Source organism: Scyliorhinus torazame, chromosome 13, assembly GCF_047496885.1.
Source record: "Scyliorhinus torazame isolate Kashiwa2021f chromosome 13, sScyTor2.1, whole genome shotgun sequence".
NCBI lineage: Eukaryota > Metazoa > Chordata > Chondrichthyes > Carcharhiniformes > Scyliorhinidae > Scyliorhinus > Scyliorhinus torazame.
Window position 1 is genome coordinate 70,219,650 of NC_092719.1, and position 60,948 is coordinate 70,280,597.

Here is a 60,948-nt window from a genome sequence, read left to right on the forward strand (position 1 = left end):
GGATGGAATCCCCGGGTAGGACGGCGACCAATGCCGTGTGTGCTCTACCCGAGCGTAGCTGACCAGAGGAGGGGTCCCCAGGCAGGGCGGGTCCTGCCATGATATTCAGGTAAATATCATAGCACATACATACATACATAATGATGGACAGATCAACGGACCAATCAACACACACAACACGACAGCCAATCACAGACAAGAGCATACACAGTACAAAACAGGGAACACGATACTTCCTGGGCACTCGAGCAGGAGACGGCTCAGGGCACAGACCTCATTGCCAGTCACTCAGACATCCACTATGTGCTGAGTACCAAGTTTACCATGTTAATAGTTGAATGAAATAAAACAGCGTTGTACCATTCGCAACCGTGTTGGTTCATCTGTGTACCAGAGTACCCAACACTTCATGATACCAGGAGTAATTTGATACCTACCCACACATCCTCCGGAATCTGCCATCCTGCACCATGGACACCGTCAACACACCGCAGCCGTTGCAAGTCGCTGGGAACCTCGGCGTCAATTGGAAGCTGTTCAAACAGTGCTTCCAGCTCTTTCTGGAAGCCAATGAAAAAGAGAGCGCCTCGGACACCAGAAAGTTCGCCATCCTCCTCACCACCGCAGGTCAACACGCCATCCATGTCTACAACTTCCTGGTGTTCGCTGAAGGCGAGGACAAAACCAAATACAAGACAGCCCTTCTCAAGCTCGACCAACACTTCAACGTCGAGGTCCAGCAGCGACTTCAAGGTAAGGATGAGCCCTTTCAGTCATTCCTTACGCATCTCCGCATCCTCGCGCAGTCCTGCGGTTACGACACCACCTCAGATTCCATGATTCGGGACCAGATCGTTTTTGGGGTCACCTCGGGCACCCTACGCCAGCAGCTTTTAAAAATAAAAGGCCTCACCTTAGCCTCCGCAATCGAAGCCTGTGTCCTGCACGAAAACGCGACTAGCCGCTATACCCAATTTCAGGCGGCCGAATCGTCGCGGCAGGGGTCCTACGCGGCCGGATCGGCGAGGCAGGCACCCCACGAGGCCGAACGGGTCCAGGCGATTGAGTTCCTCCCAGGACGAGGGCGGCCGTTTCGCGCGCTTTTCGAGGCTTCCCGCGTTTGTGCGCGCCAAAACCTACGGCAACACTGAGGGACATGATGCGCAGGCGTGCCCGACGCAAGACCGAACTGCGCATGCGCAGTGGCGCAACGAACGCCATGACGTCACGACGTGCGGCAACTGTGGAGCTGCACATTTAAAGCGGCAATGTCCCGCAAGAACTGGACAATGCCTCCGCTGTGGCAAGGTGGGCCACTACGCTGCTTACTGTTGAGCAGCTCAACCTGTCAATCTTCCCTAACTCCGACAACCTCGCAGGGACATGCGGACCATTCAGCCTCCCCATTACGAATCGTGCCCAGACGACATCCAGACCAGTGACACAGATGACCGAGATGCCTTCCGTGTTGCGGTCATTGATGGGAACCGAGTTAACACGATCAATCCGGGTGATGAATGGTGTGCCACCCTGACGGTCAACCGATCGCCGATTACATTCCGCCTGGACACTGGTGCCTCCGCCAACCTCATAGCATGGTCAGCCTTCTACGCCATGAAGGTCAGACCACCAATTCGGCAGTCCAGGTGCAGGATGGTCGACTGCAACGGGAACGTTATCCCGGCTATGGGATCCTGCCAGCTCCAGGTGACACACAACACACACACAGCCACACTCTCATTCGAGATAGTTGGCTCATCGAAGGACTCCCTGCTAGGCGCACAGGCATGCAAGGCTCTCCACCTCGTGCAATGAGTCCACTCTCTCTCTCCAGACGGCACGTCTGACTTCCCGGATGCAGAGTTCAGCGCACAGCTCCAATCGCTCCTCGCCCACAACCAGGAGGCATTCGAGGGCATGGGAACACTGCCATACACATACAGAATTCGGCTCAAACCAGACGCCACCCCAGTCAGTCACGCACCTCGCAAGGTCCCTGCGCCACTCAAAGACTGCCTCAAGCAGCAGCTGCAGGATCTCCAGGACCAAGGGGTCCTATCCAGGGTCACGGAGCCCACACCGTGGGTCAGCTCCATGGTGTGTGTCAAGAAGCCTCCGGCGAGCTCCGGATCTACATTGATCCAAAAGACCTCAACAACAATATTATGAGGGAACATTATCCCATACCAAAACGGGAAGAGATCACGAGCGAAATGGACCGGGCAAAAATATTTACGAAACTGGATGCCTCGAAGGGTTTTTGGCAAATCCAACTGGATCCGTCCAGCCGAAAGCTCTGCACCTTCAACACCCCTTCCAGCAGGTTCTGCGACAACCGAATGCCATTTGGCATCATCTCGGCATCCGAGGTCTTTCATAGGATCATGGAGCAGATGATGGAGGGCATCGAAGGGGTGCGCGTTTACGTGGATGACATCATCATCTGGTCCACCACACCACAGGAGCACATCTATCGTCTCCAGCGCGTCTTTGCGCGCATACGTGAAAACGGCCTGCGCCTCAACCGAGCCAAGTGTTCTTTCGGCCAAACCGAGCTGAAGTTCCTGGGGGACCACATTTCCCGGTCAGGGGTCCGTCCGGATGCAGACAAGATGAGCGCCATCACAGCCATGCTGCAGCCGGCAGACAAGAAAGCAGTGCTACGCTTTCTAGGCATGGTCAACTTCCTGGGGAAGTTCATTCCCAACCTTGCCTCCCACACGACAGCTCTGCGCCACCGTGTCAAAAAGTCCACGGAGTTCCAGTAGCTACACACACACCAGCATGAATGGGAGGAGCTCAAACTCAAGCTCACCACAGCACCGGTATTGGCGTTTTTCGACACGTCTCGTGCCACTAAAATCTCGACTGATGCCAGCCAGTCCGGCATTGGGGCAGTGCTCCTGCAGCGGGATGACACTGCGTCATGGGCCCCGGTCGCCTATGCATCGCGGGCCATGACCCCCACAGAGCAGCGCTACGTGCAGATCGAAAAGGAGTGCCTGGGCTTGCTAAACAGTTTAGACAAGTTCCATGACTATGTGTATGGTCTTCCCCAGTTTACTGTTGAAACTGACCACCGCCCCCTGGTCAGCATCATAAACAAGGACCTGAACGAGATGACCCCTCGCCTCCAGCGCATCCTACTTAAACTTAGGAGGTATGACTTCCAACTGGACTACACCCCGGGAAAGGACCTTATCATTGCGGATGCCCTATCTAGAGCAGTGAGCACACCGCCAGAGTCAGAGGGGTTCGTATGTCAGGTCGAGGCGCAGGTGGCCTTCACATCATCAAACCTGCCAGCTGACGACTCCAGTCTGGCCCGTATTCGCCGAGAGACTGCGCCCGACCCCCGTCTACAACGTGTGATGCGCCACATGGCGGGAGGGTGGCTAAAAGGGCAGTGCCCGCAGTTCTACAATGTCCGAGACGACTTGGCCGTCATTGATGGTGTCCTTCTGAAGCTGGACCGGATTGTGATTCCGCACAGCATGCACAAGCTGGTTCCTGACCAACTACACGAAGGCCACCTGGGGGTCGAGAAGTGCAGACGGAGGGCCCGAGAAGCGGTATACTGGCCGGGCATCAGTGAGGATATTGCCAATATGGTGCTCAACTGCCCCACCTGCCAAAGGTTTCAGCCGGCGCAACCTCCTGAAACGCTTCTGCCCCATGAGCTGGTGACGTCCCCCTGGGCGAAGGTGGGTGTGGCCCTCTTTCACACGCTCGGCAGGGACTAAGTCATCGTCGTTAACTACTTCACCAACTATCCAGAGATCATACGCCTGCACGATTTGAAGTCGTCCGCTGTCATAGAAGAGTGCTCGCCGGGTCAGGGAATGAAGACAATGCAGTTATGTGATCCTTCATGTTAGGATCACAAGGAGGGAGTGTAGCCACCTGAGTTGGCCACTTCCTGACTTAAAATGGAGAGCAGCAAAGGCTGAAGGGAAATTCAGCCAACACAGGCAAAAACTAGCGGCTGTTTAGCACAGGGCTAAATCGCTGGCTTTGAAAGCAGACCAAGGCAGGCCAGCAGCATGGTTCAATTCCCATAACAGCCTCCCCAAACAGGCGCCAGAATGTGGCGACTAGGGGCTTTTCACAGTAACTTCATTTGAAGCCTACTTGTGACAATAAGTGATTTTCATTTCATTTCAGGTGCAAGTTTACTGTGTATTAGACTCTGCAGAAACCCAGGCAGCATCGATACAAGCAGCCATCTGCATAGTAATGTAGCAGCCATCTACATAGTAATGAGCGATCCCCGGGAACTATCGAAACATTTTGAGGTAAACAAGGCCAAGCCAGACTCTTCAGCGCCAGCAGGAGCCAACACAAAAGAGGTTAACGGACACTTAAAGACCGCCCAACGATCAGGGAACAGCTCCAGTATTGGAGAAATCGAACCAAGCGATTGGAACAAAGTCCAATCACTTGGAACCAGGTACAGGGTCCGCCCCGAAGGGCGGGAAGCCCCTGGGGACTATAAAGTAAAGCCCCCAAGTTCAAATCATCCTTCTTGACAGGGTCACTGAGCAACATGAAGCAATCCCTGAGAGTGAACTGTCTGGCGGCCTCCAAGAAAGTAAGTCTCAAGTCAACGCTCGCTACGAGATAGGCGCTCCTAGCTACCAGTCCATAACCAGCTTTTGAATCCCGCAGACTCAGAACCCGAACGAAAGGCCATTTATTCCCCTGACCTGGTGGGCCAGTCCGAAGCTAAGTATAGGCCTGTTAGTTATAGAAATAGCCTAGAAAGTAGAGTTTATGCATGAGTAGTGATTTACTGTGTATAATAAATGTGTATTGATTTGAATCTTACTAATTGGTGTGTTGAGTTATTGATCATTACTTGAACTTGAACTTCATGGCGGTATCATGCCGACTCTAGAGCAAAGGTTATAAAAAGAGCCAATTGAACCAACCAAAAGTTAGCAACAATAGAAACATATAAAATTATGAAGGGAATAAATAGGATAGATGCGGGCAGGTTGTTTCCATTGGTGGGTGAAAGCAGAACTAGGGGCCATAGCCTCAAAATAAGGGGAAGTAGATTTAGGACTGAGTTTCGGAGGAACTTCTTCACCCAAGGGTTGTGAATCTATGGAATTCCTTGCCCAGTGAAGCAGTAGAGGCTCCTTCATTAAATGTTTTTAAGAAAAAGATAGATAGTTTTTTGAAGAATAAAGGGATTAAGCGTTATGGTGTTCGGGCCGGAAAGTGGAACTGAGTCCACAAAAGATCAGCCCTGATCTCATTGAATGGCGGAGCAGGCTCGAGGGGCCATATGGACTACTCCTGCTCCTAGTTCTTATGTTCTTAAACATGGTAATGAGACCACTTTGTTAGATTGCGACCTGCTAAAACATTTAATCGTAAATCTTGTTAATATGGTTCTATCAATGAAGAAAGAACTTGAATGAATGTCTGAGGAGTGTCCTAAGTGCTTAACATCCAATCAACTACAGCATTCACTGTTTTCATTTGCATAAATATGGCAGCCAATTTCTACACAGAAAGAACCCACACGCAAACAAATTAGATAATTGGCCTTTGAATCTTCTTTCAGGGGAAGAACTCTTGAAGTAGTGCTATGGGCATGTTTATACCCACCTGAACTGTGAAAAAGGGCTCAAAAATACTATTCCATTGTTTTACTAATTGAATTGGATAAGAATTGAAAGATGTCGAAGTCGGAGCAGAGAAGTGAGATTTGCTCCAATTTGCTGCAATGGTCCAAATAGCTTCATTTATGGTGTACTTCCTAAGTTCTGACCTTGCTCGGAATGGAGCATATATCAATAGTGAAAGATATATATTGATAATCATATTCATAGGGTGTACAGCACAGAAAGAGGTCCTTCAGCCCTTTGGCCTGTGCCTAACTATTCTCATCCTAATTCTAATCTAAAAATTAGCTCGGGTGTAGGACAAACAAAACCAATTCACAACTGAAGGAACGAGATTCCAAACTTTGAAATGTTCACATCATGGGCCAGATTGGTTAACTTGCAATCAATGATACTATGTCAAGAGTCCTTAATCACTGGCCTGACTTACTGTGGTGCGTTCAATGGATAATTGATGTACATATGCAAAACCTTAATGAAAATCACAAGGACATTAAAATGCTGCATTCAGGAAGCCAAAATAATTCAGACTTTTCTCAGGATAAAAATTCATCCAAGTACACGTAGAGCAGGTGGTGAACCAAAAGCTGCTCTATTTAATGTTTCCCACTATGCTGAATTCAATAAGAAAAAAAAATCCATTAACACTTAACCGAATCCTGTCTTCAGCTCTCAATAATTCTATCATTCTTTCATTTTATTATCATGACTCTTTTAAATATTAAACATTTAAAATTAATGATCAGTGACTCTAACATTCTTGTATTTTGTTGTTTTCTCTGATTTTAATTATCCATTTTGGCCTTTGGGTATTGATGGCATTGTTGGTTTCTTGAAGTTCTTCAGTCAAATAAAACCATGAAGCTGAACTGAATCGTAAATTGTGACATTACTGAGCCCCCAGGGGTGTCTTTGTGTGCATTCATTTAGCTTCCTGGCTTGGTTAGAAATGAACTCCCAGCAATTCTTTCAAACCTCCCATCAGTTGTTGATTCACTTCCCACACCTAGAGGTGCACAAGGCAGACTTTCATCTGTTCCCATCGAGAAGTTTTTCCTGGAACAGGTCGCTAGCCTGTCACCAGAAGCTGATAGCTTGAGGGGGCACCACTCCACATCGAGTGTGGCTGAGCAGGAGTCTCTCTCACACTTACTGCCAGCCACTGGCGTGTTTGGAAGGATTTGCAGGCTGCCACAGACAAGCTGTTTGCCCATGTTACGAACGCACCTTCCTTGGTTATCAAGTGCTGGAGTGGGACTCGAACCTGGAGCTTCTGACTCAGAGGCAGGGGCGCTCCCCACTGTACCACAAGACTGCATTTCATCAGTACTCATAGTTTATTTAGTAAATAGAAACTACTATTAAGAAGTGGTTGGCAATTATTTTAGACTTTAACATGAATTATACTGCAAACTACACTTTAAGTATATATTTAAATATGCAAGATTTAATAGTTGAAGTGCATCAGAAGGTATAGTATATCTATGAATGCAATCTTTGGGGGGAAATTTTGAAGAAAGAATGTTGTGCCGTGATTTTCCATTCTGATCAATAAATAGAGGCAAAGGAGCTGAGTTTACATAGCACCTCACAACACCCTGACTATGTCCCAAAGCATTTCACAACCAATTAATTCCTAGTTCAGGCACTGTTATGGGAAACAGTGCAATCACTTAGTGTAATTACCTCTTTGAATAGTCCTCTCTGATGTTTAATAGCTTTACTAACTTGAGCAGATATCCAGACTGACAATGCAGTTCTGCCTCAGTCCCCAGAGGTGGATTTACAATGAAACACACAGCGCTGCAGCTCCGGCCAATGGAGGTGCCCCATACTGAGAGGTGACTCTGTATGCCCCCAAAAGGGTAAGTGCACCTCTGCTGTGAAGCCTTTTGTGAGGAGAGGAGGAGGTCCTGGCCAATGGTCATCAAGGGGAGTAGCCCTCCATGCCAGGGCTGAGGAGCACAGGCGGGCAATCAACCAAGGCCGCCAGGCCAGGTAGCCAGCAGCAGCAGTCAGGCAGCCAGTCAGGAGCACACACGGTCCTCCGAATTGGAGGCCAACCGAGAGACGAAAGGTGAGCATAGCAGCAGTCAGGAGGTGAGATGAAGGTCAAACAAGCGCCGACGTTGCGTCTCGGGAAATCGGGGAGTTGAGGCCAGTGGGAGCGGGTCGACTCGACCAGAACCAGAGGTCAGCCAGGCAGCGGAGCTGTGAGTGAGAGAGCTGAGCTGGGCAGCAACCAGACTGGGCAGCGAGGATAAGATTTTAGGTTTCTGTACCTTGCATTATGTGAGCTGAGGGTGAGCGGGGTCAGGAGGGCATTGATGTCATTCAGGGCGGGTCACTACAGCATAGGGGGCAGGCCACCATGTCACCAGAGGGTAGGGCATGACATGGAGCCCCTGCAAAGAGGGAGAGCGCGGGGCCCCCAAAAGTGTATACTTGCCTTTGTCAGGACCTGCATAGGTGTGTCTATTTTGATTATGTGCTCAGGCCTGGTGAAGTGACCATCTGACTCCGATATAGAAGTGGCACCCATTGGCTTCAAGCTGTGGAGAATAAAATAAAAATAATTAAAAATTAAATTGTCTTGCACATCTTTTGCTTCCAAGTTTAGAGCCATTTGAAGGGAGATATTTGCATCTTCATTGTGCTAAATTTGATGCATTATATTAGAGATATGGAGGCAGTGAAGCAGTTGCACAATCAATAGTTTCCCAGTAACAACTTACATTGTGGCACATGCCATCACCTATAGACTGGACTCAACATGACCATTTTACAGCCCACTGGTTGAGTATAGGTCATTCTCAGCATTGTATTTAAACTCGTGTTAGGACATCAGTCGGAATATTCCAGGCTGTCTCAGCTGCTGATTGCTGTCTCCCTTATCGGGAAAGCGTTAGCCTCTGCTCCCTGCCACCATCAGCGACATAGTAAAGGTTCAAAACCTGCAGCAATACCCAAAGAGTGACACATCATGTGTGTGTTGGCCAATGACATTTACCAGTTAAACTGGCGCTGTAGAATATTTTCCAAGACTGACCTGGGTTCAGCTCCCGAGTCATCGCTGAGATCCTCTGGGGCAGGAATAAACCATTTTGTTCTCAGAAACAAAAACAAACATGCCGGAAATAAAAACTAATTATTGCGGATGCTGGAATCTCAAACAAAAACAGAAAAATTCTGGAAACGCTCAGCCGGTCTGGCAGTATCTGCGGAGAGGGAAAATACAGTTGTGTTTCGAGTCCATATGAGCCTTCTGCAGAGTCTGAATAATATAAACAGAATTACTTTAAAAAAAACATGACCTCTGCAGTCAAGCACACTCCAACCGCAGGCTTTTAACCCGTAAATTGCCCAATACTTAGAATTCAATATTCCTAATGCCTTCCCACCAGCACAAGAAGAATCGTATGGACTCGGAAAGTTAACTCTATTTTCTCTCTCTACTGATGGTACCAGACCTGCTGAGTTTTTCCGGCATTTTTCTGTTTCGGTGCTTGAAATATATTAGTTCCAACAGCATCCTTGAAGAGAAAGATAGGTTAAAGTTTCAGTTATATCTTTTTGATATATCTGAAACATTAATATGATTTTTCACATAAAGGGACGATGTGCGTCTAGTTGTTTTTCCATCTTTGTTGCAGATTTTCAGTATTATTTTTGTTCACTTTATCTTTATGTCTTCTCCAATTGTACCTTAGATTCCCTCCTTTAAAACACTTGCCTGCTCCCCAGTTAGGAAATCAATCCAAGCAGTCCATAGCAACCCTGATGGAAGCTGACATGCAGAATTATCCTTAGCTGATAGACCAAGGCATATCCTTGAACAGCAAGGCAGGAATCTTTTTCAAATCAGTTATAAGTGTCAAATCGGACCAGAATTTGAATTTGTCTTCTGTAAGAATGTTGCTCAATGGCTCTCGAATGATGTTGTGCAATAGAGCATAGGAACAGAAAGCCATTCAGCCTCTCCTTGGTTAGATCATGGCTAATCTGTATCTTAACTCTGCTGACCTGTCTTCATTCTGTAACTCACACACAAAATAATAACAATCTCAGTTTGGAGATTTTCACTGATTTGTCTTGTTCCTATCTATCGAATCTCAGTTCCGCAATCACCACTTTCGACAGCACGGTAGCATAGTTGTTAACACAGTTGCTTTACAGCCCCAGGGTCCCAGGTTCGATTCCCGGCTTGGATCACTGTCTGTGCGGAGTCTGCATGTTCTCCCCGTGTCTGCGTGGGTTTCCTCCGGGTGCTCCGGTTTCCTCCCACAGTCCAAAGATGTGCGGGGTAGGTGGATTGGCCTTAGTGTCCAAAAAATGTTAAATGGGGGTTACTGGGTTACGGCGATGGGGTAGATACGTGGGCTTCGGTAGGGTGCTCTTTGTAAGGGCCGATGCAGACTCGATGGGCCAAATGGCCTCCTTCTGTACTGTAAATTCTATGATCTATGATAAGCCTTGAGCATGCCATGGGTTGCTTTCAGAGCATCCTTCCTTGGGTACCCATCTACTTTTATATTTCAGGCAAGGTTTTTTAGTAGAGTGATAACTGGCAGACTTTAGGAATATTGGATTCTAAGTATTGGTCAATTTAAGGGTTAAAAGCCTGGGGTTAGAGTGTGTTTGACTGAAGGGGTCATGTTTTAAAAAAGTAATTCTGCCTTGTAGGGCCTGGGTGCTTTTAGCAGACAGAAAGTAAAATTGACAAAGGAAAGTGTTTTTCAGTCTGGACTAATGGACTGTGGTTTGACTGGGAAAGTCTCTGAGGAGTTATTGTGCTTTGCAGCCTGCAGATCATGATTTGTGTTTCAGCTTGGGGAGATAACCTAATTGCTGGTTGGAGCCAAGGAATGCAGGGAGACATTTTGAAAGGCTTTAGAGAGGCAGTCTTTAGAGAAAGCTTTGGAGAAAGGAGTTGAATTCTGATCTGCCTGATGCTGAGTGCACAATTCTCCCACAGTAAGATAGATTGAGAGCTGTATATATATTTTTTCTTGCTTCATGCAATCACTCCCAGAGCAAATAATATTTCCACATAGCCTTACAAATAAACTAAAATATTGGGGGTTTTGGTCCTGTATCCTAGCCACTGTTGGGGTCTGGTCTGGGATTATCATAGAATTTACAGTGCAGAAGGAGGCCATTCGGCCCATCGAGCCTGCACCAGCTCTTGGAAAGAGCACCCTACCCAAGGTCAACACCTCCACCCTATCCCCATAACCCAGTAACCCCACCCAACACTAAGGGCAGTTTTGGACACTGAGGGCAATTTATCATGGCCAATCCACCTAACCTGCACATCTTTGGACTGTGGGAGGAAACCGGAGCACCCGGAGGAAACCCATGCACACACGGGGAGGATGTGCAGACTCCGCACAGACAGTGACCCAAGCCGGAATCGAACCTGGGACCCTGGAGCTGTGAAGCAATTGTGCTATCCACAATGCTACCGTGCTGCCCCGTGCAGACTATTATGATAATAGTCTGAGCAGGATGATCTTATTAGTGCTCCAGCGTCAATATTCAGCTTCATATTTTTGGCTGTGGTCCTATTTCGCACTCTCTAGAACAAGCTAGAGTCACAGACTAGCGTTGCAGACTCTCGGTGGTGTGGCAAGGCCTAAACAACATAATGGGCTATAAAGCGAAGTCGAGCAGTATCTCCAGCAGCAGCGCACCCCTCCCCGATAAACTCAATGCATTCTATGCTCGGTTCGAGCAGGAAAACAACGATCTGCTGTTGAATGCCCCAGCAGCCCATAACACACCCATACCCACCATCACAGCTTTCGAAGTCAGATCGGCTTTCCTGAAAGTGATCCCTCAGAAGGCGAGGGTTCCGGACAGGATCCTTGGTCGTGCACTAAGAGCCTGCGTGGACCACCTGCAGATGTGTTCGCTGACATCTTTAACCTGTCCCTACTCTGATCCGAGGTCCCCACCTGCTTCATACCGGTGCCAAAGAAGAACCAGGCAACGTGCCTCAATGACTACTGTCCATTGGCCCTGACTTCAGTCGTAATGAAGTACTTTGAGAGGTTGGTCATGTAGCACATCCCCACCATACTCCCAGAACGTCTTGATCCACTGCAATTCGCATACCGCCGCAACCGGTCCACAAAAAACGCCATCTCCCTGGCCCTACAATCATTCCCTAGAGCATCTCATCAACAAGGGCTCCTACATCAGACCCCTATTTATTGACTACAGCTCTGCCTTCAACACCATAATCCCAGCTAAGCTCATATCAAAGCTCCAAAACCTAGGATTTGGCTCCTCACTCTGCAACTGGATCCTCGACTTTCTGACCCACAGGCTACGATCAATAAGAATAAACAACACCTCCTCCACAATAGTCCTCAATACTGGGGCCCCGCAAGGCTGTGTACTTAGCCCCATACTACACTCTCTGTACACACATGACTGTGTGGCAAAATTTGGTTCCAACTCCATCTCCAAGTTTGCTGATGATACGACCATTGTGGGCCAGATCTTGAATAACGAGGAGTCAGAATATTGGAGGGAGATAGAGAACCTAGTGGAGTGGTGCAGCGACAACAATCTATCCCTCAATGCCAGCAAAACGAAAGAGCTAGTCATTGACTTCAGGAAGCAAAGTACTGAATACACCCCTGTCATCATCAACGGGGCCGAGGTTGAGATGGTTAGCAGTTTCAAATTCCTGGGGGTACACATCGCTAAAAATCTGTCCTGGTCCACCCACATCGACGATACCACCAAGAAAGCACAACAGCACCTATACTTCCTCAGGAAACTAAGGAAATTCGGCATGTCCTCATTAACTCTTACCAACTTTTGCAGATGCACCATAGAAAGCATCCTATCTGGCTGCATCACAGCCTGGTATGGCAACTGCTCGGCCCAAGACTGCAAGAAACTTCAGAGAGTCGTGAACATCGCCCAGTCCATCACACGAACCTGCCTCCCATCCATTGACTCCATCTACACCTCCCGCTGCCTGGGGAAAGCGGGCACCATAATCAAAGACTCACTCTTTCATCTTCTTCCATCGGGCAGGAGATACAAGAGTCTGAGAACACACACGAACAGACGCAAACACAGCTTCTTCCCCGCTGCTACCAGACTCGTAAACGACCCTCTTATGAACTGACCTCATTAACACTACACCCCTGTATGCTTCACCCGATGCTGGTGTTATCATAGAATCATAGAATTTACAGTGCAGAAGGAGGCCATTCGGCCCATCGAGTCTTGGAAAGAGCACCCTGCCCAAGTCCACACCTCCACCCTATCCCCATAACAAAGTAACCCCACCCAACACTAAGGGCAATTTTTGGACACTAAGGGAAACTTAGCATGGCCAATCCACCGAACCTGCACATCTTTGGAATGTGGGAGGAAACCGGAGCACCCGGAAGAAACCCACGCACACATGGGGAGAACGTGCAGACTCCGCACAGACAGTTCCCCAAGCCGGGAATCGAACCTGGGACCCTGGAGCTGTCAAGCAATTGTGCTAACCACTATGCTACCGTGCTGCCCTGCCACTATGCTACCGTGCTGCCGTGTTACGTAGTTACATTGTGTACCTTGTGTTGCCCTATTATGTATTTTCTTTTATTTGCTTTTCTTTTCATGTACTTAATGATCTGTTGAGCTGCCCGCAGAAAAATACTTTTCACTGTACCTCGGTACACGTGACAGTAAACAAACCCTATTCATTCTTCCTGCTCTGAATGTTTGTATGAATTTCATTTATCTGTGAACTGTCACGTCCAGCTATTTCAGGCAGTTGTACGGCTCCTGGGCCTGTTGTGCCCTCAAACACATTGTCATCTTCCAGGGTATGGACGTTTTGTCTCTTTTTATTTCTTGTTCGCTCTGTGGCTCTCTTTCTCTCTGGTGACTGTTTACCACCTTATTCCTTTGTTGTGCACATTTTCTCACAAGCTCTGCAGGTTGATCCATATGCGGGACATTTCCTTGCGTTCATGTGGTTGCCCATAGCTCCTGCACATCTTTCTCTCTGTCTGGTATGCATTCTTTGATTGCTGTTTCACTGCATCAACCCTATTGCCTTTCTCTTCACTGAAACCTAATCGTTTGGGTTGTCGTGTCGTCTTCCATCTGTCTAATCGTGTCTAGCCATGTCTCCTGCCTGTGACATTGTGAACATGTCCTCCACAATTAAATCATTGTGCACTTCAAGGTGTGCAGAGCCCCAAATGAGCTAATCTGGCCGCCAATGATTTGTCTTTTCTGGCTGCAAATTTCGATCTGGTTATAAAATTGTCAACAGCTTCACCTCATTCCTGCCTCAGACACTGAAATTTATCTCAGTTGACGCAAATGATTTATTTTTGCTGGAGGTGCGTGCTGAATTTTTCGATATTTTTGTCTGGATTTTTGATGTTGTCTTCGCACAACTCCCATCTATTAATCAAACGTAATCCTGTCCCTTCTCTTGACAGAAGGATAGAGCTTACCATTTCCTCTTCACTCAGGCTGATTGGTCTCCCCATGGGTTTCATTGAGGACGAGTTCCCATTGTGAGTGGGCTGCTCCCAGACCGGGAATTCCCGATGGTCCGGGGCCGAGACGTTGGGTTTGTGTGCCATGGTGGCAGCTTTATTTTCAGTTTGAAATAAACCAGTTTGGCCTTTCACTCCGGGCCTCCTGCAATTATTAAATTAGCAACAAGGATCGAATACAGGATTCTGAGCAGCTTTTACGAAACTCCCCAACGACAACTCCAGTAAGAAACAAAGCAAAAAAGAAAGAAAAACCTGGAATGTACTTGTTTGGGAAGCTCAAGCCTCACGATGTGGACGTGGAGGACTGGCCCCAGTATGCCGAACCTATGCGCTACTTCTTCTGTACAATGGCACAGAAGGGGAATAAAAGACATAAAGTAATCCTTTTGACAGCATGCAGGGTCCTGGCATTCAGCATTATATAGAGCAGTGTTTTTCAAACTTTTTTGCCCGCACCCCTTTTTACCAACCGGCCATCCTTCGGGACCCCCATCCTCCGACCTTCGCGACCCATGCCGGCCGACGTTTCCGACCCACGCCAGCTGACCTTGGCAACCCACCATTTTCACTTACATTTAATGTGACAGATGAGCATGCTTGGTCCTCACGATGTCACTTGCTTTGTCATTCAATGTTACATTTCTGATGATTTAAGATCTCACTGCATCTGTTGAAAAAACTACAGAGATTTGTCCTTGAACTAACCATGTTTGGTCTTTAAATGTCTTTGAAATTTTGAGAGTTTTAAACTTTCATTTGCATACAACACACTGCATATAACATACTTTGAATCCTGATTTGGAGTGGAACAATTAATAACCCTTACTTCAAGTAATCACCTTCACACTGCTTTGTTCCTGTTCTCAGCTTCTTCTTCATGGGTTGTTCACTCGAGGCTCTGGAGTTCACACCAGCACTGCTGGCAGCTACAAAATGGAGGAACCTCTCTCACGCCCAGAACACATGACGTCAGCGTACCAGCACATGACATGCTCTCGGCCGGGTGGGAGGCCTCCGTCAATTGCTGCGAAACACTTGCGCTGGACAGAGTTGACATCGGGAGGAGGTGGTCCACCATGCTGGGCCTACGCAATTATGATGCGGCACACATGCACGGGACGGTTGGGAATCTCAAACGTCCGTCAAACGGTGGCGTTTTAAAAATCCAGCACCGCGACCCTCCTGAGTTTCAAAACCCCGATTAAGGGTTTAACTTATCCTGCAGCCCCTGACACTAAAATGATCATCGAGCATGTGGATCTAATAAAGAACCATTGCAAAGAATCATAGAATTTATAGTGCAGAAGGAGGCCATTCTACCCATCGAGTCTGCACCGGCCCTTGGAAAGAGCCATCCTATCCACGTAACCCAGTAACCCCATTTACCTTTTTGGACACTAAGGGCAATTTAGCATAGCCAATCCACCTACCCTACACATCTTTGGATTGTGGGAGGAAACCAGAGCACCCGGAGGAAACCCACGCAGACACGAGGAGAATGTGCAGATTCCGCACAGACAGTGACCCAAGCCGTAATCAAACCTGGGACCCTGGAGCTGTGAAGCAACTGTGCTAACCACTGTGCTGCCCCTTACAATCCAAAGCTGTCCGTAATTCTCCAGTCTTACCGATTCAACATGGCTGGGTGGAACCTTGGGGAACCCAGGGTTGAATAGCTGGTTAGATTAGGGTGGTTCGATCGCACAGTGGTTAGCACTGCTGCCTCACAGCACAAGGGACCCAGGTTCAATCCCAGCCTTGGGTAAGTGTCTGTGTAGAATTTCTCCCCATATCAGCGTGGGTTTCTTCTGGGTGCTCTGGTTTCCTCCCATAGTCCAAAGACATACAGGTTAGGTGCATTGATCATGTTAAATTACCCCTTAGTGTCCAAAGATGCACAGTTAGGTGGGGTTATGAGAATAGGGTGGGTTGTGGGCGAGGTAGTCTTGCTCTGTTTCTCGGTTCTAAATATGGTGGTCAATATGGTCACCTTCCTTAATCCTAATTATGTTTACTTTATAGTCACCAGGTATCTCTCGATACCGCCACAAGGTTCAAACCCGAATACTGATCAAAGAGCCAATACACCAGTTAGTTAGTTCAAAGTCAATACAATTTACTTACACACACAGTAAGATCTACACATGCACAAAGTACTACAAACTAAACTATCTCTAATGCTAACGCTTATACTTAGCTTTGGGGGCCCACTCAGTCAGGAACAATGGCCGTTGTTCGGATCTGAGGTTTCTGGGTTCGAAGTGGCACAGGAGAACAGCTATGGTCGTCCGTCTGGTAGCGAGTGTTGACCTTGGACTTACTTGCTTCTGGTGCAGCTGGTGGACGGGTCTCTCCACTTTGAGAGCCAAGTCCAAGAGAGCGATTCTCTCTCGGGGGTTTATTCTTATACCCAGAGGGGCTTCGCGCGCTTTTGGGCTGGCCTTGAACTTGGCCCCAATTAATTGGGCCGCATCTTGATCACTGGTATTGATCTTGACCAATAAAGGGGTGGGTGCCCTGATGGCTTGGCGTGTCTTTGGTGGCCATTGGCCTTGCTTTGTTTGCGCTTTCGATTTGGGGGACTGGCGCCGAGATGTCTGGAGCTGTATTTGTTGCTTGAGTGTCTTTCCTTTGTTCCCGGAGATGGGCCATCAATATGTTAATTGACCTACAGTTTCAGTCCCGTCTGGGAGCTGCCTTCCCAATACGCATCCAGGCTCTGTGCCTGCTTGCTTTCTTAACATTGTCCATAGTTCCCTACATTCATTGCAAGCATCCATTTTGTATTCTGGAAGTGACCATCCCAGATGGCTACACACCCTCCTTGTGATCCTCAACGCGAAGCGTGAAGGATCAAATTACTGCATCTTCTTCGTTCTCCGCCTAAGTCGGGCACCCATAAGCAAGGTCAAGCTCTACGCTACTCTGACCTATGGATTGGAACTTTTACCTAAATTACTTTTACGTACACACATCATTATAAAATTCTACTGGCCGCTATGACATTCAGGCATGCATTACAAAATAAAATAAAAAACTGGAACCTCTAACTGTCCTTAACTAAACTATCCTTAATCAATTAAAAACATGTACAACATTTTAAACTATACAGTAGCAGCAACACAGGTCTCTCTGGCTTGGCAGTCAAGCACAGAGTTTTACATCTCTTTTATTAGAACAAACACAAAAAAACAGATGCATTTCAATTCACTGAAAGAAGGTGGGGGTTTGTTGAAGTCCGAAAATAGAGGATCTGAATGTGTATACCAGAGTGTGGGAGGCTTTCCTCCTCCATTTCCAAAGCCTTAGTGTCTTAACGACACTGCAGAGTATTGCAAGTACTAATAGTGTTTCTACAACGTAGGACGGGGAATACCAAGTAATGAACTTGTTACACCAGGTTGGTGTATCGGTTGCTATCTCTGGGTACAGTGTATGGCAGGGGTGGGAAACATTCACGGCCTGTGCGGTAGGGGTCAGGGGGGTCGCGTCCGCGCGCAACTGTAGGGATCCCGCGAAGATCCAAATGTAGACTATGATGGTTGTCTTCATGTTCTTCTTCTTTCTGTCATAATGTCCCTGAGGCTTCTGTGGTTCCGGAGTTCTGTGGACACAAGCATATTTTCTGTTATTATCTTGTTTAAGATCTCGTATGTCTGCCTGTCCTTTTATTGCCAATTACCCATTATAATTGGTCACTATCTGTGACTCACTCCTTTTTTTAAACCAAATATTTGGGACAAGACAGCCGAGAAAAAAATACTGACACAGTGCGAGCAGTCTCGCATCCTGTGTGGGCGATGCGGTAAATGTACCATCCCAATGTTTGAGGATGTAAATAGCATATGGAAGGCAACCTAAGGGTCGCCGTAAAACAAACAAAAGTTCCAAAAGAGGTGCGAATGGGCCGCAGCGGGTAAGAATGGGTGGAATCCCCGGGTAGGACGTTGACCAGTGCCGTATGTGCTCTACCCGAGCGTAGCTGACCAGATGGGGGTCCTCAGGCAGGGAGGGGATTAGTGCCGTTACTCCACTGCCTGAGCGGCCGGACAAGAACGGTCAGAATTTGTGTTCGCCGTGGATGTTGCCTCTCGTCAGGAGAGTAGTTATGATCGGTTGTCTGCCAACAAACTAGTCGTGGCCAGTGGGCGTTAAAAGAGTGGTGGCATGGGGCCATGAAAAACTTTAAGTGGACAAACAACATTTACAGTAACAAACATTTAACGTAACACACAAACATAACAAAAATCGTGCAGGTTCCATCAGAAAGAAGGACACCGTAAATCACATTTGGCTTGGGGTGTAACTAGCATATGGAGTCAGTGTAGTGTGACCGAAGAAAAGAGGAAGGAGGAGAGAAACAAAAATGAAGTGGCATTGCTGAGGTGTCCCTGCTATGAGAAGTGACGGGTAAGCGCCCACAGTTTGCATGGGGCAGCTGGGACCTTGCAGCTGCTGTGGGTGGTGTTCTCTTTCATATCTGGGGACTAGTCTAGCTGGTGGTGGGGGTCTCCTGCAATCTTGGGCGAAGTGTCCTGACTGCCCACAGTTGTAACATTCTTCGAATTAAGGCTGCTGTGGGCTGTTTCTTCCCTCATTTACCCATGCGGGGTTCTGGTGCATCCTAACTGGATGCATGTTCGCATCTGCCTGCTCTTCCTCTGCTTTGCCATAAGCTGTTTTACCTTGGATGGACTGTTCCCAAGTGCGGGACAATCTTTTCAAAACCCATTTCTCGTTGTGGGCCTCGTCTGAGGGGTCGTAATTTGTGGGCCATCAATATGTTAATTGACCTACAGTTTCAGTCCTGTCTGGGAGCTGCCTTCCCAATACGCATCCAGGCTCTGTGCCTGCTTGCTTTCCTAACATTGTCCATAGTTCCCTACATTCATTGCAAGCATCCATTTTGTATTCTGGAAGTGGCCATCCCAGGTGGCTACACTAGGGTGTTCTTTCAGAGGATCGGAGCAGACCCGATGGGCTGAATGGCCTCCTTCTACACTGTAGGAATTCTATGGTTTCTACTCTATTAAGGAAGCATCCCTGACCGAGATGCTACGCGACTGGCTAGTGTGTAGGATCAAAAAGAATTATTGGAAGAACCCACCCCAGCCCTCAAAGCATCGATAGAATTAGCACTATCATTGGCTGAAAAAGGGGCCCAAGAACTCCAAGGGATGATGGACAGTACCGTTCTTAGGCTGGGGGTGCGGGAGGACCCTCATATAGAAAAGCCAGCATTCCCAGCGATCGCTCCCATGTGCCTCACCCACCACCAACTCAACATTCAGCCAGGACATTCCGGCATCACAAACGATGGACAACTAACCGTGGAAGTAACAGGGAAGCCTCCCCAGAGGACTACAAGTGCCAGTCGCAGGTCTGCCGTAAGTGTTGCCATAGGACATGACCCAGGCAAAACTGCCAGAATCAGCTGCTCAGGCCAGAAGCCAAAGCCACCTTAGGCCCAGGTCTTGGAAGTCTATCAGCCTGTAGAGAACTAAACGGTGCAGTTGCCCTGTTGAAGATAACACTCTTGGTGAACGGTCATTTCCTAGAAATGGAGAAATGGAGGTGGATACGGGAACAGACCTTTATCAGGGAACAGACCTTCCGGCATCTTGCCCCCTAGGCCTGCATCACACCAACGCATTGTTCGTCACATACATCGAAGAATATTTGAAGATTATGGGATCACTTTGACCCCAGTTACCCATGGACAGGAGGTGGCCCGACTCCTGCTCATAGTTGTATGAGGACCAGGATCCAGCCTGTTGGGCAGACACCGGCTCCACATGATTCATTTGGACTGTCTACAAATTTTTAAACTCGGAACCGGTGGACTGTATATTCAGGTATGGTCCAATATTCCAGGTATGGTCTCCCCAAGGCCCTGTATAATCGCAGCATTACATCCCTGCTCCTGCACTCGAATCTGTAGTGATCTACATGCACATAAGGGGTTAATGTGTAATCAGTAGGACCAGATGATCACTAGAGGGCCAGACCAAAAGGGGTATAAAAGCAACCACATTGTGTGTGTCTCTCTCTCTCTCTTTTGGATGTACTGTGACCAGGACAGGAGTATCAGATTAGCTCAGATGGTTAGTGTAGTTACACATAGTTACTGTAGTTAGAGCTTGTTAACCTTATCACTAGTATCAATGTTCAAGTAAAGAACTCACGCAATTATTGTTATAGTTACTCAATAAACCTTTTGCTACTACTGGACGAGTTCGAGTCTTCTTCATCGAGATTCAGAAGACCTCATCAGTAACCAAGGTTTGAGTAACACATATCGTAGTATATCAAAGCACACAAAGAAGTGTAATAAAAGATGATACAGGAATGTAATCAAAGAGAATCCTCTCACTATGAAGGCCGACATACCATTTGTCTTCTTTACTGCCTACTGCACCTGTATGCTTACTTTCAGCGACTGGTGTACGAGGGCACCCAGGTCTCGTTACATATTCCCCTCACCCAAATCATGGCCATTCAGATAATAATCTGTCACCCCGGGCGGAATTCTCCCCCCCCCTACGCCGGGTGGGAGAATCGCCGGGGCGCCGCGCGAGTCCCGCCACACCGCCCCGGGACCCGCACGCGATTCTCCCACCCCCCCCCCCCCAAACCGGCACGGCGAGAATCACGGCTGGCCGCTCGGAGAATCGGCGCTTGCTGTTTGTAATGAGCGAGCGGCGATTCTCAGACCCGCACGGGCCAAGCAGCCTGCCCAACACGACAGGTTCCCACCGGCGCCGTCCACACCTGGTCGCTGCCGGCGGGAACAGCGCGGGAACGCTGGGGGGGGGGGCCTGTGGGGGGAGGGGGGTTCCTGCACCGGTGGGGGGGACTCAAACGGGGTCTGGCCCGCGATCGGTGCCCACCGATCGGCGGGCCAGCCTCTCTGAAGGAGGACCTCCTTTCCTCCGCTGCCCCGCAAGATCCATCCGATATCTTCTTGCGGGGCGGCCGCGGGGAGGACGGTAATCGCGCATGCGCGGGTTGGCGCCGGTCAACCTGCGCATGCGCGGATGACGTCATTTACACGGCGCCGGCCGTGTCATTTACGCGCCCCCGCTTTTACCCGCATGCGTAAATGACGCGGCGCCACTCCTAGCCCCCCGGGGGCAGGAGAATAGGGGGCTGGGAATGGCCTCCGACGCCGGAGTGAAACACTCTGGTTTTCATTCCGGCGTCGGGACCTAGTCTCCCAATGGGAGAATTGCGCCTCCCATTTCTGCAACCAAAGTGAATAATTCACAATTATCCAAATTATACTGCATCTGCCATGCATTTGCCCACTCACTCAACTTGTCGAAATACATAGAAACATACAAAGAAAACAGGAACAGGAGTTGGCCATTCGACCCTTCGAGCCTGCCCTGCTATTCATTATGATCATGGCTGATCATCAAGTTCAATAACCTGATCCCGCCTGCCCCCCAATAACCCTTGATTTCTTTAGCCCCAAGAGCTACATCTAATTCCTGCTTGAAATAACATAATGCTTTGGCATCAACTACTTTCTGTGGTAGTGAATTTCACAGATTTGCCACTCTCTGGGTAAAGAAATTTCTCCTTAATTCAGGCCTAAAAAGTTTCCCTTACCTCAAACTATGAACCCTAGTTCTAGGCTCTCCAACACAATTGCATCCTCATCACAACTCAGCCTTCTACTCAGCTTTGTGTCATCTACAAATTTGGAGATATTACATTTAGTACCCCCTCATCTAAAACATTAATATATACTGTGAAATGCTGGAGACCCAGCACTGATCCCTGCGGTACCCCACTAGTGCCTGTCTGCCATTTGGAAAAATAACCATTTATTCCTCCTCTTTGTTTCCTGTCTGCTGAGCAGTTTTCTATCCATCTTAATGCATGACCTCTAATCCCATGCACTTTAATTTACACGCTAATCTCTTGTGTGGGATTTTGTCAAAAGCCTTCTGAAAGTCCAAATAAACTACATCCACTGGCTTCCCCTCATGAACTTCATCAGTTGCACCCTTGAAGAATTCCAACAGATTTGTCAGCATGATTTTCCTTTCATAAATCCATGTTGACTCTGTCTGATCCTGTCACTGTTTTCGAAGTGCTTTGCTATCAAATCTTTGATAATAGATTCAAGAATTTTCCGTACTACGATGTCAGGCTTACTGGTCTATAATTCCCAGTTTTCTCTCTACCTCTTTTAAATGAGCTACCCTCCAATCTGCAGGAGCTGTTGCAGAGACTATTGAATCTTGGAAGATGCCCACCAATGCATCCATTATTTCTTGGGCTACTTCCTTATGTACTCTGGGATGTGGATTATCAGGCCCTGGGGATTTTTCAGACTTTAACCCCATCAATTCCCCCAACACCATTTCTCTACTAATATTTATTTCCTTCAGTTCCTCTCTCTCACTAAACCATGTGTTCCCCAACATTTCTGGTGTCTTAGTGTCCTCCTTTGTGAACACAGAACCAAAGTATGTATTTCGCTGGTCAGGCATTTCTTTGATCGCCATTATAAATTTTCCTGTTTCTGACTGTAATGAACCTAAATTTGTCTTCACCAACTTTTTTCTCTTCACATATCTAGACAATTTTGTGAGCAATTCCAACCCCCACAGCCAAAGCAAGGTGAATCTTCTAGCCTCGCTTAAATTCTTATAAATTTGGTCTCTTCAGTTTGAGCATAAGCTCCCTCCTACATTCTGCGTGATGAGCAATAAAGATTTGGTGCTTCTATCTCCCTGCCGTCACTCACATTCTTGCCCTCTCTCAGGTTCTCTCAAACTCAGAGTCTGGTTCAATGATACCTTAGAAAACCCTGTAAGCCAATATTTCAATGTCTTGTTATGGACTTTTCCCCTCTCAAAGCCCATCTCCATGGCAACACGATTCATTTGGGACTTATATCCAGGTATAAATGATAATTAGCTACCCTTTAGACCCACAACTCCATTCTATACTGAAATTAAACAGACAGTTTAAAGTTTTCATTCATGTGTGCGCTGCCCAAAGGCAGGTCCTTGACTCATTGGGCGTGATTTAATGGCACAGAAACAGAGTCCTGTTTCAGGAGCATTGAGCGGGGTGTTTCTTGGCAGATGCAGCACAGAGAATGACACCACTGTCTAACAGCACTTTGCCATTTTTTTGGCTTCAGCGTGGAAAGCACCGCCAAGGCCGCACTTATATAATTTCGCTCAGCTCAGCTTGTTAGTGCAGGAAGAGAATTCATAGATCAGAGACCATTTTTAAATGCCGCATCAATCTTTTGACCCTCTTTAGCATTCCCACCACTGCCTTCACACCCCCACCCCTGCACTGCACCCAACGTATCTTTTACGGGGTCCACAAGCCCGCCCTCACACCACCACTTAAAGGCAATGTACTCCCGGGCCAGATCCCTAGCACAGGCAACCTGGCACCCAGACAACTTGGCACTGCAAACATGGCACACTGACAGTGCTACCCGGGCACTGTATCAACTATATCTCCGTGACATTTCCAGGGTGCTTGAGTGGCACTGCCAGGGCACATGGGTGGCAGTGCCAAGATGCCAGGTTGGCAGTGCCAAAGTGCCCAGGTGCCAGAGGGTGTGCCAGGGTACCACCCTGCCCAGAACGCAACCACCCAGCATTTCTAATGGCCTGAGAAACCCCCTAAGTGCTGTTACACCTGGTGTGCGTTTGTGAAAACCTGTGCTAAATGGTGAGGTTTCTGGTGAGGCCATTAGTTCCCAGGCCCCGGGAGAACCTGGCATAGGCGTATTTAAATTAGTTCATTTAAATATGCAAATTTGGATCTCGCCCAGCAAGAGCGAGAACCACATTGCGGCATCTTGCAAGATTTTGTTAAATCTCGAGAGGCGTTTCGAGCGTCGCAAATTTCGTAAGGGGCCTCTCATAAGATTCAACGGCTTTGTTGTGCCACAAGGTCGGGCGTGACAAGGCAATTAAATCACACCCATTGCCTGCAGTTGCTTCATCCTGGACCATTTTCTTGGCAGTTTTTGTTAGTGGTGGCTGGTCATTACCTCTACTCTCAGGGGCAGGGCAGGGAGGCAGGACCCAAATCTAACTCAGCCAGAACAGGTATTACTCTGAACCACATGATGGTCTTCTGGCCAACAAAGCTAACAAGCTGAGTTTAAGATACAAGTTTATAAAACCTGAAATTGCGAACATCTCCCTGCCAATCTTGGAGACATGTAGTCTATCCACCATCAGCACAACTGCTCTGGTCATTTTTTACAGATGAGAATATCTTGTAACTTCTTCCCAGTAAATCAATCCAGGCCCTACTATCACCACAGCAACCGTGTTGTCAAATTTGATTGGGAGCAAATCACCTGACCCCCTTCGCTATTTTACATGAAATTAAACAAACAGTCCAAAAACATAACAGACTTAGAAACTTTGTATTTGCCATATTCTACATATGCGCACCAATTTCCAAACCCTGCTCCCATATGCCCACAGTAACTCCCAGATCCTGGTCTGAAATATACACCCTCCCTGGTGGATTTTGAGGCAGTGGGGCAGGAGGCATGGAATTGCATGGACAGGGTTACTTCCAGGAGCACCCCCCCCCACTGAACTGGAAGCAATTCCATGGTGGGGCGGGCAGGACCTAAGAGGGGAGGGAAGGACAGGGTACCCACCAATGCCTCAATTAAGGCCTTTTCCTGCCCAGCCTGTACCTTTAGGCTGGTGAATTAAAGATCTTGATAGGGATGGGGGGTGGGTGGGAATCATAGAATTTACAGTGCAGAAGTAGGCCATTCGGCCCATCGAGTCTGCATCGGCCCTTGGAAAGAGCACCCTACCGAAGTCAACAACTCCACCCTATCCGCATAACCCAGTAACCCCACTTCAACGTTTTTGACACTAAGGGTAATTTAGCATGGTCAATCCACCTAACCTGAACATCTTTGGACTGTGGGAGGAAACCGGAGCACCCGGAAGAAACCCACGCAGACATGAGGAGAAAGTGCAAACTCCCCACAGACAGTGACTCAAGCTGAGAATCAAACCTGGGACCCTGGAGCAGTGAAGCAACAGTGCTAACCACTGTGCTACCATGCCCCCCTGGGGAATGAGACAAAAAAAAAATCAAAATTATATCTCGGGCAGGAAAAGGGGGCATGGGGACAGGCACATCTATCAGAATCCATCTTCTGACTGGGGGCACATTGCCTCAAGACCATCAGCTCTCCAAGGCGGGACATCTGACCAAGTGAGGTCCAAAGTCCTGCCTTCTGCCAAATGACATGAGGCCAGTTGGAGTCGGCTAAACATCACCCACACCAACTCCCAGATCCTGACAAAACATCACCCACACAAACTCCCAGATCCTGACTAAACATCAGCCACACCAATCCTGATCCTGACTAAACATCACCCACACCAATTCCAAATCCTGACTAAACATCACCCACATCGACTCCAGAATCCTGACTAAACATCACCCACACCAACTCCCAGATCCTGACTAAACTTCACCCACACCAATCCTGATCCTGACTAAACATCACCCACATCAACTCCCGAATCCTGACTAAACATCACCCACATCGACTCCCGAATCCTGACTAAACATCACTTACACCAATCCTGAATCCTGTTTAAACATCACCCACACCAATCCTGAATCCTGACTAAACATCACCCACACCAATCCCAAATCCTGACTAAACATCACCCACATCGACTCCAGAATCCTGACTAAACTTCACCCACACCAACTCCCAAATCCTGATTAAACATCACCCACATCGATTCCAGAATCCTGACTAAACATCACCCACACCAACTCCCAAATGCTGACTAAACATTACCCACACAGACTCCCAAATCCTGACTAAACATCACCCAAACCAATTCCCGATTCCTGACTAAACATCACCCACACCAACTCCCGAATCCTGACTAATCATCACCCACATCAACTCCCGAATCATGACTAAACATCACCCACATCGACTCCCGAATCCTGACTAAACATCACTTACACCAATCCTGAATCCTGTTTAAACATCACCCATACCAATCCTGAATCCTGACTAAACATCACCCACATCAACTCCCTCACATGACTAAACATCACCACACCAAGTTCCGAATCCTTGATATACTACACTTTGTGGTAATATATCGTTACTCTTTGCTTTGTGACCCAGAATTGTCTGATGAGTTGATTATAAAGAAATCACCAATCTTTAATTTGAAGCAAAACTATTGAATAATGATTAAATTAAATAGAGTTCGTACACTCTACAGAGCTATAACTATTAATCAAGTAAATTGAGTCTGTTAAACATAAATCTATAATCTAGAATTAACTAATGATGTCTTCGTGCTACTTCTTTCTAATCTAAACTAGTCCATGAGCTGTGATCAATCTCTCTCCTCTGCAAAAACTCCACTTACTACCCAGCATTCCCTAAGGTTTCATAGTTATACTTTGAACTGGTGTTGCCCTCTGGTGTTTGAGTTACACTCAGGTGTAATAATTAACCCTTTACTGGCATACCTATATACATATCATTACAATCCTGACTAAACATCACCCACTCCAACTCCCGAATCCTGACTAAATATCATCCACACCACGTCCCGAATCCTAAAAAAACATCACCCACTCCAACTCCCAGATCCTTACTAAACATCACCCACACCAATCCTGAATCCTAACTAAATATCACCCACACCAATCCCAAATCCTGGCAAAACATCACCCACACCAATCCCGAATCCTGACTAAACATCACCCACACCAACTCCTGGATCCTGACTAAACATCTCCCACACCACCTCCCGAATCCTAAAAAAACATCACCCACTCCAACTCCGAGATCCTGACTAAACATCACCCACACCACCACCCGAATCCTAAAAAAAATCACCCACTCCAACTCCAAGATCCTGACTAAACATCAACCACTTCAACTCCCAGATCCTGACTAAACATCATCCACACCAATCCTGAATCCTGACTAAACATCACCCACGCCAATCCCGAATCCTGACTAAACATCACCCACACCAACTCCCGAATCCTGACTAAACATCAGCCACAACAACTCCCGAATCCTTACTAAACATCACCCCACACCAATCCCGAATCCTGACTAAACATCACCCAGACCAATCAAGAATCCTGACTAAACACCAACCACACCAACTCCGGAATTGTGACTAAACGTCACCCACACCAACTCCTGAATCCTGACTAAACATCACCCACACCAACTCCTGAACCTGACTAATCATCACGCACACCAACTCCCAGGCTAAACATCACCCACACCAACTCCTGAACCTGACTAAACATCACCCACACAAACTCCTGAATCCTGACTAAACATCACTCACACCAACTCCAGCATCCTAACTAAATCACTCTCGCTCCAACCCCCAAGTCCTGATGAAGCATCACCCACACCAACTCCCAGATCCTGGCTAAAAACCACCCACACCAACTCCCAGACCCTGACTAAACATCACCCACACCAACTCCCAGATCCTGACTAAACATCACCCACACCAACTCCCAGATCCTGACTAAACATCACACACACCAACTCCCAGATCCTGACTAAATATCGCCCTCACCAACTCCCAGATCCTGGCTAAACATCACCCACAACAACTCCCAGATCCTGACTAAACATCACCCACACCAACTCCCAGATCCTGACTAAACATCACCCAGACCAATCCTGATCCTGACTAAACATCACCCACACCAATCCTGAATCCTGACTAAAGATCACCCACATCGACTCCCGGATCCTGACTAAACATCACCCACACCAATCCCAAATCCTGACTAAACATTACCCGCACCAACTCCCGAAACCTGACTAAACATCACCCACAACAATCCCGAATCCTGACTAAACACCACCCACACCAACTCCAGAATTGTGACTAAACATCACCCACACCAACTCCTGAATCCTTACTAAACATCACCCCACACCAATCGCGAATCCTGACTAAACATCACCCAGACCAATCCCGAATCCTGACTAAACACCACCCACACCAACTCCAGAATTGTGACTAAACATCACCCACACCAACTCCTGAATCCTGACTAAACATCACCCACACCAACTCCTGAACCTGACTAAACATCACCCACACCAACTCCCAGGTCCTGGCTAAACATCACCCACACCAGCTCCCAGATCCTGGCTAAACATCACCCACACGAACTCCTGAATCCTGACTAAACATCGCACACACCAACTCCAGCATCCTGACTAAACATCGCCCACACCAACTCCAGCATCCTGACTAAATCACTCTCGCTCCAAACCCAAAGTCCCGACGAAGCATCACCCACACCAACACCCAGATCCTGACTAAACATCACCCACACCAACTCCCAGATCCTGACTAAACATCACACACACCAACTCCCAGATCCTGACTAAATATCGCCCACACCAACTCCCAGATCCTGGCAAAACATCACCCACACCAACTCCCAGATCCTGACTAAACATCACCCACACCAACACCCAGATCCTGACTAAACATCACCCAGACCAATCCTCATCCTGACTAAACATCACCCACACCAATCCTGAATCCTGACTAAACATCACCCACACCAATCCTGAATCCTGACTAAATATCACCCACACCATCCCAAATCTTGACTAAACATCATCCACATCGACTCCAGAATCCTGACTAATCATTACCCACACCAACTCCTTAATCCTGACTAATCACCCACACCAACTCCCGAATGCTGACTAAACATTACCCACACCGACTCCCGAGTCCTGACTATGCATCACCCAAACCAATTCCCGAATCCTGACTAAACATCACCCACACCAACTCCCGAATCCTGACTAAACATCACCCACATCAACTCCCGAATCCTGACTAAACATCACCCGCATCAACTCCCGAATCCTGACGAAACATCACTTACACCAATCCTGAATCCTGTTTAAACATCACCCACACCAATCCTGAATCCTGACTAAACATCACCCACATCAACTCCCGCACCTGACTAAACATGACCCACACCAAGTTCCGAATCCTTGATATACTACACTTTGTGGTAATATATCGTTACTCTTTGCTTTGTGATCCAGAATTGTCTGATGAGTTGATTATAAAGAAATCACCAATCTTTAATTTGAAGCAAAACTATTCAATAATGATTAAATTAAATAGAGTTCGTACACTCTACAGAGCTATAACTATTAATCAAGTAAATTGAGTCTGTTAAACATAAATCTATAATCTAGAATTAACTAATGATGTCTTCGTGCTACTTCTTTCTAATCTAAACTAGTCCATGAGCTGTGATCAATCTCTCTCCTCTGCAAAAACTCCACTTACTACCCAGCATTCCCTAAGGTTTCATAGTTATACTTTGAACTGGTGTTGCCCTCTGGTGTTTGAGTTACACTCAGGTGTAATAATTAACCCTTTACTGGCATACCTATATACATATCATTACAATCCTGACTAAACATCACCCACTCCAACTCCCGAATCCTGACTAAATATCATCCACACCACCTCCCGAATCCTGAAAAAACATCACCCACTCCAACTCCCAGATCCTTAATAAACATCACCCACACCAATCCTGAATCCTAACTAAATATCACCCACACCAATCCCGAATCCTGGCAAAACATCACCCACACCAATCCCGAATCCTGACTAAACATCACCCACACCAACTCCTGGATCCTGACTAAACATCTCCCACACCACCTCCCGAATCCTAAAAAAACATCACCCACACCGACTCCCAGATCCTGGCAAAACATCACCCACACCAACTCCCAGATCCTGACTAAACATCACCCACACCAACACCCAGATCCTGACTAAACATCACCCAGACCAATCCTGAATCCTGACTAAACATCACCCACACCAATCCTGAATCCTGACTAAATATCACCCACACCAATCCCAAATACTGACTAAAGATCACCCACATCGACTCCCGGATCCTGACTAAACATCACCCACACCAATCCCGAATCCTGACTAAACATCACCCGCACCAACTCCCGAAACCTGACTAAACATCACCCACACCAACTCCCGAATCCTTACTAAACATCACCCCACACCAATCCCGAATCCTGACTAAACATCACCCAGACCAATCCCGAATCCTGACTAAACACCACCCACACCAACTCCAGAATTGTGGCTAAACATCACCCACACCAACTCCTGAATCTTGACTAAACATCACCAACACCAACTCCTGAACCTGACTAAACATCACCCACACCAACTCCCAGGTCCTGGCTAAACATCACCCACACCAGCTCCCAGATCCTGGCTAAACATAACCCACACCAACCCCTGAACCTGACTAAACATCACCCACACCAATTCCTGAATCCTGACTAAACATTGCCGACACCAACTCCAGCATCCTGACTAAATCACTCTCACTCCAAACCCAAAGTCCCGACGAAGCATCACCCACACCAACACCCAGATCCTGGCTACAAATCACCCACACCAACTCCCAGACCCTGACTAAACATCACCCACACCAACTCCCAGATCCTGACTAAACATCACCCACACCAACTCCCAGATCCTGACTAAACATCACACACACCAACTCCCAGATCCTGACTAAATATCGCCCACACCAACTCCCAGATCCTGGCAAAACATCACCCACACCAACTCCCAGATCCTGACTAAACATCACCCATACCAACACCCAGATCCTGACTAAACATCACCCAGACCAATCCTCATCCTGACTAAACATCACCCACACCAATCCTGAATCCTGACTAAACATCACCCACACCAATCCTGAATCCTGACTAAATATCACCCACACCAATCCCAAATCTTGACTAAACATCACCCACATCGACTCCAGAATCCTGACTAATCATTACCCACACCAACTCCTTAATCCTGACTAATCACCCACACCAACTCCCGAATGCTGACTAAACATTACCCACACCGACTCCCGAGTCCAGACTATGCATCACCCAAACCAATTCCCGAATCCTGACTAAACATCACCCACACCAACTCCCGAATCCTGACTAAACATCACCCACATCAACTCCCGAATCCTGACTAAACATCACCCGCATCAACTCCCGAATCCTGACGAAACATCACTTACACCAATCCTGAATCCTGTTTAAACATCACCCACACCAATCCTGAATCCTGACTAAACATCACCCACATCAACTCCCGCACCTGACTCAACATGACCCACACCAAGTTCCGAATCCTTGATATACTACACTTTGTGGTAATATATCGTTACTCTTTGCTTTGTGATCCAGAATTGCCTGATGAGTTGATTATAAAGAAATCACCAATCTTTAATTTGAAGCAAAACTATTCAATAATGATTAAATTAAATAGAGTTCGTAAACTCTGCAGAGCTATAACTATTAATCAAGTAAATTGAGTCTGTTAAACATTAATCTATAATCTACAATTAATTAATGATGTCTTGATGCTACTTCTTGCTAATCTAAACTAGTCCATGAGCTGTGATCAATCTCTCTCCTCTGCGAACACTCCACTTATTACCCAGCATTCCCGAAGGTTTGATATTTATACTTTGAACTGGTGTTGCCCTCTGGTGTTTGAGTTACACTCAGATATAATAATTAACCCTTTACTGGCGTACCTATATACATATCATTACATTCCTGACTAAACATCACCCACTCCAACTCCCGAATCCTGACTAAGCATCATCCACACCACCTCCCGAATCCTGAAAAAACATCATCCACTCCAACTCCCAGATCCTTACTAAACATCACCCACACCAATCCTGAATCCTAACTAAATATCACCCACACCAATCCCGAATCCTGGCAAAACATCACCCACACCAATCCCGAATCCTGACTAAACATCACCCACACCAACTCCTGAATCCTGACTAAACATCTCCCACACCACCTCCGGAATCCTGAAAAAACATCACCCACTCCACTTTCCAGATCTGACTAAATATCACCCACACCAAATCCTGAATCACGACTAAACATCACCCACACCACCTCCCGAATCCTAAAAAATATCACCCACTCCAACTCCCAGATCCTGACTAAACATAACCCACTTCAACTCCCAGATCCTGACTAAACATCATCCACACCAATCCTGAATCCTGACTAAACATCACCCACACCAATCCCGAATCCTGACTAAACATCACCCACATCGATTCCCTTATCCTGACTAAACATCACCCACTCCAATCCCGAATCCTGACTAAACATCACCCGCACCAACTCCCGAATCCTGACAAAACATCACCCACAACAACTCCTGAATCCTTACTAAACATCAACCCACACCAATCCCGAATCCTGACAAACATCACCCAGACCAATCCCGAATCTTGACTAAACACTACCCACGCCAACTCCAGAATCCTGACTAAACATCACCCACACCAACTCCCAGATCCTGACTAAACATCACCCGCACCAACTCCCAATTCCTGACTAATTATCACCCACACCAACTCCCGAATCCAGACTAAACATCACCCACACCAACTCCCAAATGCTGACTAAACATTACCCACTCCAACTCCCGAATCATGACTAAACATCACCCAAACCAATTCCCGAATCCTGACTAAACATCACCCACACCAATTCCCGAATCCTGACTAAACATCACCCACATCGACTCCCGAGTCCTGACTAAACATCACCCACACCAACTCCCGAATCCTGATTAACATCACCCACACCGACTCCCAGGTCCTGACTAAACATCACTTATACCAATCCTGAATCCTGATTAAACATCACCCACACCAATCCTGAATCCTGACTAAACATCACCCACATCAACTCCCGCACCTGACTAAACATCACCGACACCAAGTTCCGAATCCTGACTAAGCATCACACACACCACTCCCAGATCCTTGTTATACTACACTTTGTGGTAATATATCGTTACTCTTTGCTTTGTGATTCAGAATTGTCTCATGAGTTGATTATAAAGAAATCACCAATCTTTAATTTGAAGCAAAACTATTGAATAATGATTAAATTAAATTGAGTTTGTACACTCTACAGAGCTATAACTATTAATAAAGTAAATTGAGTCTGTTAAACATAAATCTGTAATCTAGAATTAACTAATGATGTCCTTGTGCTTCTTCTTTCTAATCTAAACTAGTCCATGAGCTGTGATCAATCTCTCTCCATTGCGAACACTCCACTTACTACCCAGAATTCCCTGAGGTTTGATATTTATACTGTGAACTGCTGTTGCCCTCTGGTGTTTGAGTTACACTCAGATGTAATCATTAACCCTTTACTGGCATACCTATATACATATCGTTAGAATCCTGACTAAACATCACCCACACCACCTCCCGAATCCTGAAAAAACATCACCCACTCCAACTCCCAGATCCTTACTAAACATCACCCACACCAATCCTGAATCTTAACTAAATATTACCCACACCAATCCCGAATCCTGACTAAACATCACCCACACCAATCCCGAATCCTGACTAAACATCACCCACACCAACTCCTTGGGCTGGATTCTCCGCCCCGCCACACCACTATTCAGCCTCGACCCGCTGGCGGGATTCTCCGTTACGCAGGACGGTCAATGGGGTTTCCCATTGTGGGACAGCCCCATGCTGTCGGAAAACTCCCGGGCGGCTGCAAAACGGAGAATCGCGCCGGGGAGAAACCCACCTCCCAACCCTGACTAAACATCACTCACACCCACTCCCAGATCCTGACTAAACATCGCCCACACCAACTCCCGAATCCTGACTAAACATCGCCCACACCAACTCCCAGACCCTGACTAAACGTCACCCACACCAATCCTGAATCCTGACTAAACATCACCCACACTAATCCTGAATCCTGACTAATCATCACCCACGCCAACTCCCAGATCCTGATGAAACATCGCCCATACCACCTCCTGAATCCTGACTAAACGTCACCCACACCAATCCTGAATCCTTACTAAACATCACCCACACTAATCCTGAATCCTGACTAATCATCACCCACACCAACTCCCAGATCCTGACTAAACATCACCCACACCACCTCCTGAATCCTGACTAATCATCACCCACACCAACTCCCAGATCCTGACTAAACATCACCCACACCACCTCCTGAATCCTGACTAAACATCACCCACACCAACTCCCAGACCCTGACTAAACGTCACCCACACAAACTCCTGAATCCTGGCTAAACATCACCCACACCAATCCCGAATCCTGACTAAACCTCACCCACACCAATCCCGAATCCTGACTAAACACCACCCACACCAGTCCCGAATCCTGACTAAACATCACCCACACCACCTCCCGAATCCTGACTAAACATCACTCACACCAACTCCCGAATCCTGACTAAACATCACCCACACCACCTCCCGAATCCTGACTAAACATCACTCACACCACCTCCTGAATCCTGACTAAACATCACCCACACCAACTCCCAGACCCTGACTAAACGTCACCCACACAAACCCAGAATCCTGACTAAACATCACCCACACCAATCCCGAATCCTGACTAAACATCACCCACACGAACTCCTGAATCCTGGCTAAACATCACCCACACCAATCCCGAATCCTGACTAAACATCACCCACACCACCTCCCGAATCCTGAATAAACATCACCCGCATCAACTCCCAAATCCTGATTTAAAATCACCCACAACAACTTCTGAATCTTGACTAAACATCAGACACACCAACTCCCGAATCCTGGGCGGTATTCTCCGTTGCCCGACGCCGATATCCTAATCGGTGGTCGGGCGGAGAAATCTTTCCAATGCCCAAATCAGGGGGCGGCGCCGGTTTGACGCCAGTTTTCGAGTCTCCACTTCCTCCGAAATGGCATCATCGCGTTGCAGGCCGCACGCCGTTGGAAAGGCGTTCGCTCGTCATCGGAAGCAACCCCCAATGCTCCGTTCCCAATGGGTCGGGTTCCCACCGGCCCGGAACACTTAAGCTATTTTTTTTCGTTGACCACGCGTGGAGGCTGCAGTCTGTGTCCACACCGCCACAGTCGGGGGCAGGGGGGGGCCGTGCCACTGGCCGGAGGGACTTCGGTGAGGGCTGGAGGGACTGGTGAGGGGTGGTCTGGGGGTGGCGAGGGGGTTTACTGGGGGTCATTATTTGGCAGGCCAGGTCTGCGCGTCGCCGGCTCCATGTTGCACGGCACAGCTGCCGCAAGCCGCCGGCGTGCGCATGCGTAGCCATGGACCTGGCCATTCTCCAGCCGTTTTTGCCGAAGAAGCCGGGTGCTTTACCCCACGCAACTGCTAGCCCCCCCAACAGTCCTGGAATCGGTGCAGCTCTTGCGCTGTTTTTTCCGGCATAAAACGCTACTGTTCCCACGCCGGCGTCAGCACTTAGTCTGGAGATCGGAGAATCCAGTCACCTGACTCCAGATCGCCCACAACAATTCCTAGATGCTGACTCCACATTACCCAGAACAACTCCCAGATCCTGACTAAACATCACCAAAACCAACTCCCGCATCCGGAGTCCACAACGCCCACATTAACTCCCGAATCCTGAGTCCACATCACCCACAACAATTGCCGGATGCTGACTCCACATCGCCCCCTACAGAGATGGCTGAACAGTGATTTTATAATATTACTAAGCCTTTAAGGTTGTCAGGAAGTATCTCCCTCCTGAGGAGTCTGCACATCCTCCCCGTGTGTGCGTGGGTTTCCTCCGGGTGCTCTGGTTTCCTCCCACAGTCCAAAGATGTGCAGGTTAGGTGGATTGGCCATGATAAATTGCTCTTAGTGTCCAAAATTGCCCTTAGTGTTGGGTGGGGTTACTGGGTTATGGGGATCGGATGGAGGTGTTAACCTTGGGTAGGGTGCTCGTTCCAAGAGCCGGTGCAGACTCGATGGGCCGAATGGCCTCCTTCTGCACTGTAAATTCTATGATCTATGATCCCCTTTGAAGGCTGGAGGCAATGAAATTTAACTTTTCTCTCTCCAACAATTCCAGCCGCTCAGGTAGTTCATTCACCTGCACAACCCAATTCACAGTGTTGATGTGACTTGGTTTTTCTTTGCCTGTCTGGATCTACACACACAATAAAATATCTGCAAACAGCAAAACGCGGGCTTCATGGGGGCCGGTGAAGTCGGTCAGAAATTAGCATCACACACAAGTCAAGTCTATTTGATAGGTCACTGAATGAGGAAGACATGTCCCCCTCGCCACTCAGTGGCTAATATAAAGAAAGATATAAAGCAAGTGGGCAGCACAGTAGCACAGTGGTTAGCACAGTTGCTTCACAGCTCCAGGGTCCCTGGTGCGATTCCGGCTTGGGTCACTGTCTGTACGGAGTCTGCACGTTCTCCCCGTGTCCGCGTGGGTTTCCTCCGGGTGCTCCGGTTTCCTCCCACAGTCCAAAGATGTGCAGGTTAGGTGGATTGGCCGTGATAAATTGCCCTTAGTCTCCAAAAAAGGTTAGGTGGGGTTATGGGGATAGGGTAGGGGTATAGGTTTTGGTAGGGTGCGCTTTCCAAGGGCCTCGATGGGCCAAATGGCCTCCTTCTGCACTGTAAATTCTATGATTCTATATATCTGGCACCCTTTGTGCTCTCAGTCTGTCTCAAAGAAGTTTTCCAGCAAAAGAAATGCTTTTGTTGCACAGTCACGATTGTAATGGAGGGAAGATGACAGATTTTCTGGATCTAGAGATGCATAAGTCAGGCAAAGAAAATACTTACATCTGGGCCGGGATTCTCCCCTACCCGACGGGGCGGGGTGTCCCGGCGGGATGGAGTAGCATGAACCACTCCGGCGTCGAGCCGCCACAAAGGTGCGGATTTCTCCCCACCTTTAGGGGCCAAGCCCTCACCTTGAGGGGTTAAGCCCGCACCGGAGTGGTTGGCGCACCGCCGGCTGGCGGGAAAGGCCTTTGGCGCCACGCCAGCCGGGGCAGAAGGGACTCCGCCGGTCGGCGGAAGTCCGCGCATGCGCGGGAGCGTCAGCGGCTGCTGACATCATCCCCGCGCATGCGCAGGGGGGGTCACTTCCGCATCGGCCACCGCGGAGGCTATGGCCGAGGTTGAAGGAAAAGAGTGCCCCCATGGCACAAGCCCGCCCATGGATCGGTGGGCCCCGAATGCGGTCCAGGCCACCGCGGGGGCACCCCCCGGGCCCAGATCGCCCGGCGCCCCCCCAGGACCCCGGAGCCCGCCCGCGCCGCCAGTCCCGCCGGTAAGAGAGGTGGTTTGATTCGCGCCGGCGGGACTGGCATGACAGCAGCAGGATTTCGGCCCTTCACACCGCCCCCCCCCCCCCCGGCAAATTCTCCAACCCGGCAGGGGGTCGGAGAATCCCGCCCCTGATTTCCACAGATTTTTTTTCCAGGATCCGGCCGCTCGCTTGTCACAAGCGGTTAAAGCTTGACTGCACTACTCTGTACCCAGCATGTCTAACCACCTACTACTGGCATTTTGGAAAAGGTTGCCGGGTGATACTCAACCTGTTTGGCCACATTATGATCGCACCTTCCTTGGCCATCAAGTCCTGGAGTGCGTCTCAAACCTGAAACTTGTGGCTCAGAGGCTGTGGTGCTATTCACTGTGCCACAAGACCCACGTTTGGAGAGCTGTAGGGAAAAGGATGAAAAAACGGTGTAAACTGGGGAAGGAGAAATGAAATAATATCCATAGTAGCCTGTTATATTTTACTTTTATTAGATGTGTCCAAAGTTTATGGCACTTGCTCTCAGGAAATGCTGTCCACCATGCTTTAGACAAATTGCTGTTTTACAGATATATATTCTTGAACTGCTTGAAGTTTAATTGAATCATATACTGTGTCTATGAATCATATGCCACCTCAGGCATTGTCTGACAGCCAATTGCAATCATTCTCTACAGTTGAATAAAACCTAGCCCTCAACTTGTATGAAAGATTCAACTGTGACCAGTTTTATAATGAAATAGAGATATCAGTTCAAAACGGAATGAAAACCATTGAAATTTAGTCCTGAAAACTATGAACGGAAACAGTTGTTTGACCTTTCAAGCCCTCCAGCTGTTCATTATTGGTTTAATTGCTTCATAATTGCAGTAACCTTTGGGTCATCTACAGAGGGGGTTTACTTACATACCAAAACTGTAGGAAAGCTGCTCGCCTGAGATCCAAGATAAAGGTCACCAAGTCCTTGACAAAGATTTTCATGATTCTGCACTAACATTACACACAGAACAGCACCTTCAGTGGTAAATGGGTAGACAATCTCACATCTGTAAAGAGTCTGGTTGGACCATCAGCATCAGGAAGATATATCTTATGGTTTAGGATATTGCCATATTGTTATCTATCACCATTGAAAACGTGATGTGGAGGTGCCTGCGTTAGACTGGGGTGAGCACAGTCAGAAGTCTTAAAACACCAGGTTAAAGTCCAACAGGTTTGTTTCAAATCACTAGCTTTCGGAGCACTGCTCCTTCCTCAGGTGAATGAAGAGGTGGGTTCCAGAAACATATATATAGACAAAGCTTTGAATGCAAGCGTTTGCAGGTCATTAAGTCTTTACAGACCCAGAGATAGAGGTAACCCCAGGTTAAAGAGATGTGAATTGTCTCAAGCCAGGACAGTTGGTAGGATTTTGCAAGCCCAGGCTAGATGGTGGAGAGTGAATGTAATGCAACATGTATCCCAGGTCCCGGTTGAGGCCGCACACATGTGTGCGGAACTTGGCTAAAAGTTTCTGCTCGGCGATTCTGCATTGTCGCGCATCCTGAAGGCCGCCTTGGAGAACGCTTACCCGGAGATCAGAGGCTGAATGCCCTTGACTGCTGAAGTGTTCCCCGGCTGGAAGGGAACATTCCTGCCTGGCGATTGTCGCGCGATGTCCGTTCATTCATTGTCCCAGCGTCTGCATGGTCTCGCCAATGTACCATGCTTCGGGATATCCTTTCCTGCAGCGTATGTGGTAGACAACGTTGGCCGAGTCGCACGAGTATGTACCGCGTACCTGGTGGGTGGAGTTCTCACGTGTAATAGAACATAGAACATAGAACAATACAGCGCAGTACAGGCCCTTCACCCCACAATGTTGCACCGAAACAAAAGCCATCGAACCTACACTATGCCATTATCATCCATATGTTTATCCAATAAACTTTTAAATGCCCTCAATGTTGGCGAGTTCACTACTGTAGCAGGTAGGGCATTCCACGGCCTCACTACTCTTTGCGTAAAGAACCTACCTCTGACCTCTGTCCTATATCTATTACCCCTCAGTTTAAAGCTATGTCCCCTCGTGCCAGCCATTTCCATCCACGGGAGAAGGCTCTCACTGTCCACCCTATCCAACCCCCTGATCATTTTGTATGCCTCTATTAAGTCTCCTCTTAACCTTCTTCTCTCCAACGAAAACAACCTCAAGTCCATCAGCCTTTCCTCATAAGATTTTTCCTCCATACCAGGCAACATCCTGGTAAATCTCCTCTGCACCCGCTCCAAAGCCTCCACGTCCTTCCTATAATGCGGTGACCAGAACTGTACGCAATACTCCAAATGCGGCCGTACCAGAGTTCTGTACAGCTGCAACATGACCTCCTGACTCCGGAACTCAATCCCTCTACCAATAAAGGCCAACACTCCATAGGCCTTCTTCACAACCCTATCAACCTGGGTGGCAACTTTCAGGGATCTATGTACATGGACACCTAGATCCCTCTGCTCACCCACACTTTCAAGAACTTTTCCATTAGCCAAATATTCCGCATTCCTGTTATTCCTTCCACAGTGAATCACCTCACACTTCTCTACATTAAACTCCATTTGCCACCTCTCAGCCCAGCTCTGCAGCTTATCTATATCCCTCTGTAACCTGCTACATCCTTCCACACTGTCGACAACACCACCGACTTTAGTATCGTCTGCAACTTTACTCACCCACCCTTCTGCGCCTTCCTCTAGGTCATTGATAAAAATGGCAAACAGCAACGGCCCAGAACAGATCCTTGTGGTACTCCATGGTGGTACCCATGTCTATGATCTGGCACGTCTTGCAGAGATTGCCATGGCAGGGTTGTGTGGTGTCGCGGTCGCTGTTCTGAAGGCTGGGTAGTTTGCTGCAAACAATGGTTTGTTTGAGTTTGCGCGGTTGTTTGAAGGCAAGTAGTGGGGGTGTGGGGTTGACGTTGACAAGACGTTCATCTTCATCGATGACGTGTTGAAGGCTGCAAAGAAGATGTCGTAGTTTCTCCGCTCCGGGGAAGTATTGGATGACGAAGGGTACTCTGTCGATTGTGTCCCATGTTTGTCTTCTGAGGAGGTCGGTGCGGTTTTTTGCTGTGGCGCATTGGAACTGTCGATCGATGAGTCGAGCGCCATATCCCATTCGTACGAGGGCATCTTTCAGCGTCTGTAGATGTCTGTTATGCTCCTCCTCATCTGAGCAGATCCTGTGTATACGGAGGGCTTGTCCATAGGGGATGGCTTCTTTAATGTGTTTAGGGTGGAAGCTGGAGAAGTGGAGCATCGTGAGTTTATCCGTGGGCTTGCGGTAAAGCGAAGTGCTGAGGTGACCGTCCTTGATGGAGATGAGTGTGTCCAAGAATGCAACTGATTTTGGAGAGTAGTCCATGATGAGTCTGATGGTGGGATGGAACTTATTGATGTCATCGTGTAGTCGTTTCAGTGATCTTCGCCGTGGGTCCAGAGGAAAAAGATGTCATTGATGTATCTGGTGTATAATGTCGGTTGAAGATCCTGTGCGATGAGGAGGTCTTGTTCAAACTTGTGCATGAGGATGTTGGCATATTGAGGTGCGAATCTGGTCCCCATGGCTGTTCCGTGCATTTGGGTGAAGAACTTGTTGCCGAAGGTGAAGACGTGATCCAGAATGAAGCGGATGAAAACATGACATTGGAGGCTGTTGATACCTTAAATATCTAGCCTCCAATCACCAGCATCCTCCTCGTCAAGCAAGGCCTGGCATCCATCGTCCTCCTCCAGCACATCGTCCCTCTGCTGCACGATGTTCTGGAGGACCCACCAAGGCACCATGATGTGGGAGGCCCTCCTAGCGTTATACTGAAGGATCCCTCCAGAGCGGTCAGGCACCGATTCAGTCCCGGTGTTATCACTTAGGGCATGATTCTTCAGCCTCGTTACGCTCTCACTCAAGTGTAACAAGGCCAGTGAATATCTGGAGAAGCCAAAAATGAGATCCGTGTCAGACGCCAAACAGTTTGTGATGCAACCGGCCTGCTCCCGTTCGCAAAATCGAGACCTCATCCCAGACAGCAGTGGGTGCCTTGTGGCTCACCCTCGCGGAAATTTCCGCTCACTACCACACTTCAAAATTTTTCCTGAGAATTGCGCCCTTAGTCTCTGAAAAGAAGAATCCCACCCCTCGGACTTGATTCTCCGATTCTGGGGCTATGACCCCACGCCGAAAAACTGGCACAAAAAAGGCAACGATTCCCTGTTTTGCTGGGGGTTGGCAGGACAGCAACGTAGAGCACCTGGCTCTAGCTGCCGATACGGCCTGGAAAATGTCTGGGTCCATGGCCTCGTATGTGCAGAGTGGCGGCCTGCAGCGGCCGCGCCGTGTCACATGGTGGCGGCCGTTCGCGGACCCAGCGAGCAAAATAGTCCCCCCCTTCGGCTGGCTCGTGTGTCCCGGACCACCCCTCCACAGCTGGTCGGGGGCAGAGCATCAGGGGAAGGCCTCAGGCAATGTCTCCGAATACGCCGCTTTGGAGGGGCGGAGCATCATGAAAGCAGCGCCGCCCCCAATTTTGTCAGAAACATGGAATCCTGCCCTTTATTTTTCATCGCGCCATTCTCAGCGTTCTAGACTTAATATTGAGTACAGCAACTTTAGATCATAACCGCCTTCATCTTGTTCTGTGTATATTGCCTTTTGTTGGCTTGTTTCTTTCTTTACTCCTTGCTACATGGAGATGTTTACTATGTAGACATTCATGCCTCATTGGAGCAGGGTGTTTGTTTCTTTACAATATCCATTACCATTCTCTTTGGCTGTTGCATCATGGAATATTTTGTTATTTAATCACCCCTGCCCTCCACCCTATCACAGAGCCTTCCATTTTGTTATCCCTGCCCAACCCCCTTCACTCACTAGGTTACAAATTCTTACATTTCCATCTTTCGTCCATTCTGATGAAACATCATCTCAGCCTGAAATATCAGATGGGGTTTTCCAGCCCTTTCCCCGGTGGCATCTTCCTGTTCCACCGAAGGCAACCGCCCCCCCCCCCATACCGGGTCCCAAGACGGCACGGCCAGTGAGCAACGCAAAAGGCCTTTGGCTTCGGAGGAACCAGAAGATCCCTCCGGCGACCAACGGAGAACTCAATGACAACGACAAAAGAAGCAGTATTACGAGACTTTTCTCCAACCACAGAGACTCTCTGGACAGTAGCATAGAGCATAAATAAGGCTTTTAAAGCAGACCAAGGCAGGCCAGCAGCACGGTTCAATTCCCGTACCGAAGCCTACTTGTGGCAATAAGCAATTTTCATTTTCATTTTCATTTCAATATAAAGCCAAGACTCAAACCCTTCTTCCTCCCCATCCCTTCCAACACCAGGAACCCGGTCTTACTAAACAACCCCCAAATTATCCACATCTCCGGTGCTAACAAATGGCACATTTTGCATTGGATAAGCACGTTGAATCATCAGAGAAAAGAGGGTTCTGCTCCGAAGGGGGGAATGGTGTGGACAAGATGTAATCGGCAAGAAAGAACAGAGTAAATTGAATGAACTCTTCCTGATAAACTGACAGTTCCATTTGTCCAGATGGCCATTTTACGAGTTGTTAAACCTCAGACTGAAATATAAGAATAAGCACTGAAGAGAGAACCCTGACCACTGTTACCCTTTTGTGTAATTGCTCCTGCTTAGCGGCATTGATGAGACAGCTTGAAGCTGACATCCTCTAACAAGAATCAGAGACTGTCTGGCCCAAGCGCATCAGCCAGGCATTACCTATTCCTCTGAACTGAGATGGTTTCCCTCAGATTAATTACATTTATAATATGCTTGTCAGAGTCCGGTGGTTCAATTTACTTTGGGATCTGGTGAGAAGATCAGTCGCATTTATCTCAATGTTCGTAGAATGTGTGTAAGATTGTGGTAAAAGGCAGCCTTTCCAAACCTACCACACTTTGCTAAGTTTCAGCCTTTGAACCTCCACTTCATGTTCAGCTGATGCTTAATATTCATAGAATCATAGAAACCCTTACAGCGCAGAAATGGCCATTCAGCCCATCACGTCTCCACCGACCACCCGAAAGTGCACTCTAACTAGGCCCAATCCCCGCCCTATCACCCTAACCCTATCCCCACCTAACCATTGGACACTAAGGGCCAATCTAGCATGGCAAATCCACTTAACCAGCACATCTTTGGACTGTGGGAGGAAACCGGAGCACCCGGAGGAAACACACGCAGACGAGGGGAGAATGTACAAACTCCACGCAGGCAGTCACCCAAGGTTGGAATTGAACCTGGGTCCTTGGCGCTGTGAGGCCACTGTGCCACCCTATTACGGGAATTCAATCTCTCTAACTCACCATGGATAATATTGTCCTTTGTTTTACAATGCTCGTGAAAAACTGCCCCAGTGTAAAAATGTACCACCGGCTTAGTGCAGCTTCAAAGTTTGAAAATAAGAGTGGGGAAAGTGAACTTAAGGTTGGCTCAACACCAATGGTGAAAAACCTAGCAACAACAACTTGCATTATTATAACCTCCTTGATCCAATAAACTGCCCCAAAGTGCTTCACCAGAGCATTGTCAGACAATGTTTGACACCGAGATAGTCAGACACGTGGTCAAATGCTTGGTTAATGAGATAGATTTTGCAGGGCATCTTCAGGGACAAGAGAGAGGTGGAGAGCCATGCAGACTTAGAGATTTCCAGTGTTTAAGCCTAAGAAACTGAAGGCACAGCTCCTAATGGTGGGGTGATGAAAATCAGGGATGCACAAGGGGCTCGAAGTGGAACAACGTGTAATTCTCGGAGGGTGGTAGGGCTGGACATGGTTACAGAGTTAGGGATGAGTACGAACACATAGACAGGAAGCTGGTCTGGAGAGCTTTGCAGTTGTTGAGTCTCGGGGTAATGAAGGTGTGAAAGACAGTTTCAGCAACAGATGAGCTGATGCAGGGGCAAAGACAGGCATTGTTACGGAGGTGAAAGCAGACAATCTTGGTGGTGAAGAGGATGTAGGATAAGAAACCTAGGGCGAAATAGGACATCAATATTGCAAAAAAAAAAGTACATTAGACCTCACAAAGCATTTGTCGTTAAGCGAGCAGAGTTTGTGGTGGGGATTCAAGACAATGGCCTCCATCTTGCATAACTATACAGGATGGATGAGGGATTGGAAAGGGTGGAAAGCGATTCTTTAACTTCAGGTTACATCTGGGTTTAGTGAATTTAATGACACATGAAGTTTTAAATATGGAATGACAGAAGTGAATCATGCAAGTGAATACTTTCTTTCAGTATGATTGAAGCAGCCATGTTCAGGTAACCAGCACTGCAACAGGAAGGGGATGAGAGTGGCACCTACAAATAGTGATAGTATAAGAGATACAGGAATCACAGCATGTTCTGTGTCAGCAATGGACCTAATGAAACAGAGGTAGCCATGTGGCAACAGTCACCTGGGACAGTGGTAGCCTTCTCTGCCACAAAAAAACAATATGGTCACCTGTTCCGCCATGTGAATGGATGGTACATTTCAATCACAATCTCCATTTTGAGCCAAAGCCCATTTATTTACTAGTCCTCTTTTGTGCACAGATAGCTAACTCGAGATCTAGTAAAGGCTTGATAAGCTTCATTGCAATTGCTATGATTCCCTGGTGTGCGGAGATTTAGGAGTGGATTTTATAAAGGGGTAGAGTCAAATCTTTTACTCTTATTACTTTTCCAGTAAGCATCGAGTATAGAGATTACGGACAGAGATAATTCAAACAAAGTTCCGATAAAGCAAGCTCCCAATGGGTCCTCAAGATGCCAATAAAATGCCAAGAAATGCTGCTTCCAACAACATTTCAAGGCAAAGCCAATCGCCATTTAGCATTACCGATTTGTATCACAGACTGGCAGTGGCGTAACATTAGAGAAGAGAGACACTAACAGTTTGAAGAGTGGAACAGGAGTCTTCCCCAGTGCCCTGGCCAATGTTTAACCCTCAATCATCCTCACTAAAATAGATGATCAGGCCATTTATTTTGCTGCTGTTTATGGGAGCTTGCTCTGCGAAAATTGGCCACTCTGTTCCTATATTACAGCAGTGGCCAAACTTCAAAAGTATTTCATTTGCAGTGACACAGTTTAGAGCATCCTGAGGTCACTGAACGTGCTATATAAATCTCTTCCTTGTACACGTGGATCACATTCTGCTGAGCAACAGAAGAAACCTTTCTCGAGTGGTTTTATCACTCCCACTCTTCCCCCAATGGGAGCTGCACTCAATAGGAACAGAGAGCAGATAATCTCTGATCCGTGCTCTTTTCAATTGCAGTTTGATCACTAGTTAACCTCTGTGATGTTGCTGATGGGTGGTCTGGCTACAATACATCTTATGGTCTCATTAAGAGGTGGGAAACTGCACACAGTGACTGGAGCACCAGAGGATTCAAGGTAGCAGAGCTTCACATTAAAATCATCAGAGTGACACAGATCTGCTTGTTGAGTGAACGGCACATTGTGAGAGAGGGGAAAAGAACAAAGATAGATCCAGGGGAGTGGAAAAATGATTGGCACTGGTGCCAAGGGCAGAGAAGTGACATGTTAAAACAAAAAAAAACATTGAACCTCACAACAGGTCAGAGAGGAACTGTAACTTTGGTTCACTCACTAGGTATGAAACAACTGCAGGTGAGGACTGCACAGACAGAAAGAGAATGGGTGACCATCAGGAAAAGTAAAAGACTCAGGAAGGTAGTGCTGGGGTCCCGTTTTGGATACTGTTGGGGGATGGCCTCTCCATAAGACCATAAGACCACAAGACATAGGAGCAGAATTAGGCCACTTGGCCCATCGAGTCTGCTCCGTCATTCAATCATGGCTGATATTTTCTCATCCCCATTCTCCTGCCTTCTCCCCATAACCCTTGATCCCCTTATTAGTCAAGAACCTATCTGACTCTGTCTTAAAGGCACTCAGTGAATTGGCCTCCACAGCCTTCTGCGGCAAAGAATTCCACAGATGCACCACCCTCTGGCTGAAGAAATTCCTCCTCATCTCTGTTTTAAAGGATCCTCCCTTTAGTCTGAGATGGTGTCTTCTGGTTCTAGTTTTTCCTACAAGTGGAAACATCCTCTCCACGTCCACTCTATCCGGGCCTCGCAGTATCTTGTAAGTTTCAATACAATCCCCTCTCATCCTTCTAAACTCCAACGAGTACAGACCCAGAGTCCTCAAACGTTCCTCATACGACAAGTTATTCATTCCAGGGATCATTCTTGTGAACCTCCTCTGGATCCTTTCCAAGGCCAGCACATCCTTCCTTAGATATGGGGCCCAAAACTGCTCACAATACTTCAAATGGGGTCTGACCAGAGCCTTATACAGCCTCAGAAGTACGTCCTTGGTCTTGTATTCTAGCCCTCTTGACATGTATGCTAACATTGCATTTGCCTTCCTAACTGCCGACTGAACCTGCACATTAACCTTAAGAGGATCGTGAACAAGGACTCCCAAGTCCCTTTGTGCTTCTGCTTTCCGAAGCATTTCCCCATTTAGAAAATAGTCTATGCCTAAATTCCTCCTTCCAAAGTGCATAACCTCACACTTTTCCACATTGTATTTCATTTGCCACTTCATTGCCCACTCTCCTAGCGTGCCCAAGTCCTTCTGCAGCCCGCCTGCTTCCTCAATACTACCTGTCCCTCTACAGATCTTTGTATCATCCGCAAACCTAGCAACAGTGACTTCAGTACCTTCTTCCAGATCATTAACGTATATTGTGAAAAGTTGTGGTCCCAGCACCGACCCCTGAGGCACACCACCAGTCACCAGCTGCCATCCTGAAAAAGACCCCTTTATCCCCACTCTCTGCCTTTTCGCAGTCAGCCAATCCTCTATCCATGCCAGGTTCTTACCCTGAACACCATGAGCTCTTAACTTATTTCACAGTCTCCGTTGTGGCACCTTGTCAAAGGCCTTCTGGAAATCTAAATCATGTCCACTGGTTCTCCTTTGTCTAACTTGCTTGTTACCTCCTCAAAGAACTCTAACAGATTTGTCAGACACAACCTCCCTTTGCTGACTCAGTCCTATTTTGTCATGCACTTCCAAATGCTTCGCGATCCCATCTTGAAAAAATGAAATGAAAATGAATCTTTAATATCAGACTCTAAAATCTTACCAATGACCGAAGTCAGGCTAACCGGCTTATAATTTCCTGCCTTCTGCCTCCCTCCCTTCTTAAACAGCGGTGTTACATCAGTCCTCTGGGACCCTTTCTGCCTCCAGTGATTCCTGAAAGATCATCACCAATGCCTCCACAATCTCCTCAGCTATCTCTTTTTGGACCCTGGGGTGTAGTCCATCCGGTCCAGGTGACTTATCCACCTTCAGTCCTTTCAGTTTCCCCAGAACCTTATCCTTAGTAATGGTCACTGCACTCACCTCTGCCCCCTGGTTCTCCTGGAGCTCTGGCATCCCACTGGTGTCTTCCACCGTGAAGACTGATGCAAAGTAACTATTCAGTTTGTCTGCTATTTCTTTGTTTCCCTATTATTACTTCTCCAGCCACATGTTCTCGTGGTCTAATGTTTATTTTTGCCTCTCCCTTACCTTTTATGTATTGAAAAAATCTCTTCCTATCTTCCTTTATATTATTAGCTAGCTTGCATTCACCTTCTCCCCAGCACGGTAGCACAAGTGGATAGCACTGTGGCTTCACAGCGCCAGGGTCTCAGGTCCCACGTTCGATTCCCCGCTGGGTCATTGTCTGTGCAGAGTCTGCACGTTCTCCCCGTGTCTGCGTGGGTTTCCGGTTTCCTCCCACAGTCGAAAGACATGTAGGTTAGGTGGATTGGCCACGCTAAATTGCCCTTAGTGTCCAAAAAGGTTAGGAGGGGTTATTGGGTTATGGGTGGAAGTGAGGGCTTAAGTGGGTTGGTGCAGACTCGATGGGCCTAATGGCCTCCTTCTTTAATGTATGTTCTATGTTCTATGTTCCCCCCTTATTGCTTTTTTAGTTGTCCTCTGCTCGGTTTTATAGGCTTCCCAATCCTCTGGTTTCCCACTAATTCTCGCCACTTTGTATGCTTTATCTTTAGCCTTTATGCTGTCCTTGACATCCCTGGTCAGCCTTGGATGCCTTGTCCTCCCCTTAGCATGTTTCCTCCTCCTTGGAATGAATTTCTGTTGTGCCTCCCTAATAATCCCCTCAAACTCCTGCCATTGCTGTTCCACTGTCTTCCCTGCTAGTCTCCTTCTCCAATCAACTCTGGCCAGCTCCTCCCTTATGTCTTTGTAGTGACCCTTATTTAATTGTAGTACCATTACATCTGATTGCAGCTTCTCCCTCTCAAACTGCAGGGTAAATTCTATCATATTGTGGTCACTGCAGAGGGTTCCTTCACCTTAAGTTCCCTAATCAAGTCTGCCTCATTGCACATCGCCAAATCCAGAATTGCCTGTTCCCTAGTAAGCTCTGTCACAAGTTGCTCCCAAAAAAATCTCTTAGACATTCCACAAATTCCCTTTCTTGGGATCCACTACCAACCTAATTTTCCCAGTCCACCTGTATATTGAAGTCCCCCATTTTTATTGTAATATTGCCTTTTTTACATGCCTTTTCTATCTCCTGATTTATTTTCTGCCCCACATCCTGACTACTGCTAGGGGGCCTGTACATAACTCCCATCAGGGTCTTTGCAATTCCTCAACTCTACCCATAGAGATTCTGTGCCTTCTGATCCAATATCGCTCCGTGCTATCGATTTAACTTCATTCCTTACTAACAATGCAACCCCGCCCCCTTTGCCCATCTGCCTGTCCTTTCGATAAGACATATATCCTTGAATATTTAAATCCCAGCCCTGATCCCCTTGCAGCCACATCTCTGTGATGCCTACGACATCGTACCGACCAATTTCAATGTGTGCAACAAGCTCATTTACCTTGTTCCGTATACTGCGCGACTTTAGGTACAGCACCCTCAATCCAGCATTGGCCACCTCCCTTTTCACACTCTCCTCAGTGGGATATATTTATCCTGTGGAGTGAGAATGAAAGATGAGTCATAGCCACAGAAACCCAGGGGAACGGGATGCAAATAGCCACAGAAACCATGGGAAAAGAGTGCTAATGGGAGTCCCCAGGGAGAACAAAAGATGTGAAAGGCCAAACAGCAGAGAAACTAACAGGGTCTTGTGTTGAAATGGCAAGCAACGGGAAGGTCAGGGTCCAGAATGCACACAGACCAAAGGTGCTCAGCAAAGCGATCACCCAGTCTGTGTTTGGTCTTTCCGATATAGAGGAGACCACATTGGGAACAACGAATGCAATAGACCCGACTGAAAGAGGTGCAAGTGAAATGCTGCTTCACCTGGAATAAGTGTTTTGGGTCTGGGATGTTCAGCATGGAAGAGGTAAAGGGGCCATGGCTGTTGCGTGGGTGTGGGGTATGGTGGAGGAGTGGACTAGATTATCTTGGAGAGAACGGTCTCTGTGGAATGCTGACAGAGGGAGTGAAGGAAAGATGTGTTTGGTGGTGGCATCACGCTGGAGTTGGCGAAAATGGCGGAGGGTGATACTTTGCATATGGAGGCTGGTGGGGTGAAATGTGAGAACGAGGGGGACTCTATCATTGTTCTGGGAGGGAGGGGAGGGGGCAAGGCTAGTGGCGCGGGAGACGGACGGCACACTATTGAGGGCCCTGTCAACAATGTAGGTGGGAAATCACAGTTGAGGAAGAAGGAACACATTTTCGAAGCATCATTTTGGAAAGTGGCATCATGGGAACAAATGCGACAGAGGCGAAGGAGCTGAGAGAAAGTGATGGAGTCCTTACAGGATGTGGGTGTGAAGAGCTTTAATCCAGATAGCTGTGGGCATCAGTGGGCTTGTAGTGGATATTAGTTGATAGTTTATTGCCGGAAATGGAGACAGAAAGATCAAGGAAGGGAAGGGAAGTGTCTGAGATGGACCAGGTGAAAGTGATGGAGGGGTAGAAACTGGAAGTGAAGTTGATGAATTTTTCCAGGTCCGGATGAGAGCATGAAGCGGCACCAAAATAGTCCGGACCTGGAAAAATTCATAGCACACTTTTCTAGCCCTGGCAACATTCTTGGAAATTTCTCCTACATTCTCTCCAGAGCAGTTATGTGCTTCCTGTAATGTGGAGATCAGGGGCGTCATTCTCCGCCGACGGGAGTCTCCGTTTTGCCGGCGCCCGGGGGTTTCCCGACGGCGTGGGGCTGCCCCACAATGGGAAACCCCATTGACCGGCCGGTGTAACGGAGAATCCCGCCGGCGGGTCGGGGCAGAAATGTGGCGGGGCGGGATGGAGAATTTCGCTCCAGAATTGCACACAATACCCCAGTTGTGGCCTCACCAATGTTTCATACAATTCCAACATTATCTCCTTACTTTTATATTCTATAGCTCTGCCAATGAAGGAGAGCATTCCGCAGGCTTTTTACAACCTTGCCTACTGGGTGGCACAGTAGCACAGTGGGTACCACAGTTGCTTCACAGCTCCAGGGTCCCAGGTTCGATTCCCGGCTTGGGTCACTGTGTGTGCGGAGTCTGCACGTTCTCCCTGTGTCTGCGTGGATTTCTCCCGGGTCTCCGGTTTCCTCCCGATCAAAAGCCCCTGATGTAGACTCTATCATGAGGATGGATGTGAGTTCACTATCAGCAGAGAGCCAGGAGTCAGACTGAATCAGATTGTGAGGACCACCAGACCTTTCCTCACTGAGAGTGGTTATTACTCTCCTGCCTTGTATGGTGATCCACTGACAGTGCCGACACAGGCCAATCACCCTGGGGTGATGTTACACAGACCGTTGGAGGGGATAACAGGGTGGTCGGGGAGGGGTGGTGTGATTGGGGGGGGGGGTGAAAGGGGAAGGTGTTGAGCTGATGGACGCAACCTTATCTCAGAGAATCTGGAGACAATGAGCGCCTCCTTGGTTTGCCTGGCATGTCAGACCCTTGCCGCCGCCTCCTGTGCTCCATACTACGGCTTCTCCTCTGGCTCATCCTCCAGTCTCCTGGTCAGTCTCCTCTTTCTCCTCAGATGAGGCCGCAAGTCCCTCCTCCTCCTTGTCCTCCTCCTCCAGCATGTCGTACCACTGCTGTGCCAGATTGTGGAGGGCACAACAGATCACCACAAAGTGGGAGACCCGCTGGGGGCTGTACTGTACAGCCACACCAGAGCAGTCCAGGCAACAGAACCACATTTTGAACAACTCGATGCACCAGTCAATGACAGCACGGGTGGCAGAGTGGGCCTCAGTGTATCGGGTCTCCGCCTCAGCCTCAGGTCTCCACACTGGCATCATCAGCCACGACCTCAGCGGGTATCCCTTGCCCCTCATGAGCTAACCTGTCAATACGGGGTGGTCCTTGAAGACACCGGGGATCTCCGAGTGCCCCAGGATGTAGCTGTCATGCACGCAACCATGCATGTTCCTCGGGCGATGGTCGCACAAGATCTGAACATTCAGAGAGTGAAACCCCTTCCTGTTAATATAGGGCACTCCTTGATTCCCCAGTGCTTGCAGGGCAAGATGTGTGCCTTCAATGGCTCCCTGGACCTGGGGCATCCCAACGATGGCAGTGAATCCTGCAGCCGGGCATCTTGGTGAGCCTGGTCCAGGCCAAAGGTGATACAGTCGGATGTTCGGGCATACAGAGCACCAGTAACCTCCTGGATGTACCTGTCGGCAGAAGGTTGCGATGTTCCACAGAGGTCCCGACTCGAGCCCTGGAATGACTCGGTCGCACAGAAATATAGGGCTGCAGTGAACTTCATGGCCAACGGGAGGGTGTGTCCTCCTCCTCCACGGGGCGCCATATCCTTCTCAGCCTGATAGGCGGCCGGGTCTTCCGAGTGTGTGGCAGCCCCCTGCACATGTGGTGCTGCCTGCAGCCTGCGTCGATCTTGCTGCCTTCTTCGGCATCTGTCTGCCTCGGCTGCGAAGCACAGCGTGGGCAGCCTCTCCGGGATCCACACCACCAAGCATTCTTGTATCCGGAAGGAATTGGAGAAGGAGAGAGAGAGCAACAATCAGTTGGGGCTTCAATCCCAGAATCCTCAAATCCCCCAAGCTTCCCCCACCCTTACTGAAACTGTTTATTTTTGGAACACAGTAAGCTGAAATGGAAAGGTTGACAATACTTTTTCATGTGTTTGATTTCCTTCTGGCTTCTTCATCTTCTCCATGGCTGCTGTGTGGGCTCTTATTGTGTAACTGACACCCTGGCACTCTAATCACATTCTGATAACCCAAGATGACAAATTGTCTTCTTGTGCATCAGTTTTGTGCTTTCCACTGGGTTTATGTCCAAAGCCAAGCACGGGTCATTTTCTAGCCCTCTGTTCAATACATAGAAACCCCATAGATTCTTTACAGTGCAATCGGAGGTGATTCGGCCCATCAAGTCTGCACCGACCCTCTGAAAGAGGTCCCTACCTCACCCTATCCCCATTACCCCATCTAACCTACACATCTTTGGACACTAAGAGGCAATTTTAGCATGGCCAATCCACCTAACTTGCACATCTTTGGACTGCAGGAGGAATCCGGAGCTCCGGGAGGAAACCCACACAGACACGGGGAGAAAGTGCAAACTCCGCGCAGACAGCCACCCAAGGCCAGAATCGAACCTGGGTCCCCGACGCTGTGAGGCAGTGGTGCTAACCACTGTGTCACCGTGCCATCATACTTGGAGCGTGATTGTCATTTGACCATATGAGGCATCACAGACATACTCACTCCTGATGGCTGCATCTATACACTTCCAGTAAAGAGTCACTGAATAGCAGCCAAGTGCCAGGAGCCTGGGTGACATTGAGGGGTCAATCGTCACACCCCTTGCACTAGATCAGCATGGGTAAGAAGAATACTATCTATTGTTTGTCAAAAGATAAGCTAAATTGTTGAGCTTGCCAGAATATGTTTGGTGCACACAGTGGGAAATGAAAAAATAGCAAAGGTCTTGATGGTGCAAATGCAAATGAAAACAACTGACTGTAATCCACTTCACAGCTAATGGGGTGAAACCAGAATCCATAAAAATATTTGAAAGGGAAATGAACAAATATTTGCTGCTGGTGCAGCAAGGGAATGGGTCCAAATTGGATTGATTTCTGAAAGCACTGGTAAAGCACTGGCTGATTGGTATCCCAGGCTGATCCTGGGATCATTCACATGGAGAGTGAATGTATGCTCCGAGGATATTCTGTCTGCTTGTGGAAACTGCCAAAGTTGGGAGAAAGTTCGGGTCAAGAAAATAAATTTGTCTAAAGTTGAGAACACGGCATAATGACACAAAGCATGCACCCAAAATAAATGTTTGGCATGTTTGCAAAAGGGAGTTACTAAAATAGGGAAAATAAACTTTAATCCCGTGAGAAGACTAGGGTAGCCAGGGTTGTTCTCCCTGGAGCAAACAAGCTGATTAAACACATAGAATATACAACACAGAACTAAACCATTCAGCCCACTGCTCTATTGCTGGTGATTGTGCTCTTCCCACCCTACTTCACTTTAACCGATCAAAATGACCTGCCATTCACTTCTCCTTCACCATGCTTATATGGATTCTCCTTAAATGACTCCATGCTGCTCACTTCAGCTACTTCTTGAGATCCACATTCTAACCATTCATCCTTCTGTCCTCTAGAGAAAAGGGGAGTGGCCTGGGGCGACACCTATATGACCTGTGGCCCTAAGTTCACAGTGGGCAGTCAGTGGCGTGCGCAGTTGCATGGCTAATTTTTCCGGCTGCGGCAATGGTTTTCCATGCCTGTCCACCACGACCCCACAGCCCATCTGCTTGTCACCCCCCGATACTCCCCCGGCCTTGGCAGAAGCCCCCCCAGCCAGCGGCACAACTGTCAGCAAACTATGGCGATGTTGGACACTTTTCGTAACCCCTCTCCCTCCCTCAGCAGCCACAGCGCCGGTTTCACGATTTCTAAAAGCAGAGGTGAACCGCGCCGTCGGGAACTTGGCCCATTGGAGGTGGAGAATTGCGTAGGCCCCGGAGCATACCGGGTCAGTCCCGCTAATGATATGCAAACGGTGTCTACTGTACATGCGTTCCGGACAGCATTGATGTTGCTGTTGAAGTGACGGAGAATTGCAATTTAGCGTCAAATCGGCACCCGCAGCGATTTTGCCGTCGGAACTTATTCTCTGCCCAATCACGCTTCCCGATTTTGGTGTCAACCAATGGAGAATCCTGCCCACGAGGTCCGACCTGTTCAATCTTTTCTGATTGGGATAACTTCTCAGTTGTGGTATAATTAATGTACAGGCAGTCCTCGTACTTGTGGCACAATTGGTTCCTGGAAACCTTGTCCGAAGTCAAAACGTCGTAAGGTGGAACCCTTGAGAACAGTGTTAAAAATGACTGATTGGTTCTTTCAGTGACTGACGGCAAGACAGCATTTTTACTGGCAAATTGCGACCTCATTTCTTGCGGGTTTAAAAACAAAATAATTTACTGGATGTGGGATGGCAGCATTTATTGCCCATCCCTAGTTTCCCTTCAGAAGTTGGTGGTGAGTTGCCTTCGTGAACCGTTGCAGTCTCTGAGGTGTTGGTACACACACTGTGCTGTTACACAGGGAGTGCCAGGATTTTGCCCCAGTGACAGTGAAGGAATGGCGATATATTTCCAAGTCAGGGTGGTGAGTGACTTGGAGGGGACCTCCAGGTGGTGGGGTTTCCAGGTATCGACTGCTCTTGTCCTTCCAGATGATAGTGGTCGTGGGTTTGGAAGGTGCTGACTAAGGAACCTTGGTGAATTACTGCAGTGCATCTTGTAGATGGCACATACGGTTGTCACTGTTCGGCAGTGGTGGAGGGATTAAATGTTTGTGGAAGGGGTAGCAATCAATAGGGTTGCTTTGTCCTGGATAGTGTCGAGCTTCTTGAGCATTGTTGGAGCTGCATCCATCCAAACAAATGGAGAGTATTCCATTACACTCCTGATTTGTGCCTTGTAGATGATGGACAGGCTTTGGGGGGTCAGGAGATGAGTTACTCGCCGTATGATCCTAGCCATTGAGCTGCTCTGGTAACTGCAATATTTTGTATGGCTAGTCCAGTTCAGTTTCTGATGAATGGTAACCCTCATGATGTTGATTGTGGGGAATTCAGCAATGGTAATGCCATTGAATGTCAAGGGCAATGGTTAGATCCTCTCTTGCAGGAGATGACCATTGCCTAGCACTTGTGTGGCGTGCATGTAACTTGCCACTTGTAAGCCCTAGCCTGGATACTGTCCAAGCCTTGCTGCATTTGGACTGCTTCATTATCTGAGGAGTCGCAAATGATGCCGAACACTGTGCAGTCATCTGCGGACATTCCCACTTCTAACCTTATGATGGAAGGGAAGTCATTGATGAAGCAACTGAAGATGGTTGGGTCTAGGACACTACCCTGAGGAACTCCTGCAGTGATGTCCTGGAGCTGAGATGTTTGACCTCCAACCACCACAACCATCTTCTTTTGTGTCAGGTATGACTCCAACCAGCTGAGAGTTTCTCCCTGATTCCCTGTGATTCCAGTTTAGCTAGGGCTCATTGATTCCATACTCGGTCAAATACTGCCTTGGTGTCAAGGGCAGTCACTCTCACCTCACCTCTGGCATTCAGCTCTTTTGTCCATGTTTGAATCAAGGCTGTAATGAGATCAGGAGCTGAGTGCCCCTGGCGGAACCCAAACTGAGCGTCCGTGAGCTGATTAATGCTGAGTAAGTGCCACTTGATAACACTGTTAATTACTTTGCTGATGATGGAGAGTAGACTGGTAGGGCGATAATTGGCTGGGTTGAATTTGTCCTGTTTCTTGTGTACAGGACACACCTGGGCAATTTTCCATATTGCCAGGTAGATGCCAGTGTTGTAGCTGTACTGGAACAGCTTGGCTCGGGGTGCAGCACGTTCTGGAGCACAAATCTACATGACTATTGCCAGGGTATTATCAGGGCCCATAGCCTTTGCAGTATCCGGTGCCTTCAGCCGTTATTGCGTGGACTGAATCGTATTGGCTGAAGGCTGACAACTACAATGCTGGGGACCTCTGAAGGAGACCGAGATGGATCATCCACTCAGCACTTCTGGCTGAAGATTGTTGCGAATGCCTCAGCCTTGTCTTTTGCACATACGTGCTGGGCTCTTCTATCATTGAGGATGGGGATCTTTGTGGTGCCTCCTCCTGCAGTGAGTTGTTTATTTGTCCACCACCATTCACTGGATGGATGTGGCAGGACGCAGAACTTAGATCTGGGGTGTTCATCGTGGAATAGATGTGTCTATTTGTCTATTTCTTGCTGATTATGCAGTTTGGCATACAAGTAGTCCTGTGCTATAGCTTCACCAGGTTGACACCTCATTTTTCAGAATGCCTGATGTTGCTCCTGGCTGGCCCTCCTGCACTCTTCATTCAACCAGGGTTGATCCCCTGGATTGGTGGACATGCCGGGCCATGAGGTTGCAGATTGTGGTCGAATACAATTTTGCTGCTGCTGATGGCCCAAAGTGCCTCATGGATGCCCAGTCTTGAGTTGCTAGACATGTTCAAAGTCTAACCCATTTAGCACAGTAGTAGTGCCACACAACACGATGGAGGATATCCTCAATATGAAGATGGGACTTTGTCTCGACAAAGACTGTACGGTGGTCACTTCTACCGATACTGTCATGGGCAGATGCATCTGCGGCAGGCAGGCTGGAGAGGACGAGGTCCGGTTTCTTCCGAAAAGTCCCGAAAGACGTGCTGTTAGGTGGCGGAAAAGGCCTTTGGTGCCCCGCCAGCTGGCGCGGAAATGACATCTCCGGGCGGCGCATGCGCGGGAGCATCAGCGGCCGCTGACAGCATTCCCGCGCATGCGCAGTGGAAGGAGTCTCTTCCGCCTCCGCCATGGTGGAGACCGTGGCGGAGGCGGAAGGGAAAGAGTGCCCCCACGGCACAGGCCCGCCCGCGGAGCGGTGGGCCCCGATCGCCCCGCGCCCCCCCCAGGACCCTGGAGCCCGCCCGTGCCGCCTTGTCCCGCTGGTAAGGTAGGTGATTTCATTTACGCCGGTGGGACAGACATTTTAGCGGCGGGACTTCGGCCCATCAGGGCCGGAGAATCGAGCGGGGGAGCCCGCCAACCGGTGCGGCGCGGTTCCCGCCCCCGCCGAATATCCGGTGACGGAGACTTCGGCAACCGGCGGGGGCGGGATTCACGCCAGCCTCCGGCGATTCTCCGACCCGGCGGGGGGTCGGAGAATTTCGCCCTATATTATTATTAAATATGTTTTTCTCTCTTGTTGGTTTCCTCACAACCTGCTGCAGTTCCATTCGAGCAAGTTATGTCCTTGGGGATCCGACCAGCTCAGTCTGTGGTGGTACTACTGACCCACTCTTGGTTATTGACGTTGGTTTAAGACGTTCATCCCAATGCATTCAGACCTCTGCCAGCAGGCCACATTGACCGTAGAATCTTCACCAGCAAATTGCAGCCTCATTTACCAGTTTTCAAAAATGTTCCTGGATTCTGGGCACTAGCTCGGCAAGGCAGCACACCATCAGCAGGCCACAGCAATCATTCTCGTAGCAACCTTCCGGCAAGAGTTACGGCCTAATGTGTGATGGGTGCAGGTGGCTCCGTGTTTCGGTGGGAGGTTTCTCAACTTCCCTGGGCTCGCACAAAACGTATCAAGTTTATAAATCATATTTATGAATGCCGTTGTAAAGTCAAAACCAATGTTGTAAATTTGAAACAGTAGGGGGAATTTGATTCTCCCCTACCCAGCGGGGTGAGGGAATCCGGCGTAATGGAGTGGCGGGAACCACTCCGGCGTCGGGCCGCCCCAATGGTGCGGAATTCTCCGCACCTTTAGGGTCCAAGCCCTCACCTTGAGGGGCTAGGCCCGCGCCGGAGTGATTTCCGCCCCACCGGCTGGCGGCAAAGGCCTTTGGCACCACACCAGCTGATGTCAAAAGGACTTTGCCAGGCGACGCATGCGTGGGAGCGTCAGCGGACGCTCACGGCATCCCCGCGCATGCGCAGTGGAGGGGGTCTCTTCCGCTTCCGCCATAGTGGAGACAATGGCGAAGGCGGAAGAAAGAGAGTGCCCCGCCGATCGGTGGGCTCCGATTGCGGGCCAGGCCACCACGGGGGCACCCCCCAGGGGCCAGATTGCCCCGCGCCGCCCCCCCCCCAGGACCCCGGAGCCTACCTGCGCCATCTGCCCCCGCCGGAAAGGTAGATGGTTCAATCCACGCCGGCTGGTGAGGGTTGACAGCGGCGGGACTTCGGCCCATCGCGGGCCGGAGAATCGCCGGGTGGCGCCCGCCGACCAGCACGGCGCGATTCCCGACCCCGCTGATTCTCTGGTGGCGGAGAATTTGGGACACGGCGGGCGCGAGATTCACGCCAGCCCCCGGCGATTCTCCGACCCAGCGGGGGGTCAGAGAATCGCGCCCAGGGTGTCAATTTATAAATGTCATATGTGCCGTTTATCGTAACTTCCATGTTGTAAAGGCAAGAACTGCCTGAAGATCATTTTTGAAACTTTTCCACTTTTACTCTCATCTTTTTAAATATGGAGACCAGTGCCGGATCGGAGAATCGCTGGTGACGCGGGAAATTCCCAATTAATTTTTTGTTTCCAATTAAGGGTCAATTTAGCGTGACGAATCCACCTACCCTGTACATCTTTGGGTTGTGGTGGTGAGACCCACGCAGACACAGGGAATGTGCAAACTCCACACGGACAGTGAATTATTGTGGCCTTATTATCCGAGTGTTTTGTGTATCTGTAATCCTGGATCCCTGTGCTGCTCCGTTCTATTTAAATATATAGGTCAGTATTCTCCAGCCTTTGAAATTCGCATTTCCTGCTGCCAGTACAGCCCCGCCCACGGGTTTCCCATCGGCGAGGGTTGGCTTCAATGGAAAATCCAATTGATAAGGAGTAGAGAATTCCCTCACCAGCGAACGATGTGCCGTCGAGAAATACGCGGCTGGCGGATCAGAGAATCCAGTCCAATAATTTCCAAAGATTATGTAACCTGCTTATTCACCCGACCAAAGTGCACCACCTTACAGTTATCTGGAGGAATTGTGAATTGAAGAAACAAGTTTGCCAATTATACACAGACAGTACCACCAAAAGGGGACATGGCCTCGCTTCCCTGACTCTGCCCGCACTGCATTCAAAGGAGTCTGGAGCTGCTGTGCTGCACATTTCCCACCAGGACTGGGTTGGAAGATTGTGTGAGAAATGTGCAGCTCCCAACTTGGGGAAGTAAAAACAAAGAGAGAATGGCAATCCAACAGTGATTGCTACTCCACAGAATTTATGGGCCAGCGTTTTCTGCCTTTGGTAGTTTTCTTACAGTCAAAAAAGGAAAATCCAGAGCTGCTTTGAACTGAGAGTGCCAAACCTGGATCAGTTGCTGCTCTTCGGATACCCTTCTCTTGACAAGCACGATACTCCCTACGCCTGCAAACAGAAATGTATATGATGAATACTGTTCCACCATGGATCAGGTAATCCTGCATGAATTACATTTCTAAGTTAGCAAATGTCCTTGGTCATTTCATTATTGTGACTCAATATTTTTACTGAAACCACAGCTTCAGTTAAGCAGCTGGCTCCTTGCACTAGAATGAGAGAAATTGAGATGTGGACACTGCCCGATAATATTGTGAAGTTGCCTCATCTGAGTTTCCCATAGTTTAGAAAGACGAACATTATTTTCAGTGATTTGGTCGCTACTGATGATCTCAGCAATTCAATGTTGAATTAACAATGACATACAACTGCAGTGCATCTCATATATCTGTCTACAGGGGATTTATCACCTCCTAACCCTGAAATTAACTTTTGGGAACATGCTTTATTGTTTATGGAGCATCAAAATAAATTGGGAAACTTTTTATGAGATGCTGTTCCTTTATTGACAATGGGAAATATAGTGTCAAATGGCATCGGAAATGTTTTCCATGGTTGCAATTAAAAAGTTTATCGCCTGGATCACTGCAGATAACATTTGATAACCACAGTCTAGCTTCATATGTTTTGGACGATGCTCTAAAAATGGTTCTTCATCTTCGCAAGTTCCAATGCCAGAAGACATTTCAGCAAGATTTTAAAAAAATATAATGAACCATTTTATTGGGTCCCCTAGGCGGTGAAACATTACCCAGCCAGTGCCTCATGAACACTCTGAGATACCCAATATTGACTTCCTTTCAGAATTCATTAAAATAGCTTATTGAGTTTAGCTCTGATCCAGGTGTATATGTGCACTTTGCCCATGCGAAACCCGGCGCAGGCTCAAAATCCGGAGAGAATCGGAAAACATGATTGTCTCGGTGTGGTTGGGTTTTGGAATTTTCACCCCCTCCCCTCCCACCAATTGGAGGGGTGCAGATCAAGCTGCAGGAGCCCCAGAACCTCATGTTAATACATTGGCATGTCGTCACACAATATTCAGCGGCC

General features: G+C 48.2%; 1 long non-coding RNA gene across 1 annotated transcript; it reads right to left on the reverse strand.

Annotated features, from left to right (window-relative positions):
- Window positions 1-16,277: 16,277 nt before the first annotated feature.
- Window positions 16,278-59,944, reverse strand: LOC140387708 (uncharacterized). The gene is made up of 3 exons (XR_011933965.1): window positions 59,888-59,944; window positions 49,391-49,485; window positions 16,278-17,771 (listed from the first exon to the last, which is right to left on the reverse strand). It is a non-coding gene; the product is annotated as an uncharacterized lncRNA (long non-coding RNA).
- Between the last annotated feature and the right edge of the window lie 1,004 nt (window positions 59,945-60,948).